This window comes from Macrotis lagotis, chromosome 1, assembly GCF_037893015.1.
Source record: "Macrotis lagotis isolate mMagLag1 chromosome 1, bilby.v1.9.chrom.fasta, whole genome shotgun sequence".
Classification (NCBI taxonomy): Eukaryota; Metazoa; Chordata; class Mammalia; order Peramelemorphia; family Peramelidae; genus Macrotis; species Macrotis lagotis.
The window spans coordinates 666651707-666722744 of NC_133658.1; the positions used below are offsets into that span (position 1 = coordinate 666651707).

General features: G+C 36.1%; 1 protein-coding gene across 2 annotated transcripts; it reads right to left on the reverse strand.

Moving 5' to 3' along the window:
- Positions 1-8584: 8584 nt before the first annotated feature.
- On the reverse strand, positions 8585-39253 carry WDR75 (WD repeat domain 75). 2 transcript variants are annotated; one of them, XM_074215518.1, is made up of 21 exons: positions 39129-39253; positions 32560-32689; positions 31934-31999; positions 31132-31222; positions 28042-28166; positions 25482-25552; positions 24514-24630; positions 23229-23317; positions 22403-22561; positions 21113-21172; positions 20909-21024; positions 19494-19606; positions 18858-19015; positions 16700-16880; positions 15776-15870; positions 14803-14898; positions 14180-14349; positions 12507-12566; positions 10162-10305; positions 9427-9518; positions 8585-9024 (listed from the first exon to the last, which is right to left on the reverse strand). In XM_074215518.1, exons 1-21 carry the CDS (start codon positions 39212-39214, stop codon positions 8817-8819), a joined length of 2427 nt encoding a protein of 808 aa, XP_074071619.1. In that variant the 5' UTR covers positions 39215-39253; the 3' UTR covers positions 8585-8816. The 2 variants fall into 2 exon arrangements, with proteins under 2 accessions (XP_074071619.1, XP_074071618.1); XM_074215517.1 differs by having other exon boundaries at positions 8586-9024; positions 19494-19669.
- Between the last annotated feature and the right edge of the window lie 31785 nt (positions 39254-71038).

Here is a 71038-nt window from a genome sequence, read left to right on the forward strand (position 1 = left end):
AGAGTAACATGACAGGGAGGCAAGGAAATCAAGGGTGGAAGACAGTGTTTAGTTAAAATGATTAGCCATAAAGTCAAAACTGAAGGGAGAACAGTAAGAGTTTACTAGGAAAGATAGGGATAGAGGGAAAGAGATATGTTCCAGTGAAGAAGATAGGTTTAGGAGAAGAGAGAGTCAAAGGATGAGAAGGAAGGATAGGGGGTCATGGTTAGACAAAATTTCAAATTTTTGGATCATAGAAATACCTAGTTATATGGGACCTCTGGTTAGACATATTGAACTTAAAATTCCTACAGGACAATTGTTCAAAATATCTAATAGGCAACTGGTGACTTGAGACTGGAACTCAGGAGAAACCAAGGCCAAGGTTTATTGATATGAACATCATTCCACAAAGATGATAACTGAATTTTTGAGAGTAGATAGTGAGCATTTATAAATTGCTTATTGTATATCTGCCACTATGTTGAGTTTTGGAGCTAGAAATACATTCAAACAAATCTAAAGAAGTTTACATTCTAATAGGGGAAGACAGACCATAAAGAGAAACTGGATGAGGGGAATGTGAGGATACCCCATGAAGGGATGAGGAGGCCAGTTTCCTGGCAAGGCAGGGTAAAGGCTTTCCTAACAGGGCTTCAGGGAGGCAGAAAGTGAGATCCAAGTTTCCAGTCAGGGAGAAGACAAGTTAGGGAAATAAAACTGTTGGACTGAACTTAAGAGAGTATTCTGAAGGGTCAGAAAGGAACAGGATATATGCCTATTCCTCTTTCTGCTCAATGAATCTGGGGGGGGGGCGGGGATGGGACAAATACTTATACCAGAGATGGAAGCAGCTGAAAGATAATGGGTTTCCAGGAGTATAAGACAATGGCAGAAGTGGAAAGTGGAAAGTGGAAAGTGAAAACATCTAGGAAAAAGGACAGCATCTTAATAATGCCCTTTTAAAGGGCATCCTAGAAATGGAGGGAAAAACAATACAGGAACTTAGGAAGTGTAGGACTGAAGTAGATGGCAATGCAGGAGATTATATTTTAAGTAACCAATAACTTGATCAGAGTGATTAGGAATGGTCAAAGTAGGAGCTTTAGTCTATAGGATTAAGGTTGCTGTTGTTCAGTCACATCTGACTCTTTGTGACCCTGTGCATCTCTGTCCATGGAGTTTTCTTGGCAAAGATACTAGAGTGGTTTGTCATTTCCTTCCCCACTGGCAACCAGAGGTTAAGTGACACAGCTAGGAAGTTTCTGAAATTGGATTTGGACTCAGATCTTCCTGCCTCCAGGATTAGAAGTTGATCCTTAAAGATCATGAGATGATGGAAAGTCACAGCATGATTTTCTTTCTCATCCTGAGGAAGAAGAGATAACTATTTTGATATCTGAGTGGATAACTACATGGGGATACCTCTTACAGGAAACAAACACTTGACTTCTGGTTTCTGATGTTTGTGAGTCACCAGTAGGACCTCCTACCTCAGACTCCAAAATCTTGGGATCTCTAGTGGTATTGGTGAGAGCCTCGTAGTGCCTCAGTCCCTAAGGCTGAATCAGCCTTTGCTGTTGTTAAACCTTTGCAATGAAAAACCCTTGCAATGGTTGGTCCACCTTCCAGCCCTTTCCCTCTCCAGAAAATAAACACTTTGAGGACAAGGACCGTTTCATCTTAGTATAGTATCTTGTAAAGGGTAAGCACGTAACAATTCTTTTGTTGAACTAAACTTAATTGAATTCGATTCTAAAGATAGTTTGTGGAGAACTCAGGGACCCAGATCTGGACAAGAGTGATGGGTGCTTAATGGACAGGGATATGGAGGTCACTTCTGTTCGGGCTGCCATCAAAGGATCAAGAAGGAATTGGTGATGTTGGTTGTGAGAATAATGGAATGAGAAAGGTTGTCAGGGTGTTGTTTGTTCTTGAAGAAGGTCATGGCACCAGGGAGGTGATGCCATGACAAGCACATGAAGTGGATTTGAGTGAGGAAGTGCTGTGCTAAGTCACCAGTCTCACTTTCTCCTCCGGAGCCACCTGTGTCCAGTAGTCAGATATGGATCAGGACAACTAGAGATGGCCCCGGATGGGAGGCAATCAGGGTGAAATGACTTGCCCAAGGTTATACAACTAGGAAGTGTCTGAGGCCAGATTCAAACCCTGACCTCCTGACTCCAGGTTTGAGGCTCTATTCATTGTACTACCTAGCTGCCTCAGCAGCAAAAGATGTGGCAGATTGTGATAATATGTGATAATGAAGCAGGAAAACTAGGATAGGGATGACTGGCAGCTGGTTTTAAGATCCACACTCAATATAAAGTACAGTCAAGACTGGCACTACAGAATTCCTAGGCCTTTTATTAGTTTTAAAATGGAATTCAATTCAAGAATACCCAGTTTAAATAGTCTCTTCTTCCTTTCAATATTACTCTGCTCCACCAAGATTTGATCCTAGGACTTAGAGCTGGAAAGAACTTTGGAGGTGATCTGATTCAACCCATTCACTTTAAAGAGGCCCAGAGAAATCAAATGGCTAATGGAAGACCTCCCAAGAAATAACTAACAGATGGTACCCAGGTCTCCAAATTCCAAATTCACTATACTATATGGACTTCACTTGTTCTTTGCCTTCCACCAGTTTCAGTCAATAGAGCAGTCAATAAACAAATATTTCTTTAGTTCCCACTGTTAATCAAGTATAGTGTGTAGACTGGTTATTAAAAAAAAAAACCAGAACAAAATAGGAATGAAACAATCCATACCATCATGGAGTTCATTCTATGGTAAGAAGACTACATGAACATATATAGGCATATAAAAATAGATTTTAAAATTCAAAGTAATTTAGGGGAGAAAAGAGACAGTTGGAGAGGTCAGTTTTCTTATAGGAAGAGGTGGTAACTGAGATGAACTTGAAGGAAAGAAGGGATTCTAAGAGGTAGAAGTGAGGAAAGAAAAGATTCTAGGGGACAACCTGTGAAAAGATTTGGAAATAAGAGATGAAATCTTATGTGTGGAAAAATCAAGAAAGTCAGTTTGACATTAGACCAAAAAGTGCATCAAAGAGAGTAATTTATAAGTCTGGAAAGGTCTTAGATGAGGTCTATGGTGGATATAGTTCCTTGGACATTCAGCTTATAATTAAGGTAAAGTGCAACCTTAGAAGGCATTAATTATGTAGCCTTATGAACTGAACAGCAAAACTTTTCAATATTCATATGATTAACTGAATTGAGGAAGAACATATTCTCCATCTAATTATAATTTTATTATAATTTATTTAAATTATTATATTTTTATTAAATTCATTAAAATTTAACTTTATATAGTTAAGTATAATAAAAAAATATACACAATATTTAAAGAATTAACATTTCTTTATAGTTACTTCACTCATTAGTCTTGGACAGTTCTTAGTCATTACTTAAAATAAGCTTTGTTTATGACATAAAATTAGAGCTCAGGAGAGAAACCAGAGCTAGATTTACAGGTTGTCCCAAAAGTCTTAGGGTAGTTTTAAGCACTGTTTAGTAGCTAGACCATAGATCTGGGGATCTTTGTATAGAGAAGATAACACGGAAAGAATAGGAAAAGAATAGAACAGGTCCAAGGAGTAAGGTTGAGGTGCAGTATGTAAATGATAGTCCTGTAAAGAGGTATACTGAGAAGTAGTCAGTCAGGTAGGGGGAGAATCAAAAATGAGGTGCAACAAAAAACTGGAAAGGGGAGAAGTAGTCAGTCAGGTAGGGGGAGAATCAAAAATGAGGTGCAACAAAAAACTGGAAAGGGGAGAGGAAACATTCATACCTTCCTCATAGATTATTGGGTCCTTTTACTTTGTTCAGAGTTCCCTATATTGCCTTTCCTATATGAAACCTTCCTTCTTTCCTCAAAGTTTTCTATATTTTCTATACCAAGAAAACCCCATGGACAGAGATGCACAGGGTCACAGAGTCAGATGTGACTGAACAGCAACAACCTTAATCCTATAGACTGCAACCTGTGTGTAGAATGGAAACCCTCCATTTAGTTATTGTTTACACATTTGTTTTTTTACTAATCTTTTATATCAATCTATTGACAACAAGGATGAAACTGAGGAGAGAGCAATGACTTATCAGAAAGGTCTGAGTTCAAATTCTGATTTAGATGCTTAATTGATTATTTAACCTTGGTAATTTGCTTAACCTTTCTAAGCATCAGTTTTTTCATTTGTAGAATGGGGCTAATAAGAGGATACATTACTTAGGGTGTTATGAGGATCAAGTGAAATAGCCCAATGTTTTGAAAACTTTAAATCATCATACAAATATTATTATTATTATTATTAATTATTTTCAAAGGCCATAATTCTTCCCCAAAACAAACAAACATGCTATTTTTCAATACATATCTTTATTCTCTTTTCCTTTAATTTTACATAAATTTTAGCTTTCACTGATAAATGAAGGTATTCAAGTCTATAAATGAAAACATAATAAAATTATGGCATCTAGTTGGAATGGTAAGTAGAGCACTAAGTCTGAAGTCAGGAAGAGTCATTTGAGTTCAAATCTGGCTTCAGACACTTACTAGCTATGTGACCCTGGATAAGTTCATTAACCCTGTTGGCCTGAGTTTCTTCATCTGTAATATGAGCTGGAGAAGGAAAGGGCAAACCTCTCTAGGGTCTTTACCAAGAAAACCCCAAATGGGTTCATGGAATGAAACAACTGAATAACAATTAAATTAAGAAAATTACACATAAGAGAGATTGCAAATGATTGTGATTATTCATCTGATGAGAAAGACTTGGAAGTTTGTTGTGAATGAGGGAAAGTACTGATTGAAAATCAATAATACTGGAGTTGTCATGGAGATCAATCCTATGGTAATACTATAGACATTTCCCCCTCTTTCTGATTTCTCACAGGATAAATAAAGATGCAGAGGAGAGGATGCAAATCCTAGATCTTCTGGATAATTATGAATGTTAAGAAAATCGTAGGGGGGCATTTTTCTCAGTAGCTCACAACCTGCCTATGCTGAGATACTATGGGTTGGGGTATACCAGAAAGGGCATTGAGCTTGAAAACAAAAGACCTGGATTTGAGTTCAGGTGGCATCAGTTTATTAGCAGTGTGTTCTTGTGATGTAGCAATGTCCTCATCTGGAAAATGGGAAAAGATTATGTGTACTATAATGTATGCTATCTGTACTATGTGTACTAATGAGTACATTTTATGAAGTATAGATATTCATAAAAATAAATTATTATGGGGGCAGCTAGGTGGTACATTAGATAGAGCACCCGCCCTGGAGTAAGGAGTACCCGAGTTCAAATCTGACCTCAGACACTTAATAATTACCTAGCTGTATGGCCTTGGGCAAGCCACTTAAGCCCATTTGCCTTGCAAAAACCTAAAAAAAATTTAATTATTATTATTACAGGGAACAGATATTCTGGGACTCAACTGTCAAGAGTAAAGCCAAGAGACCAGAAGAAAGCTGCTTCCAAGGGTTTTTGACACAAAGCTAGGACCAGAGCCTACAAAGTCAAGGCCAGAGGTAACAATACCAGGGAAAATTTTCATATAAAATCAGAAAGTTTAGGGCAATTTAGTTTAGGGAAACAAAGCTTATTTTAAGTAATGACTAAGAATTGTCCAAGACTAATGAGTGAAGTAACTGTATAAAGAAATGTTAATTCTTTAAATATTGTGTATAATTTTTTATTATACTTAACTATATAAAGTTAAATTTTAATGAATTTAATAAAAATAAAATAATTTAAATAAATTATAATAAAATTATAATTAGATGGAGAATATGTTCTTCCTCAATTCAGTTAATCATATGAATATTGAAAAGTTTTGCTGTTCAGTTCATAAGGCTACATAATTAATGCCTTCTAAGGTTGCACTTAACCTTAATTATAAGCCAAGTGACATGTAAAGAATAAAATAATCTCTTGATTGCTGGCCAGGAAAACTCAAACTATCAGGTGAGAACAAACATTACAAGGACAAATGAAATGATAGGAAAAAAAATCAACAGGCTTTCACAATGTTGTATTTTGTCAGAAATAAAAATAAGAAGTCCAAGGGGTAAGAGCTCATTTGGCTAAAGGACTGGTAGGATGTTTCAGGTCAGATCTCATTCGATGTATAGTCTAAGCTATATGGTTATAAATGGAATCTTTAAAATGCAGGCTATTTCTTTAACACCCCTTGGGCTTATTGGTGCTGAAAATGAATGCATATATTTTATATTTTAGATAGGTGGTTTCTCCTCCCTTAAGAAGTTAAGTATTTACTAGAATGATCCTGTATTAACCACGTAGGCCAAAGTGGGTGTGAGGGAACTTGAGTATGATCTTGGATAAGTCAAACATCACATTAATCAATAACATTTACTACTTTGATCAGAGAATGTTTCTTCATTCTCCACCCATGGGAATTCCTTCATCAATACTCAGAATCAGTGAACAGTGAATTTCCAGTAAACAGAATTTCCTGTTGCAAAGTTCTTCTGTGTTTTGACTTGAAATCTGCCTCCCTGGATTCCTATTCATTGATCTTTCTTCTGTCCTTAGAAGTCACATAGAAGACAGTATTTGTTCAGAGTGCAGAAGGAGAAGGTAGCCGGGTGGGATTGGGACTGGGGTAGAGTGGGGAGGAAGCAACAATACTGGAATGCTTTAGGAAGTCACACCTGTGCAAACAACACCAGCTTACCTAAGGAATGGTTTGGTTTTTTACATGAAACTGGTTACATTGTTCTACAGCTGCAAGATGAAAGACAGCCCAAATGTTAAAGAGTTCTGGAAGGCCAGAGAGAAAAATTGCACTGGTGACTTGGAATCAAGGAAGTTATTTCAACTCTGACTTTCTGTGACTCCTTTTGGGGTTTTCTTGGCAAAGATATCAGAGTGGTTTAGCATTTCCTTCTTCAGCCCATTGTACACAAGAGGAACTGAGGTTAAGTGACTTGTCCAAAGTCACACAGCTAATGTCCAAGACCAGATTTGGACTCAGGAAGATGAGTCGGGCTCAGCACTCAATCTAGTGGACAACCTAGCTAGCTGCCCATTAAGTAAGGAAGACCCAGGTTCACATCCAACCTAATACTTCCTAGCTTGTGACTACGAGCCAGTGACTTTGCTTCTCTGGTCTGAGTTTCATTATCTGTAAAATGGAATAACAATACCCTTTGTATCTATCGAACTGGGCTTGTGGAGAGGATCTAAGCAGAGAATGTATGTAAGTGTTTTTTATTACAATTGGCTATTTATCTTCAGTTCAGGGAACATCTGGAGTATCTAGGGGAGTATCTAGGCTTTCTGTTAATGACTCTAACCTTCACCAATGTGGGGAGGCTCTCTCTAGCTCAAGTTTCTGTTAGCCAATAACAGTTGGATTAGTTTTTATAAAGAGATATTTACGCCAATGATATAATTACCAATATACAAACTATAATTTCCTCCCTACCTTTTCTCCCCCTACTTTGCATCACCTCAGACCCCATAGTCCAAATTTAAAGTCCCAAATTCCCCTTGAGTTTAAGTCCCAGGTCCTCTTTCCTTCTCTCCCTGCCTGCAAGAATGACTGGCTGCACTATGCTACCTGTAATCCCAGCTCCAAGTTATCAGAACTCAAACTCCCCATTCCAAGTATGATCATTGCCCATCACCTGACACTAAGGACAAAGGACACAGAACAGAGAACTCAGGTCCATTTCTTGGAGTCAAGATAAGAAGAGAGAGATGAGGGGAAGTATCCTTCTACCCTCCTTCACTTCATCATACCCACCTGAGCACTCACCTTGTGGATACAAGAAAGTAGCAGGAAAAAGCAACTACTGTATTTCCTCATGTATAAGATGTACCTTTTTTGAAAAATCTGGAGTCTAAAAACTGGGAGTGTCTTATACAGTAGTTGTAGATTTTTTTGACTTGCATTTCCTGCTTTTTTGGGCTTGTTGTATTTGCACTCATTATTTCACATTTGTTGCCAGTATATTAGGTTATATTCTGTCACGTTCTACCCAGAAATGGCTCAGAAAAGATTTTCTTACAGTGCTGAATTCAAGTTCAAAGCGATCCAGTTTGCAAAAGTGAATGGAAATCATGCTGTTGACCAGCTCCTCCAACTGAGAAAATAGAATCTCCTCCAAAGTTACTGTCATTTTTTTAATGCAAAAGTAAAAATACTTTAACTTCATACTAATCACTGGGGTCATCATTTTGAGACTAAAGGTAGCAGGGTTTTTATTTATTTAAGATAAAGGATAGAAATAGAAATAGAAACAGGAGTCCTTTATATATAAGAATCTCCTTAATCTATATATAAGAATCTCTGTGGGCTGCATATTCTTAATTTTAAAATGCTTTATTGTATTTTTATTAATATTACCCAATTATATTTTAATCTAGTTTGGGCTGCACTCAGGAGTGTTTTGGATATGGCCCACATATGGTATTTGATACCTCTGATGTAAGGTACTACTTGTGAAATTTTTTTGGTTGATTTTTTAACCATCTCTTTTTTGGGGGAGATGGAGGGAAGAAATGAAACCATCTATGCTTTTTCCTAATCATTTAATCTCTTTCATTCTTGTTAATTTGAAAATATCTGCCCCGCCTATCTCAAAGGGTAGTAAGTATTAAATGGCCTGGTATACATGAGACTATTAAAAAGAGTAATGCATCATAAAAATACAAGAAAAGGTTCATCTCTTAAAAGTACAGTTTGTCAAAATTGAGTATTTATTTTATAAAAGGAAAACATTAAGACAGATATAATAATATGATAAAAAGTAAAGTGCAAAGTCTTTTTTTTTTGTTTTTAAAGAGAACACATCCAGCTATAGTCCACTTTTCTAAGTTTTCGTAATTCTTTTTCTTGAGTTTTAGAAAGCTGAGGTATTATTTCATCCCCTATAATTGTGTCATTTATTGCATTCTGAATCTTTTCAGAAAAATCATTTTCTTCATCTGAGTCATCAGCTGCTTTTTCACTTTCCATTTCTATATCATCAGGAATTTCCTCAGCACTACAACAAAACAAAATTATTCAGATACAAAATTTATTATTACAGTGACTTTCATAACACTCATTTTGATGTACTTATATACCATCATAATATAAAACTATTTCTTAGCAATTACATTTTACAAATTGCGTTTTGCTGCATGAATCTCTACAAAGTATTCTAATTCACAAAGAAAGCTACTTAAGATGCCCAGAAAATATCTTTTCCCCCTGTAATTTGTACTCACTACATTAATTTAAATTTAAGGTTAATTTTTAAACTGCTTTAATTTTTAGCATAAAAAAAAACATAATGGCCAAATATTCTTATGAAAAAAGAAAACAAAAAATTATAAGCCATTTGCATGTACTATTATACAAAAAACGATCTACTTAGTAATTAATTTCAAGGTTTCCTACTTACCTTTTAGTACCTCTGGATATCAACAATGAATTAACAAACATGGAACACAGAAAAGAGGCAGATGGTAGTACGTGGGCAGGAGTTTGAAGGAGCTAAATTAAAAAAAAAAAGACAAATTTTAATTTAAGTTTTGCCTTTGTTTTATTCAGGACTTTCTGATTCCTGATTTTACTAAGTACTTTTTTTTACCTTCATCTTCTATGTACCCTATCCTAGTTCTATTAAAGAGGTTATAGTAATAAATACTAGAATAAATGGTACGAAGAAAAGTAAAGCCAGATAAAGATACATTTTTTTTTTCTCTATGTCTCTGTATCGTCCTGTCCTTCTTGTACTGGATCTGTAATTACCAAAAAGGAATCAAGAACATTGCATGGAACAATAGATTTCTGAATCAGAAAGACTTTGGTCAAGCCATCTCTCTTCTCTAGGAGATATTTGCCCTATAAGTAAAATGGAAGCAGGGTTTGAAAGAGATATCTTTAATCTTGTCCCTCTCAACTTCTTTCAGCCCCAAGGTTTTTTGAATATTAAGAAACGACTTCTCCCCTTCAGTGTCTCTACCTTCACACCCTTCTCCCTCTGCTCCAACTTCCCTTGACCACAATATATAGAGAGATTTCTCTACAGATGCTTAAATACTGAGAAGAGTAATAAGTTATTTAGGAAAGTAAATTGGTAAAAAAACACACATCACCTTCACTGCATCCAATCTGACATTTTGATTAGTATTACCTCACTAACTGCAGGTATATCCTCTGCGGAAGGGTGATAGATGAGCTCATTCTCCATCACTTCATTTGAATTTGTTTCTTGTTTTCTATGTTTTGCCATCAGGAAATAGAAGGGAGTTGTTGGAAGGCTTTCTTCTGCTATTAGCTGTAAGAAATAAAAGAGGGTGGAGTGGAGAGAAGGCCATTGTAAAGGTCTCAATAGAATCTCCTCCAAAGTTACTGTGATTATTTTAATACAAAAGTAAAAATACTTTAACTTCATACTAATCACTGGGGTTATCACTTTGAGACTAAAGGTAGCAGGGTTATTCATTCATTCATTCATTCATTCATTCATTCATTTTAAGATAAAGGATGTGAAATTTATTTTATAGGTTGCCACTGGACTAAAATTTTTTAAAAATGACCTTGGGGTATCTAAGCAATAGCTGAATAACAGAAAAGTCATTCTTTCTCTAATTCCTGAGATTGATATGTATAAACTAGTTTTCAAATCAAAGTTTGATGGTTGCTGTCATTCTTCACTGTTGGTCATTTCTTGCTAATATTAGCAAGTGTGCTTTGAGAATGGAAGAATACAATGGCCAAAACCAATACCCGGAATATAAGTACAGTTTTATCCACCAGAGTCTAGGATGAGAAATGGACTTTTGCTTGACCCAAAACTAGTTGTTGTGGCATGGTATTATTTAGGCTTATTTTTCAAATCGCTATTGGCCTGGTTTTAGGTCCTTGTATAGTTTATATCAGATTTTATCACTCTTCAAATCTGACCAGCCTACTAATGTCAACATACAGTTGCAAGAGGACTTGGGCCCTGGGCCAAACCCACACCATTCTCTACTCTTTCAATCACTTCTTCCTGAGCCCAGCATCCTCTAGATAAATTTTAAACAATCCTATGTGAATATCTTCACATCACAGCACCTTAATCCAAGGAACCCAAGAGTGTGAATCCTACAATCAAAACTAAAGATCATCCCTCAAAGAAAATGGAAAAATAGAGGTTACAGCATATGTAAAAAATACACTTATGACTGTAGAAGTGGAGTAGGTCATACAGCAATGAAGGCTAGATAAGATCAAGTAGGGAATATATTAGAAAATTTGGTGTAGATCTCTACTGAGGATTTGTAGAAGCACATAGATAAAAATCACAGAAGAATCACAGTTTGAAGCAGCATGATGAGAGTAAAAAGAGTGCTAGAATATTGTCTTTAAATTTGCTACTTTTCTGATTTTCCTGATTTCCAGTTCATTCACTTATTATCAACAGATATTGATAAAGTACTAATATGTGCTAGGCACCGTGCTTAAGGCTTGGTAATATAAATACAAATAGAAAGAAAAGTCTCATTTATAAAATGGGGACAACAGCTGGAATATTTTCTTAACATGATGGTCATGAGGATAAATGGGAGATAGTCCATCTGCACTCCTTAAAGCATACTAATGATGTTATCTGTTATTATTATCACCCTCATTACCATTACCTCAGATTTGCACCAGTGGAGGAGTGCCCATATCATGTAATAAAGAATTTAGGCAAATCTGTTTTTTATTTTTCACAATATCAATAGCTATAGCATAAATCTAAAACAAGAATTACTTTCCTTGGTCATAAGGGAGGATTCAATCTAGAGGGGTCAAGAGGCATTTTCTCTTCCTAAAAATGTCATATTATGAAAAAAAAAGACAAAATAAAATAAAATAGAAGCACAAAGGTAATAGATAATTTTTAAAAAGTCTTTAAATTATTCCTTAATGGAATATGGAATACTAGATAGAGTGCTAGACTTTTATGAAATCCAAATCCAGATCCTTCTCTAACACTCTTTGACTGTGCAACCAGAGGTTGGTTAATTAGCCTCTCTGGCTATTAGCTTCCCTAGCTATTAAAACAAGTGCTTGGATGGATGGGCCCTTTCCAGTCCTTTTCAACTCTGAAACTATGAATAATTTTTACAATAGGATTCCAGGAACAGAGTAAGGTGCTGGATTGGAGTCAAGAAGGCCTGGGTTCCAAACCCTAGCTCAGTTACTCACTACTTCAGTGACTCTGGGTAAATCTTTTAATTTCTCTGAGCTTTGTAATCGATAATCTAGATTAAAATCTGGCACTTTATGATTCAATGCTCAGGGAAGAAGAAGGAAGGAAAAAATAAAAGCCTACATTCTTTTAATGTAGAAGAGGAATACAGCTTTAAAAACAGAGAAATTCTATTTCTATACTATATACCATATTTCATTATTTTTAGCTCTGCGTAAGGGTCAGCTTACTGTTGAAATCCAAGAGGTGCTTATTTTATTCTTCAGTGTCTCACTGCCAGGGTGACTCTAACATACCTGTTTGCTTGATGGTGTAAGTTTCTCTTCTGGGGATTTTGTACTGAATGTCATTAAGTCCTAAAAAGAGGAAAAAATAGCAACAAAAGGTTGTATTTAAGGAGAAATGTAAGACAAAACTAGTATCTTCGGAGATATAAATTTCTTCAAATAAAGTAATAGTAGCAATATGGCCTGGTGGATTGAGAGCTGGCCTCAGGCAGATTTGGATTCAAGGTCTGCCTGATATATTCTGGGGAGTGATCCTGGACAAGGACCCACAGTCAATGTCCCAGTCAAATCTCTAAGACTAGACGATAATTTGCCTTCTACCCTGAGAGTTGCCTACACTAAAATCACAAGTTTGAATTGAAAAGTTCAATATAATTCAAGACTTTAAACACATTTAACTATATTTTAAAGAATGTTAAGAAATGTCTCTTAGAAGACTCTATATGAAATTTAATAAAACCAAACTGAAGGACAAGTAAGTAATTATGTCTTAAACTAGGTTTATAACATTGTCTGTCCAAGCCCTGCTCTGATGCCTAATGGCAGCACATAGTTAAACCAGGGGTGGTGAAGGTTATATCTGTAATGCAGTTTGGACTCTGTCAAGGCCAACCAGGAAGGTGGCTAGTATGTGTCTGTGACTTAAGGACCAGTTGGGTCATGTCTGGAGAGATCCATCACTTGATTGGCCAAAAGGGTTCTGTTTTTGTTACCCCCCGCCCCGTGCCCATGGAAACATACAAATGCATATTTACAACAGCCCGAAGGTGCTGCTCTTTGTGCAGGAAGTACTCATCATACAGATGAAATCAAGGACCCCTGAAGTGATTTTTAAAAACAGATTTTATAACAATATCCTTTGCTTTCAATGTGTAAAATTACTATAACAGTTGATAAAATATTCCCACCACTGGATTGCCTAGTTTTTGATACTATACTTAAATTATGGCAGAACTCAGTTCAGGTAGATTGGGGGTATGGCACTGAGCCAATTGAGGTGTTCAGGAGGAAAAACATTATAAATAAAGTATGTTTTTTGGGGAGTCTTTTGTGGTATAGTAGAAAGAACATTGAATTTGGGAATAGGAAGAACAGGAAATTATGAGGCCTTGTTGCAAATTTTGCCTCCAATATTTACTACGCAGTGATTAGAAACATGGGCAACTTATTTCAATCTCCATATCTGTAAACTGGGATAACACTTATCTCAAAGGAATAGAGTAAGGAAAGGGATAGATATGGAGACTGGAATGACTTGGGAGGATTTCAGGATGAAGAAAGTTTACCAAGAGAGGTCAGTACTTCTCTTCCACATTTGGTATTAGAGAACTGTTTAGAACATTGAGTGAGTGATTTGTCTAGAGTTACACAGAATGTATCAGAAGTGGGATCTGAACTCAGGCCTCCTTGGCTTCAACATTGGTTCTCAACTTAATATGCCATGTTATATTTCTTAATAAGGAAAGCACTATACACATGAGCTATAATTAGAGTTGTTACTTTATGGCACTGAGGCCAATTCAGAAAATATAATTTCTTTTAAAAACTTTAATGTGAGAGAAGATAGTTAATGAGTATAGGAGATAAGTATATCTAAACAGTACAGTATTTCTACTATTTAGTCACTAATTAAAAATGAAGGTTGTTTTTTCCACCAAAAAAACAAACTAAGTGCTAGTTACCTGTGATTCATTTAAGAAGTAAAACTGGGATTTGTTTAGCCACTGGTAATCTTCTGAGATAAATGATTCAGGGACATCTCTTGGAACAAATACAGCACACTGGACTTTCTCTCTACAGATACTCTTTTGAATATACAATGGCCTTGGCTCACTTGGTTTAAATACAAATACTGAAGAGGGAAAAAAACACACATTAACAGTCTGAATGGTAAAGTTAATTTTAGATAAATAAATAAATAAACAAACAAATATATATATATATATATATATATATATATATATATATATATATATATATATATATATATATATATTTTCTCATTAAAGAATTGTAAAGTATTCCAAACTTATGGATTGCTCTAGGAAGTATATGTCCTAGCCCTTAATTATTTTCAGGAAAACAATTTTCTCAGAACCAAGTATAAATGCAGAGACTTTCTAATGTGCCTGGGGACTGGAAATCAGGAAAGGGAAGTGGTCTGTCTAAGGCAACAGAACTCCAAATGAAGATTTGTTTTGAAGTTAAATCTAAGTCAAGTATCTCACAGGTTAAGAAAATAATCAAGTATTATCTCTATCTACTTTGATCACCATTTGTTAGTGAAGGAAGGCCTTGTACTTACAAGCTGAACCTCCTGAGGACCAAGACACTGCAGCAATATTATCTGAATTGGGATCAGGCTCTAAAACTATAACACTGAGCTGTACACTCCATTCCACTGTAAGAACAACAAGACAAAACGAAATTACTTAAATTCTTAGTGGGCATAAAAGACAAGGACAATTTCTTTTCCAAGTTCAGATGAATCAGTACCCCAAACTTACAGTTATTTCAAAATGAGTGGCTACTCATACATGATTTTTCCCTTGGTATTCCCAAGGAGAGAAGCCACAAAATAATTAATTGTTCACACCTCCTTTTTTAGTATGTATAGACTTAAATATTCTTTGGAATATTATGTCAAAGGAAGTCAAAGAACAGGGCAGAGGTACAGTATACCCTGCATAACCTACTCCCAACTCATAACATTCCCCTTGGTGATAAGAACATTTCAACAAAACAAAGTATACTAGGGACAACTATCTGGGGTATTTTTCCACTGGGAAGAGCAAGGTGTGGTATAAAGGACACTATGGAGTTAGAGAACCTGGGTTTGTTTCTTGACTTCTATATATGAGGGTGTCTTGGCAGAGATACTGGAGTGGTTGTGTCATTTCCTTCTTCAACTCATTTTACAGATGAAGAAATGGAGGCACATAGGGCTAAGTTACTTGTCCAGGGTCATATAGTTAATAAGTATCTGAGGTCAGATTTAAACTCAAGTTGAGTCTTTCTGACTCTAGGTACAACATTCTATCCATTGAATCACCTAACTTCCCCCCTTAACAAATATTCTAATATATATATAGAGATAGGTACAGTATTTCAAAAGCTGGGGAAATCTAGCTAGTCAGGAAAACAACAAAAACTGAGTGGCATCTAGGTGGTTAAAACAGAAGCTGGATGGTTTTTATAATTTTCAAAGCTTAGGAGCAATTTCCTCTATGTTGTAGGCATTTCTTTGGAAGTTATAATGAATTAGAAAAAGATCTTACATGCACAAGTGAGTAAGTTCCAGCAGCACAAAATATTCTTTTCAGTTGTACCCAGAAGATATTTGGAACAAGTCTGTCTCCCAAAGCAAAGATTCCTGGAAAGAGACAAACAAGCAAAAATCTAAGGAAATAGGCAGTCTTGTTTCTCATATTTTATAGTACATGGACTAGCCTTATGTAAACTTTAATTCTGACACATGACAACTTCATTGTTTGCAATTATTCAAGTGGAAAATGGGTCATGGGATGTTATAGTAAGATTTATTCAGGAATTTATTTTATTTCTTGGTCGGGGCAGCAAGGTGGTGCAGTAAATAGAGCAGGGGCCCTGGAGTCAGGAGGAACTGAGTTCATATCTGAACTCAGAAACTTAATAATTACCTGGTTGTGTGAATCTGGGCAAGTCACTTAACCCTATTGTCTTGCAAACACCCCCCCCCCCAACATAGTTGACTTGAAAAAAAAGTATCAATTTTATATTTCATATTTTATCAAGCTCTGTAGAATTTGCCCAAATCATCTGACAAATATAAGAACAAAAAGAGCTAATTGTTGAATGTTTATTTAGCAAGAAAAAAGAAAATTTCTAACATTAAAATCTAACACAGAGCTACTGCAGGTAGAATCAGATCTTTCAGCTCCAAGTTCTGCTATATATATATTTTTTTCTTTGCACGGCAATAGGGTTAAGTAGGGACAAACATCCAAGGCCACACAGCTAGGTAAATATTAAGTGTCTGAGGTCAGATTTGAACTCAGGTACTCCTGACTCCAGGACTGGTGCTCTATCCACTGCGCCACCTAGTCACCCCCTCTGCTATATATTTTTGAAGTAAATACAGTAACAAATTTCTCTGGACAAGGATTTTCCAATTTTTAAAATACTGATAAATACAATTGCAGAAAACATTAAAAATTACTTACTTTATATTCCCAGGACGGTGACAAAATGTACATTTAAGCTCCCAAGTAGCTGAGTCCCATAATGTTATTATTTCTTCGAAACTAACTGCAAGCAAAGACTCATCTTCAGAGAAACAGCAATTTGTTGCTTGGTAATTGTGATAACTGCCGACAAAATCACAAGTCCAACCCATAGCTTGTTCTATGAAAAAAGTGAATGAAATTCTATTTGACAAAATAGTTCCATATATCATAATGAAAAACTTACAGATTCATAACATATTAGGTATTCACATAATGTAAAAGATTAGATTATATGATGTAGCTATAACTTACCATACTCAAATATGTGCAATAAACACAAATGAAGAGAAAATATTGAAAAAATAATTTTCTAATGGATTATATGATCTCAATACTCCCTCCAATGATGCAGACACATCCCATGGATATCCATAGATTATCCTGTATGACTACTGATAATGTCCATAAGTTTTCCACAGGAAGTTAAATTAATATGTTGGAGGCCTTCCTCCATTTCTCCTGGCAACAAAAGAATTCTACTGGAGTAATTCTACCTATGTCTAATCTCCTGCCTCATAAGAACAAACATCTCATCCTCTCTCTTCTTAACATCAAGTATCTTTGCAACAGATTAGCCTCTAGATTCTTAGTAAAGGAAGGATAGGTTAGAGACTAGAAGTGAGGACTTAAGGAGAGGAGGAGAAGGTTTAGAACAGATGCCTTCTACTTCATTCTCATTCATGCTAACACCTGTTACTATCTTTCAAAGTAGAAATTTGTTAATAGTTTCCACATATGCATTGGTGAGGGGAAGGAGAAGGAAGAGTATGCCTCTTCCTGACAATGCTTTATACTTCTTCATTAACGACTTAATCTGCTAAGCAAAATGGACTGAGCTGAATTGTTAAATTGGATTTAATTTTTTATTTTGTCTTTGTGCTCCCTCTGGTGGAAATTAAGTTGAAATGTAAAATGGATAAAAACTCCAGACAAAAGTCAAAAAGATACTCCGTTTCTAAAAACGTTAAAGCAACCTCAAGCAAAAGCATGAAGACTTAAAAGACTACGTTTATCTAAAACAATATGAACTCTATTTCTATGGAGAGTCAACAGAAGAAAATAATGTTCAAAAAATCACTATCAGTAAGCATATATTAGGTACCTACTATATATACTTCTTACTACAAGTGCTGGACAAACAAATAATTGAAATAGTTCCTGCTATAAAAAATTTATAGTAGGCAATGGGGGGAGGAGGTTTCATATAGAAAGTAGAGTGTAATTCTAAGGGCATGCATTTCAGATACAGACACAGTCAGGGCAAAGGCACAGGAACATGAAGGACTGTGTAAGGAACAGAAAGAAGGAACAGCTTGTGTGACGGGGTAGTTGGAAAGCTAAGTTAGAATAATGTGATGAGCTCTGAAGTGCCAAAGAGAGGATCTTATCTGATCCAAGGGGTAACAGGGGACCACTGGACACTGACACCATCAGACTTGTTTTTAGGATGATGATTTTGGTGGTTGAATGGAAAAATGGATTCAAAAGGAGAGAGTCACGGCAGAGAAATGAATTAGATGGCCATTATCATATTCTAGATGAGAGGTGATGAGGGTCTGAATTAGGGTGGCAGCTGAAAGAACAGAGATGAGGGTAACTGAGATATGTGGAAAGTAGAAAAGTTTGGTAACTGAATGTTTGATGAAGAATAAGCTAAGAAGACTCTGTGGTTGCAAAACTAGGTAACTTGGAAGGATGGTACCTTAAACATAAACAGGGAAATTTGGAAAATGAGTAGAGCTTTTGGGGAAAAATACTAAGTTTTTTCTGGATATGCTAAATATCAGGAATGAATATAATTCTAGAAACTAATAAAAATAGAAAGTGCAATCAACACTGACATACACAAAGTTCTATTTAGCAAAATAAGAGTCCAAGCAAAACTGTCAACATTTCAAACTAGAAGGACACATCTCAAGAATACACAATTTAAAAGTACTGCTTAAATTAAATTGAAAAAAAATATTTCTAAACTGCTCACAACTTTGTTCTCATGTAAAATTTTGCTGAAATTAATAAAATAAAACTGAACAAAAACATGATACTCAATTTAAATACTCCAGTGGGACAAATAAATTTTAAAAAATAAACTTACTATATATATCTGAGTCATCAGCTAATATCCAGACTTTAAAGTGGCCATCTTTACTGGTGGTTACTAAGGTAGGAGTTTCTGAATTTTCTGTATCAGAGAAACATAGAGCTGTCACATGGTCCTCATGTGGCATGTTGATTCTTGTGTTAAGAATAAATCTAAATGAAAGAAAAGAAAATCTTTTTTATAACTCTTAAACTGTATGTGAGATATAAATGCACTTTTATATAAAATATTTTAAACAGAACTTACTTCTTTGCATATATTTCTATTTTATCTGGGAAAAGATCAAGTGACATACCACTATCTTCATTTATGGAATGCCTAATACAGGCAAGAAATTGTGGCTATCGTCCCTGTTCTCAAGGGACTTATTATGGCTGTACATTGTGTGGTTCATTTAAAGGTAGGCTGGAATGATTTTCACCAAATTAGAGTTTTCATATGAAAATTACAGAATTTTATTGAATGCAGTGTTTCAATTCTTAGAAAGCTTCTGTCACATTCAATTTGTTTTAAAAAAGGTTTTTCAGTCTAGTTTAAAGCCTGATATTTTAAAAACAAAGTGATGAGTTTAAAAACAAGTTAATTCATTAATTCTTAGAGAATGTGGCCTGGTTAGACAGGAAGCATTACCCTTGTTGTTGCTCGTTAAATTCCCACAGTTTCATCTGTAATTCAAGCTCTGCTTCCTTCTCTTGTCGTTGTTCCACTGTGGCAAGCCAGTTGCCTTTAGAACTAAATGCAACCTTCATTAATTCAATGTGAACAAGACCAGGATCATTAATATATTCCTGCTGCACGATATCTAACTAAAGTTTTTTTTGGGAAAAAAAAAGACATGAAAAGTATTTACTATTACAAAATATTTTCATATTGAAGCAAAGATAGAGTGCACTGTTACCTTCCTTCAATGTTATTAATTTGCAACTGACACAGGGATTTTTCTAGTTCAGAGCTGTAGGTGGTGAGCTGCTCTATTACTTCCTACTCCATCACCCTGGAGGTCTTTCAGCAGATGCTGGACAACTACTTGTGGGGTACGTTACAATGGAAAATTCTTTTTCAAGTATGGGGTGGATTACAGACAACTAAGGCCATTTCCAACTCCCAAATGCTATAATTCTGTTTAATACTTAGAATCCAAGAATTTCAAGAGCAAAGAGACTCATTTTATAGATGAGGAAACTAAGATCCAAAGACGTTAATTATCTTGTCCAAGATCACCTGGCTAGTGACAGTACTGGATCTAGAATCAGGACTTCTTGAGTCTTAACTTTTTAATATTTTAGGAAGATTATATGAAAACAAATTTTATTGCTTTTCGCAGAGATGAGAATTTTTAGTTCAGAAGAAATGAAATTACTCTTGATGGAACTTCCAAAAACAAAAAGGAAAACAAACTATCTTAATATAGTAATGACTTTCTACAAAATCTGTGGTGACTAATTATCTGTAGGAACACAAAATGTTTGTTTATTATAAATGGTCTTGATGTCCAAAATTGAAATAATAATTAAATTTGCAACTCAGTTTCCAAAATGAATTAATTTTCTTACACCAGAGATGTCAAATATTTATTTGATACCACTGTTTTATACAATAATTTCATTAGACAATATCACTGTTTTCCAGAGGAAGCAGGAGACCCCCCTAAAGAAAAAAAAGTCTATCTTTTAAGTAGAAGAAACTAGATTCTAGGTTTTGTATTTCTTTTTTTCCTCAGAAGTGCTGATGGATTTGTGCTGACCCATCAATAGTCTCTCTGATCTTATTACCAAAGAGTGATAGGAGCAAGTTGGACAGAATTTGAAGTTCCGATGTGAGATAATGTGATAAAACTAAATAACCAGAGAAGATCTAATCTGAAAACGTAACCTGTTTAGCATGAGTTGAACTAACCAGCTACTGCTGGTATTGACTGTATTCAAGTAAACACAAACATAACTTTTTACTGATTGGTATTAAATAAACAATTTCTTTGACCTCCAGGATCTTCTGTAAATTATTTGAGCAAAACTTTGTTGGCAGTGAACTGAATATTAACTTACATTGTACAGCTGTTTGTCATTTTGGAGAGAATAAAACTGTAAATGACCAGGCTTCCCATTCATAACCAGGGCTTTAGTTCTTGGATCAATCATCAAACCAGTATTGACAACACTGTCTGCAACGAAAAGTGACAAGGAGCTTCCTAGTTAGAAAATGATGGTCTAGTAACACAGGCAATTACCAATGATCTTCATTACATGTACCTTTAACAAGTCCTTGGATCATTGAAGAGACCTCAAGGTTTCGGTGAATGATCATAATTTCTGTGGAAAATAAATGCAGTTGATTTTATGTGATTCCTAAACACCAGAATTCAATGACTACTTTTTCTTCCTTTTTTAAAAAATGCATTTTTTTAATATAATTTCTTCACCACCTAGCTTTCCTCATATCCCTCTCCTCTTCAACTTTTTGAGAAACAGAAAAAAGAGAACACCGACCAATTCATGGAAAAAAAAATCTGACATTCTTTACAACATTCAATATCCATGGAACCCTGAATCTCTAAAAGAGAGTAGGGGGGAGGGGATGAAACACTTTTTAAAGTTGGACTAAATCAGAACTATCTAATATATAAATGGGGGGTGGGGGGGGATGGACAACTCATTTTTATGAACTCAAAGTACTATAAATGACCTATCTAAAAAATAAATTCTAGGATTTGGAAGGGATTCTTGCTTCAACAACTAATTGAAACATGAACCCTTTTAACAGAATCTCCAAGTGGTTACGCAACCAATATTTGATCTCAAATCAATCTCAAAAGAAATTTACCCTTGCCCAGGCAATTGATCCATTTTGGAGAATAGTTACAATGAGCAGCATGTTCCATCCCCTGGCACCAAGCAGACTTAATTCTAATCCAATTCCCATAGAATAAGCTTTTGATTATATGTACAGACTGAAATAAGCATTCCTAGTTCTTTCAACTAAATCATATGTTTAGCATATACACATTTTTTTGATCGAATATTAGAACATTCCAGAATTTTATCAAGGACTCCCATCAGTTAATTTAGAAAACATCATATTATAAAAGGAGCAGCTCATTTTAGTATAGTGAAGAATACTAAATTTGGAGTTAGAGGACCTGGGTTCAAATCTCTGGACTTGCTTCCTGGGGAATTAAAACTTCCAAGAACTCAGTTCCCTCAATTATAAAACAAAGGAATTAACCTTGATGACTCTGACATCATTTTCTCTAAATTTTTGATTTTGTAAAGTATGTCACTTGACTTTTTTTTTTTGATGTTTGGAGGAAGATCATAAAAGATGGAGAAAGCAAAGTCTGATGTAACACTTGCCACTTTGTTATTACCCATATCTATTTCATAAAAGACTACAAGGAGGAGGAGTAGAAGTAAAACTGCACATTAAAAAGCTATCTAAGATGCTAAATGACTTTAAGTCCTGTTTCCTATCTAATTTCTAATGAGGTGTTAACTATATTTGGTCACATTATCAGATCATTTAAAAATAATTTATGTACTTACTATTATCAGAGTGAGAAGTGCAGAACAAATCCCCTCCTGGTGAGGCTGAAATATGTTCAATGGTGCCTCCTAAACGGGGCAGGAACTCTTTATTTTTCTCTATGCCTCCTCGCCATTCTACAAGGACAGATTCACGCCCACCACTCAAAAGACTGGTGCCTTTCCATCCATTACACAAAAAGAATGAAGAATATATATTTATTAGAGAAACTTTAAATATAACAGCATGACATATATGAATACTTCAAATATACAAATTTCTAAGATCACTTAAAGACTAAGCCTTCTAATTTGTTAGTGAATAGTGCAAAACAAAATGGTAAAGATCATGATGACCTCTCTTTACATTTCCTCTAAGCTGTGAGTAGATATTTGCGTGGTCTTTTCTGCCACTGCTATTATGAAGTAGAAGGGGAATTGCCTAGGGGTTAGGGTCACTTTGAAATTTTTTTGTGTGGGGGAAAGGTTGACAAAGCAGTAGAATTTATTATCTACTGTCCAGCCTCCTTTTGATGATCTTCTCTAGGCTCAGTCAGAATGTTCCATGGAAAACAGGCAGTCTATTAGTATTACTACACTCAGTGTCTTTCTAAGTTTGCCAAATATACTAGAGCTGTGTTTTCCTTCAATGATCCAGGGGTTCTTTCCAAGTCATAAATGAAAGATGGGAACAGGACTTAAGTTAAACTATATTACAATGTAAAAATATATACAAAGGGAAGAGATAAAATTACATATTTCTGCTAACAAATCGAGCAAGTCAAATGATTGCTAAGAGTACACTCAAGATTCATTTCCACATTCAAAATATTAAATATACATTTACCTTCTATTGAAAAAGCTAGATCCATAACTGTATCATGATGCCAATGTAGAGATGTGTAAGTATAGTTTTTATTGTCATTGAAATTTCTCCTATTTAGGAAAAAGACATTTAATTTCAGTTATTTAATCAAGAATGTGATAATGACTTGGATTCTGTAATGTCAACTGTCCACTAGATATTCTTGGATGGAACACCCATAGCATACTTAACATGTCTAAAACAGAACTCACATTTTCACTCTTAACTAACCCTGCTCTAAACTTTCCACTTTTTGTTGAAGGCACTACAATGATTCTAGTTCATCAGTTTCACAACCTTGGAGTTCTCTTTGATCTGTTAGCCTAGCAGCTGCCAAGCTATATGGCTCCCATCTCCAAAACAGTTTTTGCTTAGTCCTTTCTTTCCATTCTCATGGCTTTTACTCAAGTTCAAGTTCTAAGCCCTACCAGACTAACACAATAGCCCCCAATTACTCCCTTATTTCACTTTTATCCCTTTCAAATCTATTCTTTACACAGCTGCCAAAGCAAGATTCCTAAAATACGTATCAGACTATTTCATTCCCCCTTCTCAAAAATCTTCAGAGGTTTCTTTCCTTCAACACACTCTCTTTTACTGCCAAACTGGCCTTTTATCTATATTCTTGCCTTTACATGACAAAACATCACCTATCTCTATGACTGTGTAGAGGTGATCTGCCTTTTCTGGAATGAAATAGTTTCTTACCTCTGTTTCTCATTATCTTTAGGGTTTTTTTTTTTTTTTTTTTTTTTTTTTACAAAACAGTTCAATGTAACCTCTTTTATTAGGCGTTTCCTTTTCATCTCAAATACTACTGCCTCTCTCCTAATGAAATTTAAAACATTGATAGCTTAAAATTTCTACTTATTATTTGTGAATATCATATCTTCATAGCACATCATAAGCACCAGGGGTATGAACTGTTTCGTTTTTGTTACAACCCCAGAACCCACCACAATATTTTGTAAACACTAGCACTTAATGTGCTGACTGGATCACCACATAAGTTAGATTATTTTTAAAATGCAAGTTAAAATCTTTTTCATCACCTATCACCTGAAGCATTATGTTAGTTGTGCTGAAATATACCTTGTAATTTCACTAAAATTGGTGCTATATTCTCTTCAAAAGGTTTTTTAATGAAGGCAAAAATAAAAGACAGTACCAAATTTCAATTAATTCAGTGGGTCCTCAGTGGTTTTTTTTTTTGGGGGGGGGCATGTACAATTACAAGTTCTTCAGATATATCAGATATAAAACCTACCAGAGACGAATTCTGCCATCCTGATGTCCAGTTGCTATGCAATCTTCTTTAGGATGACACGCTACACAAGTAAAGATATTATTGCAATTCTTCTTATTTCCTGAAGGTAAAGAAAACCTTAAAGGAAAAGTTTTTCATGATTATAAAAATAACTTCTGCCTATATCAGTAGTTGTAGTTGTTTATTCAAAAGGTAGTTTTAAAAGTATTGGAAGGGAAACCTAATTTTTTTCAAAATCTATTAAATGGAAGATTAGGAGGCAAACAAAACACAGACCACGGATTTTCTTTGTTAAGTAAACACTAATATGGCAAGTTTCATATGTATTTGAATCTAAAATGCTCCTAATTTACTTCTTAATCCTCTTAGAGACCTTGTTATGTGTTTCTGGATGTCATTTTAGTTTCCTAATCTGTAAATGAGAGAGTTTGCTACTGCCTTGTTTTGTGGTTTCTACTTTGGCTCTCAGATTCTTCAATTGTAAAATGACCAAATTGGTCTACATAGTTTCTTGGGTCTCCTCCACTTCTGATATTCTAAATTTAGTTAGGTTTGAGTTAGAAACAGAGACTTCTATGACTGGGGGGATAAGCATCCTTTTATTAGGATTAAATTTCCAGTTGAACCAAATTTCAAGATAATTTAATTTTGAGGTATAAACAAAACACCAAACCATCCATGGCACTGAATGACTGAAGAGCATTTGGTACCTACTAACTAGTCCAGATTCACTACATGGGCTTTTAACTGTCAACTTTCTAGGCTGCTGTAATTAACTCAGAAAAATAAAGCAATTTTTATATGAAAAGATTTCAAAATCTGAATCCAATACAGTATTAAACATGAAAAAATTTTGAAATTTAGAGTATAACAGGTACAACCATCACTAAAAGTTTTATTTTTATGGAGGAAAAAACTTAATACATTAAACCAAAATAGTGACAAACAATAAAAAAGTGAATTCTTACCCAAATGTCTTTTTCTTTTTGAAGAAATATACTGACAAGTACAGGTCTCGAGCTGCAACAACATACTGGCCCTATGTTTTGAAAGAGAAACAACTTGATCTTAGTCATAAGCTCCAAAAACTGAAGCATCAAAACTGTTTAATTGCTAATATTCTTCTTAAAAAGTGCCATATTTCTTAAAAAACAGCATTTTTGAAATTTATTAGGGTAATGACGTATGCAGCATCCAAAAAAGAAATTAAGGATGCTCACCTATAAAAGAAAAGAACCTTGAAAAGACTTTAGAACACTTAGCAATGCAATGCTAAATCTGAGGACCAAAGATGAAGTATGCTACCTGTTTTCTGATAGAGAAGTGATGGGCCTAAAATACAAATGAGACATTCAATTTTTTCAACGTGGTCAATGAAGGGATTTGCTTGCTTGATTATGCATATTTTTTACAAAGGTCTTCCTGTTGAGGTTTTGAATGGCCAGGGACGGATAGTGAAAGCAAGGGGATTGGGGGGAATGGGAAAGGGTAAAAGAGAGAATATTTGTTAATTAGTAAGAAAATAAAATTTTACAATATCCTGGGGCATCTTTAGATACTCTATTTCATCACCAAAAAGCTTCTTAAATTCAATCTTGAACTCACCATGTCTAAAATTCAACTCAATGCTTCCTCTCAGTCATCACCTCATACCTGGACTAGTCTGCCGATTTGGTCTCCTTTCCTCAAGCCTCTGCTCCAACCCATTTTCCATTCAGCTGTCAAACTGATCTTCCTAAAGCACAGGTCTGACAACACCCTTTCCCCCTTCAATTAACTCAAGTGGCTCCAGGATCAAGTATAAAAGCCTTTGTATTTTAGTTCTTTTCTACCTTTCCACTTTTCTTTTATCTTAGTCCCTTCTATGTAATCTCGAATCCAGCAACACTGGCCTCTGTGACATATCTTGATCAAGACACTCTTATCTCCAGACCATGAATGTTTTCACTGGCCATCTACCTGGTCTGTAGCACTCTTTCTCCTCCTTTCACTCTCTTAGTTAAAGTTCACATTCTTCAAGAAGTCTTTTCCAGTCCTTCTTAATTTTAGTACCTTCCCTCTGAGACCATCCACAATTTATTCTCTCTATATTTATATTGTGCCTGTACCAGCTGTTTGTATGTTATGCTTCCCTATTAGGGAACTACTAGATAGCAGCAGGGGTGGGGTGGGGGAGTTTCTTTGTATCCCCAATGATTTAATTTAATAAATACACACAGCAGGAATAAATGCTAGTTGACAGACTATACCCAGCACAAGCTGATCAGTCATATCTTTACACTTATGGAATATCTAAAAGTTGAAAGTTATTACTCAGAAACTTTCAGTATGACTATATCTAGGGGTAGCTAGAGTATAAGCTCCTGAAGTAGATTAGTAACTCATTGTCTCAGAGAGGTGTTTAAAGCAATGAAATTCTAAATTAACTGCCCATGGTATGAGTGGAAGGATGCAATTTTAGGTCTCTCTTATTATTCCAAGAGCAACACTCTACCCACTTTGGCTAAATACATTCCATCACTTAAGACAAATAAACAAAAGTCATATCTGCTAAAATATATTTATTCCTCTTTTGAAATAGGAAGTAACCATAGGTGTCAAAAAAGAAAAAAAAGAAAAATGCTATGCTGGCAACTGGCCAAATAAGAAAGGTGCATCAAGGTGCAGGGGTGATTCTACCCCATCTTGTACTTAAAGCTTATCAGGCACCTGTCAGGTACAGTATTTGTTGACCAAGATAAAATGAACTGAAAAATGTATTTCCAAGGTCCCACTTCATACTAATTTTTTAGTTTTCTACATGGACCAGACATCCCAAAATCAGACATTTCCTTGATTTCATGAAGTATTTAGAGAACTGGGACAGTTTTGGAGGACAGGACAGAAGAATGGTAAGTTAACTTGTAGTTTTAAGCAAGAACGCTAAGTAACTAGTACAGTAGGCTCCATAAAGTTTAAGCAATTTTGTAGGTCACAGATAGTTAATTCCATCACGGATTGTAAAATGATGATTGTCTCTAATTTTAGTGAGTGTACATTTCTGGAATTAAATAATCAAAGTTTTCTATCTTTTGTCAGTAGGACTGATAGAAAACTTAAAAGGCAGAAGAGAAGTTCTGCTGTTAGGTAGCTTTGTAACTATGACCAAGTTAATTCCCTTCTCTGGGATCCATTTTCTATAAAAGATGATGTCTAAGATTCCAAATTGAATTCTATGGATAAGAAGACTTTATTTTGTGATGTTAAACTATATTCAGAAACTCTAAGATGCTTTAAAACAAAATGACAACTATCTAAAAATTAAAAACTAAAGTGCCATTTATATGGATGTGCAGTGACATTTCTTGATACTTAGCTTTAAAGTTGTCACAGACATTTAAAACAAGGAGTTTTCTAGTTTGGGGGACACTAAAATTTTATAGATTTAAAAAATTATGCACAAAAAAGTTATCTGAACAAAAATGTAAGATGTATTGACTTTATGATCTATGGCTTATATAAAAATCAAAGTCTAGAAACAAAACTTACTTCTCTTCCAAAGGCAGTGCACTTAGGTGATTGGTTTATATAATCCAAGACAAATGATAACTCTTTTGCTTCTATTTCTTGGCTTGGTGATTTTGGAAGTTTCAATGAAGCCAACTGGAACTCATCTAATTAAAGAAAATTTTATTAATGTTTCTATAGTGGAACTGATATGCATTTTTTACCAAAGAAATTTACATCAGTAAAGTAAAATCCATTTGATGCTTGGTAATTAGTGATTCTTAAGTAATTCTGGGAAATATTAAAGATGATGTTCCTTTCAAAGTAGAAATTCAGGCAACAGGAATGTATAGCACAAAAAATTAACAAATAAAAGTACCCCCCCCACCCTGCAAAAGCAAAGGAAAACTGGAAAATCTTCTATAACTATGACTCTTTAAAAAGTTTTGCTGTTCATAACCTGTATGACCTTAGAAAAGGACATGTTTCCTTCACAAACCTTAGCTTCCTCACTTATAAAATGAAGGGGTTGAACTATGTCATCTGAGATGTCTTACAATTCTAGATCTATTATCTACAAAATCCAGCTTTTGTAATCCTGATATAGATATAGATATATAAAGAACCTAATTTTTTTTTTAGGTTCCCTTTACTGGATAACATCTTTTATTCTATTAACTTTTCCAAACCCTAAAATCATACTTTGGTATGATAGAAAATAATTAAATTAGAGCCAGAAGATACCAGAAAACCAACATTAATACTATTTATTAAGATACTAAGTTTCTTCAACTGTACATTAGTGAGTTGGATCACATGCCCTGTAAAATCTCTCAACCCTAAAATTGTACATTTGGAAATGGAATAATGTGATTCCATTTTAGCTGAGGGGCTAAGGGAAATAGGCAGACTTTCTATTATAAATTCCTGAAATTTTCTTTACCTTTCACTAATATGAAATATTAAGCAAATATGAAATAAACATTAAGAGGAAATCCTAGGAAATATGGAAAAATGGCAGTCTGTCAGGTTGTACAGGTGCTCAGATTCCCTACAACCACTGCTGAAAAGATCTAAAAATGAATCAAAGAATCATGATGAAGAAAACCAATGAGAATCATCTATACATTTTTAATCTGGGATTGCATAAAAAGACTGACAAAATTGGGGTAGCTAGGTGGTGCACAGGATAGAGCACCAGCTCTGGAGTCAGGAGTATCTGAGTTCAAATCCAGCCTCAGACACTTAATAATTGCCTAGCTGTGTGACCTTGGGCAAGTCACTTAACGCCACCGAGACTGACAAAATCCTGAGGAATTATGGAGACAAACTAGGGTAGATGAAAAGTTAGTCTCACAGCAGAAGACAGAGTTAAACTAGTGCCAAGCAAGAGGAGATCCAGGTACCCTAAATACAGCAGGAGATAGGGCTGAACCAATATTCAGCATTCAAGACACCTGGGAATAAATTACTACAAGAGAAATAACCAGATAATTCTTCTAAAAGGTGGCTTAGTTATCATATCTGAATCAAGCAGGGCCTACCCAAATCATACTGGAGAATGGGAGCAGTATCTGACTAACTCAAGCACAAGTGCCCAGTCTGGAAACTGAGAAAATCAAGGTTAAAAAAGTCAGAAAAAGAGAACAATTCCAAAACAAGTAAAAGGACAAGTTTCAGTTAAAAGGATATATCCTGGTCCTAAGGACAAGAATTCCCAGAAGAAATCAAACAAGAGATAAATAATGGAATACCTAAAGTGTAAATTAAAATTCTTAAAAAGTAGAATAAACCAAACAGAAAAATGAAGATTTCAAAAGATAAAAAAAAGTTAAAACAAAAAATCTTAAAAAAAAATAAAGAAAAAAAGACAATGTGACATAGGTTATACAATAGGTTATGGAGAGATAATTTAATAACCAGACTACTTTTTTGAAACCAAGAAAATCAGATTTCAAAAAAATCTTAAATGAAAATTTCCTAGATCTCTCAGACCCAAAGACAAAATGAAAATGAAAAGATCTATTAGTAAACTCCCAAAGGAAAACTTCTCAAGAACAAAGACAAAAACCAGAGCTTCCAGGTTTAAAAAAAAATACTGCAAACAGTCAAAAACAGAGTTAAACAGTTCAATTATAAAGAAGTCAAAGTTAGGATAACATAAGACTTGGCAATTTCCTCTGAAAATGAGAGGAAAGATTGGAATAAGATATTTCAAGAGATTGTGACTTAAATCTAAGAATAACCTATTGAGCAAAACTGAGAATAACCTAATGGGAAAAAAATGGCCTTCTAATTCTAAGCATTCTACATGGAAAGGGTGGAATTAAGTAGATACTTTGAAACAGGGATGCAGGAGATAACCTTTTTCATTTTATTTATTTAAGGCAATGGGGTTAAGTGACTTGCCTGTAGTCACACAGCTAGGCAATTATTAAGTGTCTGACCCTAGATTTGAACTGAGATCTTCTTGACTCCAGGGCCAATGCTCTATCCACTATGCCACCTAGCTGACTCCTCCCTTCTCATTTTCATCAAGGATATCTTCATGCATAAGCTAGACATCCATAAAGATTTCAAAAAGATAAGGAAGTAACCATAGAGGTTGTAGTTATTAATGCTGGTATAAAACTGCTAACAAATACAGCAGCATTCTTTAAACAAATTCTGATATACTAAGCAGCAATACCTCAACTCTCCTCATTTCCTACACTTTCAGCAAATATTGTCCAGCATTTTTGGCATAACAGTGATGGTGAAGAATATAGAATGAAGGACAGACATTCAAAAAGAACATACAAGAACACAAGTCAGCATTAAAAAATGATCTATGTTTGTTAGTTTTATTTTTTGCTGCAACCTCTCCTTTTCTGCACTGCAGATTTGAGTTTGTTGGGATGTTATGTTACATCCTACAGTGTATATGTAAAATGAAATAAGCCCTAAAATATGTAACATATAAAATAAAATCCAATTACAAAAAGCTGCTGAATTCATATAAAAATTAAGACAGTAATTACAACCAAAAACTTGAGTCCTGAATTATACATCAGAGAGACTCAAAAATCTGAAATATGATGTTGTAATCAGTACAGGATAGTATTTGAAGTATGTATGTATAGTAACTGATACCTGGCATTTCTTTATTTATTATAATAAATACTGAGTCCTCAAGATGGACAGGTGCAAAGAAGGCATACAGTTTACACCCAACCACGAAAGTCTGAAAGATAAAAATCACACAAGGATATTTTAAAAATAATTAAAATAATCAAATAAAGAAAATAACTTTGCTTATGATTAAACACAACTCATAAAGGATGGTACATTTTCCATAATTCAGTTAGAGAGCAACTTCTGAAAACCTTTTAATTTCCCCAACTACCTAGTAGAAAAAAATGAATTTAGAAAATTTTTGACTCTACTTTTTCCAAGATTCAACTATACGATTTCTTCTGCAAAGTATGCTTGTATAATTTTAGGGGCAGAATAAAAGATTCTAAATGGCAATGGAAATTTAAAAAAAATGATTCTTATTCCCTTACAACAAAAGGAAAAAACCACTTTGATAACTAGTTTATCAAATTTCTGCAGATATATGGCAAATGAGAGTCTGGGAGCCAGGAAGACCTGAGTTCAAATATGGCCTTTGATACTTACTACCTTTGTGACCCTGGGCAAGTCAGTTGACCTGTCTGCCTTATGAGATACCTAATGCCCAGCACATAGTAGGCACTTAATGCTTGTTTTCAACAGAAATAATTGTAAAGAAAAAAACTTTACTATAAGAGTGTCCTTAGTCTTTCTTGTCCTATTTTTCCAGCCTTGAAGAATATGCTCTATGGACAACTTCAAAAGAGAACCAGATCACAAAGGATATCATTTTATTAGCTCATGCTATCTCCTTTTGAGAAACAGAGGTTAATCCACATACCTTTATCAGAATGCCATCTATGAAGTCCCAGAGCTTAATTGTACCATCAAGAGAACAAGAATATAGCTGAAAGGGTGAAAGCAACATATAACCGATTAGAACATAGAATCCAATAAAAACATCAAATTATAAAAAAAATTGAACTCTTAATAAATAATAAAACTTTTCCTTATTTATCTCTATAGAATTAAGACAAGTTTCTTTGAAAAAATGGAAAATCTTACTACTTTTGTCTACCCTGGGTAGATTTTACTGGTTAGCCATCTTAATTTGGGAATCTTGGCTAAACTGCACATCTATCTTCTGTCCTATTTACTAAAGTCTCATTTAACTTGTTATTGGACTATTTATATGATCAGCAAATTTTTCATTTCTGAAGGGACATAAGGAAGTAATTTAATTCTATGTCTGAGTGGCTCTATTATCATCAGCAATTTTGTATAAAATTAACTCCAACCAACTTGCCTTAAACTAAATCAGACTTGCTTCACAGGTAGACTGAATGAACTCATGTGTATTTCTAACACAAGTTGCTAAGTTCCCAAACTAATTTCAACTCCAATTTTCTGGTCAAATCAATCAGAGAGGCAAATGCTAAAATATTCAATTATAAATAATAAGACAACCTGTAGATGGTTTTGAGGATTGAGCTGGATTCCAGTCACCAAATTGCTGTGTCCCTGAAGTACATACACACATCCTTCTGTAGCAGTGCTATATACTTTCACAAAGTCACCGGAGACACAGAAAAGGTACCTAGAAATAAAAGACACATTAAATAGAAGAAAAGAGTTATATAAGCAAACCTATGAACTATATAGATGACCAACAAGAATTCTAATAAAGTGTATAAAAATGAGGATATGCAACTTTCCCCTCTGTCAATACTATGGCTTTTATATAGTGAAAATAAATTAATGGGATAGCTCTCAATGAAAGTTTTACAGATAGTAGGCATTAAATAAATGTCTGGTCAACTAAATTTGTTGAATTAAAAATGATATCTGTGTCTCAAAATATCTTTAACTATAACAACACACCAATAAAGATGGTCAAAGAATTTCATAAGGAGAAAATTTGAGCCCTACTAAGATTTATACTTGTCTCATGACACAGAGGGAAAGGAATGATAGAAAGGAAACTTGAACTCAAACCCCAGTTTTCTTTCAATTGCCTCTTATTCCATTGAGCAGAAGCGAGCCAAGGTCACAAAGTGAATTAAGTCACTGTGTGAATAAATACATTGATGCAAATCCATTGCCCGCACTAGAAAAATAGAGCAAAGTAGTATTCCATTGATGATAGGTGGAATGTCATTTTCTATACAGAGGACAGCACTGAAAAACATATGTCCTAATGAAACTCCCAAAGTAGCATTTTAGTGCTTATTGCTTCTCATACTAATGTTCAAATATTTTGTACTATAAGTGGTAACTAACATTTATTATCTTTTTACCCTAGAAACAAGTCACATTTTAGTCTAATGGATGTCCTTGGTATTAAAAAATGATCTAGTTAAGAGAAATCACTATCCATATAAATTCCCTTTTGGTTTGCAGTTCAACTATTATGATCTTTTAGGTCAGAAACCACCAGCACTTTTGAAAAATAAGAACAGTAGGAATAACATCACCTTATTTTCCAGTAGGGTTGAGAAATAAAGTATCCTGAATGAGTACATTTTAATGATAAAACTTTTTAAGTTAACTATTACATGCTTCCTGACTCTTCCAAAATGTATTGTGAATAAAATTTAACATTTTATTGATGACTCATTTATCAATAGGAATATTAATATTGCCAACGGTCACAACAACCTGAATGGCAGCTTTAAGGTGATAAAGAGAAAAGAATAAAATTCCTACTATAGTAGGTAGGATCCTTCATAAGATCTATGAAAAATCAGAGGCAATAATTACACAAATTAAGACATGGAAGCATCATAGAATTTAGAACTGAAAAGGATCTTGCAGATAATCTACTCCAACTTCATTTCACAGGAAATTAAGGCCCCAAGATTTTAAGTCAATGAGTACATAAAAACAAAACAAAACAAAACAAAACATTAAGCATCTGTGCCAGGTACAGTGCTAAACTCTAGGAATACAAAGAAGGATTAAAAACTGGTCCCTACTCCCAGGGAGCTCACAGTGTAATGGGAATGTAATTTCTAATGGAAATTAATGACTTGCCTGAAGTCACATAAGCAAAAAACAGCAGAGCTAAAAGAGGCACTTGGATTCCAAGTCAGATACCATATGCCATATTGATATGCAGTGTTACACTAGCCAAGTCATCAAAAATGGTCACTGTATTGACTTATAACATAGTTCTTTAGAAATAATGGCATGGTAGAAAGAATATTAGCTCTTCAGTCAGAAGACCAGAAAATGAAGTGATTAGAGTAGATGGTCTCTGAAGTCACTTTAAATTTTGGATAAATGATCCTCCTATACATGTCAATGATACCATTGCTGTATCTGAAAAGGTACCAGGATAAGATTCAAAGAACAAAAAAGTAGTCATTCTCATCTCAGGTACAAGAGAATTTAATAACTGTTTATTAATGTTTGCGACACACTATTATCCTAAAAACTTATAGTCTCATTGCCAGTTTTTGGTATGCCATCACTTTCACTTTCCACAATGTATACTCAATATTAGAATTTTATTATAAATACTGACACATATTAATGGTAAGGACTGCAAAAAAATTCAAGGACATTTACATCTTCACAATACTCTTGGAAAGTCAGTAACAGCCCCCATATTTCAGAGGTGAAAACTGAAGACTTGTGCAGGACCACAGAATGATGGAAGGAAGTGAAGTACAATATTAACATTTGTGTAATCCCTGTATAAAAGGGGTCCTTGACACCCTTCTGAGCCCTGAGAAATTCCTCAGAAATATAAACTTGGTAAGTCAGAGAAGAATCTGACAGGACCCAAATGCTTGACTCTAGGATCATGAGATATACCATAAATTTGTCTGAGATACACAAAATGCTCTTGTTAGCTGAATCATTTTGCTGTATCTGTAAAATTCCTGCTTTCTCCCAAGATTGTCTTCCCTTCCCCAGATGCAGCTGGAACCATAAGATAGTAAATTCAAATCCCTTAAACCTGTGGAAGTCCGTGAATATGTGACTCCCTCTGTCTCTGGAAGCATATTCAGACATAACACAAAGACCCTAACCCTCTTCCGCCCTTGTCCATCCCCCTTTCTTTACTAAACCATGTTTGCATATGTTTGTAAAAGTCTGACAAAGAAATATATTTTAACTGCTATCTCTGCTTCTGTATCCTGCTTGCTCACAATAACCCCCCCCCCCCATACTATAAAAACCTTGTTCTCTGGACACTCACTCAGTGCTATGTGATTTGAGGGAAAATGTAACTCTGCATAGTCAGGTAATAAATCTCCAAAACATATCAAATTTTGGTCTCTGTCTTGCACTTTGGGTTCAACAGAATAAGTGAACCAAGATGCTTCTGACATCAAAGATATTAGTGTCATGGCTTCTGTGCCATTAGTGGAAAGAATTGAGTGGAAGTTATAGGATAGAAAGCACATTGTGGGGCGGCTAGGTGGCGCAGTGGAGAAAGCACCGGCCCTGGAGTCAGGAGTACCTGGGTTCAAATCAGGTCTCAGACACTTAATGATTACCTAGCCGTGTGGCCTTGGGCAAGCCACTTAACCCCATTTGCCTTGCAAAAAAAAAAACCTACAAAAAAAGAAAGCACATTGTACAAAAAAAAAATCAAGAGTGCTGAAATACAACCCTAACCCCTTGGGCAATCAATTTGTCCTCCAGAAACTTGTTTCATCTGTAAAATGAGTGAGTTAGTTCAATCAAAACATTCCATTATTCTAAATAACCAGAAAGACTATATTATAAAGTGGTTTTATCTACAACAGAGTCCTATGGCTTGAAAACACATTAATATTTAATTAATTTAACAACTATTTCAATACCTTCTACATGAGATGAAGAATTAAGGTTATATCTCATTAAAAAAGGGGAGGGCAAGTCAGTCATATTAAATTGAAGAATAAAATATCAGACTAAAACCTATTTCTCCATGGATAAAAAAGTGATGAATATGAACAAATAGTTCTCAAAGAAATGCAAACTACTGAAAATATACTATAAATCATTTAGAGAGTAGTGCAAATCAAAACAACTTTGGGGTTTTACCTCAGTTCATCAGCACAGATGATATAGTTAATTTCAAAGGAATTGTGAAAAAACTAGCACATTGCTTATACTATTGGTGAAGCTGTCAACCGTTTTTGAAAGTATTTAGAATGATGTTAAGAGGTGGTGTAAAGATTCTTATGCTAGGTATATATCCATGGAAGTCAAAGTAGAAAGGTTTCAAATATATAGTCACATTTTTTTATTGTGGTAAAAAAACTAGAAACAAAGTAGATTTTCACTAATTGGGGAATGACTAGACAGATTATAGTACTAGAAAGTAATGGAATATTTCCTGTGCTATGAGAAATGAATAAGAATTCAGAGAAATGTAGAATGACCTCTATGAACTGATGGCAAAATAAGTTAAGCAGAACAAGAAATACTGTACATATATATATATATATATATATATATATATATGAGTGTGTATGCATTATAACAATGTAAATGGAAGAACAACATGAAACTAAGTAGTATGCAGTTAAAACAACCAATGCATTTCCCTCATTTTTTGCAAGGTGGGGAATTATGGGTGCAGAACACTGAATGAATATACTGTTAGAGACAGTTGATATGCTAATTTTCCTTGAAAATTTTTTTGTTATTACTATCAGGAATGGTTTGGTGGTTGGAAAAGGAGGAAGAATATATTTGGCAATGATGGGAGTGTTAAAAAAAAAGTAATTTCTTTTTGATAGTACTGAAGAGTCTTTAATATGCTGAAGCCAGTCAATAAAGCTTTTATTAAGCACCTACTATGAACCAAGAAGTGCTTTGGGTTAAAAAAGGGTCAAATGATAGTCCCCAACCTCATGAAGTTCACAAGTCAAAAATATGTGCAAACATTCTATAACTAGAATAAATAGGAAATAATCAAAAAAGGGAAGGCACTAGAATTAAGAAGTATTGGGAAGGACTTCCTGTAGAAAATTCTATTTGAGTTAGGATTTAGGGAAGCCAAGGAAGCAGGGAAGCTGAGACAAGGAGGGAGCACACAGCCAGAGATGATGACTGGAGCCAAAGGATGAAATGTCCTACTTCATGGAACAGCAGTAGGACCAGGGTTAAGGGACTGGACAGTATGGGTGGGGAACACAGAACATTATAAAAGTTGAACAGAAATAGGTAGTAGTGTTAGTTATGAAGGTTTTTGTAGGTCCAACAGAGGATTTTGTAACTGATCCTGCAGGATATGGGGAATTTTTGGAAGGGGTGATGATGGACAGGATCTGTGCTTTAGGAAAATGACTTTGATAGCTGAAGAGGATGGACTAGGGAGAGACTTGAGGCAGGCAGACCCACCTTTGGGCTATTGCAAGAGTTTAACTGTGAAGTGACAATTAGCAAAAGGCATTTCACAGGAGAAAAGAGGGTATACATGAGAGATGTGGTAAATGTGAAACAGAAGTTTTGGCAACACACTGGATATGGGGGGGATGAGAAGCAGAGCAGAGGTCAGGATGAGTCCTAGGTTGTGAGCCTAGGGGATTATAAATTTGATGGTGCCAATAACTGAGAAGTTTGGAGGGGAAAGATAATGAGATTGATGTCTTTTGGATATCTTGTGATGGATATCTTTGTGATGACTGAAAGACAACTGGAGATGGCAGACTGCAGGTCAAGCTGAGAGATTATGGCTGGATAGGTAGTTCTAAGGATCATCATCATGGTAATAATTTAATCCATGGGAACTGATGAGATCACCAAGTGAAAAAGTATAGAAGAAGAGAATGATAGAGTCATATGGCACACCTATTGTTAGAGGGCATAACCTGGATGAATCTGTGGCAAAAGAGATGAAGAAGTGGAAAGACTGGTGTCTTGAAAATCTAGGGAAGAGTATCAAGGACAAAAGGATGACCAACAGAGTCAAAGGCTACAGAGAAGTCAAGAATGTGATGGAGAAGGACAGTTGGATTTGAAAAAGAGATTACAGGTAATTTTGGAGATAACATTTCATAGAAGGAGGAGGTCTAAAATTGTATTGCACGAGGATAGAAGGGGAATTAGAGAAAGAATAGGTACCTATTGTAGATAAGTTTTCTTTAAGGCATTTAGTCACAAAAGGTAGAAGACAAAGGACTGGAATGAGAAAGGATGGAGTGATCCAGCAAGGGTGGGCAGTAGGGAAGGAACTAGTAGCAGGGAGAGATTTGCAAAGAGCTGCTGTGGAAAATGGGTTAGTAAGCTGAAGGGTGAATGTGTTAGTAGAGGAAAAGAAAGCAAATAGAAAACCAAGGTCCGCGGTTCTTTACTAATAGAAGGCCTATAGAAAAAGCGTAATAAATTCTGCCTTTTCTTTCTTGCTTATTCTATTGGGGTGAAAGTGAGATCTTTTCTGATACGGGAAATGATGTTTTCCTTTGTATCCCCAGTGCTCAGCATGGACCCGCGCCCCCAAACGGCCCACTCCTTGGCCTCAGGACCTGGCTCTCGCCAGCCGGGTGCTTTGGGTACAAAGCACCGTGTAGCGGCGGGGCACTGCCCTCGGGGCTGGGGCGCAGGAGTTCTGCCCGCCCCGCATCCAGGGCCATCGCCCGGCACCCCGGATCGCGCCTGGCGCCTGGACCCGCCGGCCCTCCAGTAGAAATGAGGCTGGAGCCTTGGCACATGCGCTTGGCACGGCCTGGCCTCCTGGCGTCCCGGTCCTCTTCAGGAAGGAAGGGCGAGCCCGGGGCATCACGGGGAATGCCACCCCACCCACCTTTCTCTTGGCACTCAACTCTGGGTGGCATCCGGGCCAAGCCGGGCAACAGCTGAGCCCGACCCGCTTTTCAGAGGATCACGAGCTCGGCTTGTCGGGGAGGCCGGCTCCAGGCGCCCGTCCCGTGCCCAGGCCCACGTGGGTTTCCCGCGTCGGGCACAGCGGGCTCGGCGGCGGCCGCCCGGAGCGCCGGCGCGGGAAGTGCCAGGGGGGCTCCGGGGCTGCCCCTGCGGCGAGAGCTCGGCTCCGGACCGCTCTCCGCCGCTCCCGCCCTTCGCCCGGCCCTTACTTGGAATCGGCCGAAAACACCGCTCTGCGCAAGTTGAGCTTGCTGCCGCCGCTGCGAACCACGCGAAGGGTCTCCTCCGCCACCATCTTGGCTCCGGAGCCTCCGACCTCCGACCTCTGACCTTCTACCTTGGGGGAGGGGCTTCGCGTGCACGCCTGGGCGGAAGAGTCCGCGTGAAGGAGTCAGTGGACCGATAGTCAGTCTCGGAGACCTCGATTGGGTGAAAAAAACGTATTAAATAAACACCTCCCGATTTTATATAAAACGATCGCTTCATTTTGGGCAAAGAAATGTCTCGAAAATCACTTCCGCCCATAGTAAACATGGCGATGCCATGGGCACACGTCGGCTCCTCCCCCCAGAAGGCTCAGGCGAATTCTCATTGGTAAAGCTTGTCTCGACGCCTCCTGATGACATCATAACTAGGAGTCGAACTCGCTTCCGTCGTGCACGGGCCTTTGGCGCGCAAGGGCAGGGATTTCCCCCAAAGTTTCATTCTTCCCGCTTTATTTTCCTGATCTGCAGAGTGTGCCTGTGGTCGGCCTTGCAGCCTGCGGGGCTCCATGGATGCCTTCCTCCCAGGCTACTCCTGGGTTCTTCCCAAGAATTTTCCGCTTCATCAGAATTTGTACAAAAATCAGAAAGAGAAGGAAGAATGCAATGAGTATTCAGAAAACATTCCGTTTGATTGATAGCATAGCCCTGGCAAATTTTGTGGTTCCGCCTACTAGCGCTAGGGTGAAGGATGAATTAAGAAAACACTCTTCCTATAATCCATCATTGCAAATGCATTTATAATTTTAGTTGGAATACACGGGAACACGTGAATTAAGAAGACCCTTCCTATAATCCATCATTGCAATTGCATTTATAATTTCAGTTGGAATACACGGAAAACCGTGAATTATGTTAAGTGCATTGCAAAATTGGCAGCAAATAAGAATGGTGCACTGAGTATCTTTGGTGCTAAAGGCAGGTTTAGTACGGGTGAGTGTTTTGCAGCATGAGCGTTCAGTGCTATACTATGTCATGCCCACTACATGGGGATACATGGCTACAAAGGAGACAACATTCTAATCATGTGAAAGCTTGTTGTAACTCTTGAGTTAGGCTAATTCAAGAAATTAGTGAACCCGTTATTTTTATGAAGCCCAAGGACATCGAAGATTGACGCTTTAAAATAGTGTAGTCTTTAAGTATTTGTTGAATTCAATATTGGACAGCTTTTAAGCTAATTGTAAAAAAAAAACATATAGCGTTAAAAGAAAAAATATAAACTAGGTGAACACAGTGGAGAAATGATGGCTATTGTTTCTCTGGAAGAAGAGAGCCTCCGCAAAGATGAAGTAGGCAATGGGAAAGATGGAAACTGAAAAGGAAAAGAGCAATTTTTGTTTCAGTAGTGGTACATGGGAGGAAAGAGATAAAAGAAAATCTGGACCTTACAATGAGAAGAATGTTCAGTGATTTGGTGCTTAGAGAACACTCATCCTGACCCTGGGGAAGGAATAGAGCTTCTAAGGACAACTGAAGGGGCCCCCAGGGGGAAGGGATGGAAGGAAAGGAGATTTCAAGGCAAATAGGAAAAATTTGACTGCAGGCATTGATTTTTCTAAGAGTAAGGCAAAACAGGAGAAAAGGGGAAACTTTAGAAAAAGGAATCCAAAATAGGAAGCTTTAATTTCTAGAGGAATAGAGATACTAAAGAAGGATTAAGGAAGGGGTGTAAATCTAAGAATAATAACTAATATAGACAAAAATTCTTTTTTAGAAAAAGGTATGAAGTTTTGAAAGCTATCAAAAATTGAACGAAGTGGAATTTTATTTGGCTAACAGGAAAAAAAGGGAAAATTAAAAGGGAGAATATTCTTAGACAAAAGAAAGAAAAAGAAATAAGTTATATAAAACTCCAAAACTAGATAATGCATTAAAAATAGGAGTAAAAGGAGTCCTGAGGGTGAGGGAAAGAAAGCTGGTGGGAATAAGGTTGCCATACAATAGATTAAAATAACTGGAGATATGGTACTAATTGTACAGAAAAAAAAAAGAAGGAATCCTAATATGGAAAAAAATATTGATGGCAAACGGGGTGAGGAGGTAGGTAAACAACTCATAACTAAATATAAATGGATTAAATAATCCATTTTTTAAAAAAGTGAGATTGGATAAAAAACCACCATATATTGCACACAGAAACATTTAAAAAAAAAACAGATGTAAACAGATGAGGGGCTAGAGTTTATTTTTTTTTTAAATTATAGATTAGGTAAAAAAAACCTGGAGAAGTTTCAATCATGCTATCAGACAATGCAAACAAAAGCAAAAACAAATGAAAATCAAGGAAACAACATTAGGTTGAAAGGAACCATAGACAACAAACTACTATCAGTATTAAATTTATATATCCCAAATGCTTAAACATCTGAATTAATAAAGTAATGTTTCCTTTATTAATTCAGATACTTAAGAAGACAGACAATAATACAGTATTGGCAGGAGATTTCAGTGTCCTTTTAATTTTGGCTAAGTTCAACAGATATACTATATATATATATATATATGTTTTATATATATATATATATATTACTGGAGAAACTAGAACTAAAAGATTTATGGCATCTTCTAAAAGATACTGCTAAAGAATATAAGTGTTTTTCAATATCACAAAAAATATCTAGAAAAACTAACTGTTTTAGGGCACAGAGATATCACAAATCAGGACATATTGCAACTAACTGATTCAGAGAGTACAACAAAAGAAACTGGTCCAAATGGAGTCTTAGCAAAACCTTAATAATGAATAAGTCAACGAACAAATATAGAAACAATAATTATGTAAATTATTGATGAAAGTACATATCAAAATTTCTATAATTCAGCTGAAAATTATAATTGTACAGATATCTATTAACAAAACAAAAGAGAGGATTAATAACCCTGAATATACATTTAAAAAACTAGAAAGCAAATAAATACAAAAGGAGATACTGAGAGTAAGACAAACTAAAAACATCAAAAACCTATTGAAACGGAAAAAACCCCCTAAGATCTGCTTATTTAAAAAAAAGGTAAAAATTGATATACCTTTAGCTATTCTGATGAAAAAGACAAGGGCAGAATATCAAATTAACAAAATGGCAAATGAGCAAAGTGAAATCTCAAGCCAGGAGAAATTTTTTAAAAAATTTAGAAACGGGTGGCTAGGTGGCGCAGTGGATAGAGCACTGGCTGAGTTCAAATTTGACCTCAAACACTTAATAATTACCTAGCTGTGTGGCCTTGGGCAAGCCACTTAACCCATTGCCTTGCAAAAAAACCCCAACTAAATAAACAATTTAGAAACTACTAAAGAAGTTAAAGTCTAACTAAACTGAGACCATAAAAGAAATAGAGGAATAATTTTAAAATCTAAAATATACAAACTAACAAGACTAAATTGATGATTGATGATTGATGTTTGTCCTTCGAAGAAGACTATGACAGGTGATGCCATGACAAGCACATGAATTGGATTTGAGTGATTGGATTTGACTGTGCTAAGTCACCAGCCTCACTTTCTCCTCCAGAGCCATCTGGGTCTAGTGACTAGGTTGGACCAGGACGATTGGAGATGACCTTGGATGTGAGGCAGTCAGAGTTCAGTGATTTGCCCAAGGTCACACAGCTAGTAAATGTCAAGTGTCTGAGGTTGGATTCTAGGAACTCCCATCCTCCTAACTCTAAGGTCAGTGCACTATCCACTGCTCCACCAAGACCAAATAGAGGTCTTAAATAAAAACAAACCAATTTCGGAAAAGGAAATGAAAGTACTGTAAAAGTACTTCCAAAGGGAGAAGGGGAGACAAGTTCTGATCCTGATGAATCCCTAGAAAAATTCTATTAAAGTTAAAAATATAGTACTGATAAGCATTCTCAAAAATTGGGAAAGAAAGCATCCTACTTTATTCCTTTTATAAGAAAAATATAATTCCTAAGGATGAAGACAGGAGAACTAAAGGTCCTTCAACAATGAATATCAAGTTAAAATTTTTAAATAATATCCTGTCAGTCAAACATTATATTTTAATCAATGACCAAATCATTCATTATGATGAAGTTGGCTTTATATAAAGGATTCAAGGATTAGTCAATGTCAGGAATACAACCTAATCATATTAGAAACAAAAATGCCCCCAAACACAATTATTTCAATAGATAGATACAGGGAAAAAACCCAAAATAACAACAACCCAACAAAAACCTTTGACAGAGAACAACACATATGAAAAATACCAAATATATATAAAAACAGGGATACATTAATACTTTCACTCAAAGATGTCCACTCTTCTAATCATTGCTTGTAACAGTTCTGGAAATGCTAGATAACAGCATTATGACAAAAGAAATTAAGGGCATAAAAATAGGTAAAGAGATGAAACTATCAGTATTTGCTGATCTGATGATTTGCTTAAAAAATTAAAGAATTAACAAAGATCCTGATTGTTACACTTTTAGCAAAGTAAATTGACAAAAATCAACATTTTAAATTAATTATTCCAAAATCTCAATCAATAATAGAAAGGGAAATCTACAAAATACATAAAGTATATGGAAATCAATCTACTACAGCACACAAAAATTACTCTGTAATAGTACACACATATATCACCCACAATAGCTCTGGTGTGGGTCTGGGCATGAATTTCCGAGAGTCAGGTCGGGTAGACAAACATATCCAAACACAAAAGGTTGGGAAGTGAAAATCTACCAACTTTATTTTTGGAAACTCAGACTTTTTATAGCAAAAACTTATCTCAGGAATGACTGGCTAAAGGAGACTCAGGTTTACAATTTCCCGGGTTAATTTACAATATTTGTTCTTAGAAATCTGTGCATTTCTCTATCAAAAAAACCTTTTACAACCACCTCTGGAGCCACAGATTATCCTAGGTCAGGGTTCACTGGTGAGCCAATGGATTCATACAATGAGCAATAATCCACACATATCTTTGATGGAAAAAATCACCAAGTATATCACTTTCTGGGACTGGCCCTCTACACACACACATATATATGTATGTGTACTATTACAGAGTAATTTCCTTCAAAAAAATAAAAGCTAAAGCACTGACTCTGGAGTCAGGAGGACCTGAGTTCAAATTTGACTTCAGACACATAATGCTTACCTAGCTGTGTAACCTTAGGCAAATCACTTTACCCCATTGCTTTGCAAAAACCAAAAATAAAAAAAAAATCAACCTAAATAGATTGAGGAATATTGACTGAGCTTTATCAATATAATAAAAATGACAATGCTATTGAAGTTAATTTTCTCATGTTATAGCAATGATATTCCCAAGAGAATACTTTATAGACCTCAACAAAAAATTGGAAATATAAAATATCTAGAATATCAAAGGAAACGCTGAAAAGAGGTAGAGATGAAGGGAAAATAGCACTTCAAGACTAGATGTTAAACTATATGCTGCTATTAAAGTTATTTACTATTGGCTAAAAAATAAATAGAGAGGTAGATCAGTAACAAGGGAGAATCAGAAAAAAATGAAACAATAATTTGGTGTTCAATAAACCAGAAAACTGAAATTATTTAGGAAAGCCTTATTTGATGAAAACTGCTGGAAAAAAACTAGAAAGAAGTCTGAAAATAATTAGACTTAGACCAAATATCTTATGTCATATTTCATAATACAGTTTAAGTGGACCTTTATATTTAAGATCATGCAATGAGAATGTAGAGGACAAAATCATATACCATATATTAGGTCACATAGCTATGGGTAGAAGAGGTAGAATTAAGTGAAACAAGTGATAGGGCAATTAGAGAAGAAAATAGATAAAACTTTAAAACAAAACACATATAAGAAGGAAAGTTTTAGAATAGGAAAAAAAGGAACCTTTTGTGTCCAATTTCTTCCTAGAGTTGGAGGGTTCACAGTGTTCTACATGCCTGTTATCTCCAGAATTTTTCAAATGCTCATGTTTTTCCTTTTACTTTTTTTTTTGTCCTTTGAAAAATTCTGTTTGTTATATGGGATTTCACTCTGGGAAGAGTAAAGGAAGATAATACCAGAGGGAACTATGGTGATGTAAAAAATATAATTTACATCAATAAAGATTATTTAAAACATAAATGTGACCAGTAGCCTAGATATTTAGTTGTCTTCCATTGGTATTTTATTATTTTGTCTTTTTCTTTCTCTTCTAAAGTCCTGCTCCAGGTTACTTTCATGGTATGAAGGAAACCCTGGGTTGTAGAAGTCTATGACTGCAGAGTATTAAGTTCTGCCAGTTTTTACCAAGGTAGTAAGCTTTGCAATATGAATCACAGAATTATAGAATTAATCAGGACCTCAAAATCCATCTAATTCTTAAAGGTATTCCTATTATACAGCAAGTGGTTATTTAATCTGTTACCTTCAACTGAGTATATTATAAATTATGCTTTTCAATTGGACCCTCTTGAAACAAGATTATCATTTTATTTTTCTTTACTTTCTTCCCTATATTACCCCTCCCCAAAGCTATTCCAAACATCCTCACCTAACCTCAAACCTTCCATTGCTCTCTCACCATTTTTTTCCCTGAAACCCTTAATGCTTAGAATTTGAGACTATTAGAAGTGATCTTTCTCTACTCTGATTCTCAATACTTCTTTGATACTTCCTTCTCCCCTCATCCCCATTCTCTCTTCCTTTTTCCCAGTCTCTGCTAATGCAGTGGCCCTACTCTTTGCATCTTCAGATGCTTGATCCCCTACCTTCTTGTCTTTTTCATTAGGTTGCAACTGTATTTTATTTTTCAAACAAAAGTCAACCTTTTCTCCTTTTCATTCCTCCCTATGAAGAAGCAAGAAAAGCATATTCCTTGTTATAAACACTTATGATCAAGCAAAACAAATTTTCTTGGTTGGTTATGACCAAACAAAATGTGTCTATTGTTTGTCAGGTGGTTGGCAGCACATTTCATTGTGAGTTCTTGGGAATTTTTGGTCATTGTGTTGATGAGAATTTCCAATTGTAAAATGTCCCAGAAAAGTATTTTCTATGTTCATGGAATGTTAGCAGTATGAGGAAGAAAAAAAGAAAATTTATAGCAGTCATAGTCCAAGTTATACAAAGTCCAAGTTCACTATTGAATGACGTATATTTCTGTACCCATTCTATCTATGTTACACCATTTCTTTGTACCATTTCAGATGAGAATAAAGTTGCAAGTGTCAACAATTTCTCCCAATGCCCCCCCCCCCACTTCTTGTTTTGTGAAGATACCTGCTTGTGCATCCTTGATAGAGTTTTCCTCTAACTTTCCTTTCACAACCCCCCCCCCCCCCACTCCCAACCCCACTCCAGTAGATCAAGATATAACAAAACCACTCATTGGTCTAATTAGATTTTGTCTATGAACCCTGATGATAGTGATCAGAGAAGATACATTTGTTTTCTCCCCATATTTGAATATAAGCTATTTATTCCTTTTTAGTCCTTATCATTTTCCAATCCTGTTTACCTTTTTTATGGTTTTGCTTCATTCCTGTATTTATGCTTCAAAGATTCTATGTAATTTTAGCCCTTCATCAGAATTGCTTAGAAATATTACATTTCATTAAGGGTTTTCTTTTTTTTTTCCTGCAGTATTATAGTCAGTTTTGTGGATGGGTTTTTCTTGAGTGTAAGTCAATCAAGATAAATAGAAAATAATAATGTTTGTCCTTCATTTTCAAAGGTTACCACATCAGGAAGTGATACCATGACAAGCACATGAATTGAACTTGAATGAAGAAGTGCTGTACTGTCACCAGCCTCACTTTCTCTTCCAGAACCATCTAGTTCAGTGGCCAGATATGAATCTGGAAGACTGGAGATGGTTCTGGATGCAAGGCAATCAGGGTTAAATGACTAACCCAAGGTCACATAGCTAGTAAAAGTCAAATGTCTTAGGCTCCCATCCTTCTGAATCCAAGGCCAGTGCTCCATCCACTCTACTACCTAGCTGCCCATAAGTAGAAAATAATCAATAGAGGTACTAGAACTAGGAGGGATTGGGAAAGACTTCCTGGAAAAGGTTGGGTTTCATTTGGGACTTGGAGTAATACAGGAAGCAGAGGTGAGGAGAAAGAACATTCCATGCATAAAGGATATCAGTGAAATGCTTGAAGATAGTATGTTGTTTGAGGAGATGTAGTAGTTTAAGGAAAAGCAAGTCACTGGATCTAAGGGTGTACTAGAGAGTGATAGGACTAAGAAAACTCAAAAAGTAGTGTGTGGGGAGGGATTTGTTTATAAAGGACTTCTTTGTTCTCTTTGTATTTGTATGGATTGTATTAGAATGAAAGAGTCTCGTGAACAGAGACTGCCTAATCCATTGTAATTGTATCCTTGGTACCTGGCTCATTATTTTGTTGCTGTTAAGCTATTTCAGTCATGTTTGACTCTTGCTACCTGACTTGGAGGTTTTCTTTTTCTTTTTTCCTTTTTCTTTTTCTCTTTTTTGATCATGACTTTTTTTTTTGGAATTTGGACTTTTTTTATTTTGTATTTTTAAAAAATATTTTATTTGTTTTTTCCAACTATATGCAATGATAGTATTTACCAATCATTTTTTTTTGCAAGGTTTTGAATTTTACATTTTCCTCCACTTCCCCTGACAAAAAGTAATCTGATATAGGTTCTACATTTATAATCATGCTAAACATAGATCCATATTGATCATGTTGTGAGAGAAGAATCAGATCCAAAGAGAAGAAAATATTAGAGAGAAAAATGACATAATAATATATAAGACAACTTTTAAAAATTGAAGGAATAAACTTTGTACTTCATTTAAACTCTAAAATTCCTTCTCTGGATATGGATGGTATTTTCCATCACAAGTCTTGTAAAATTGTCTTTGATTAATGTACTGTTGAAATGAACAAGTCCATCATGGTTACTCATCATCTCATGTTGTTGTTAATGTGTATAGTCTGGTTCTGCTCATTTCATTCGGCATCAATTAATACAAGTCTTTCCAGGCTTTTCTGAAATCCCATTTTTCATGATTTCTTATAGAACAGTGGTGTTCCATTGCATACACATATAACAGTTTGTTCAGCCATTATCCAATTGGTTTGATGCTTGCTTGAATATTTCCAATGATGTTATTATTATTATTATTATTATTAAGTAATCAGTAATAAGTGGCAGACATTGCATTAAATGGTGGAGATACAGAGTCCCTGCTCTCAAAAAGCACACATATTCTAATGAGATAAGATATATAAAGGTAACCTGGAAAGGGGTGGGATGTTGATAAACACAGTTGCATGATGTAAAACAGGGCCAGAAGGTGGTTTCTAGACCAGGCCTGACTTAGGCCAATCCCCGGGGAATTTGTTTGGGTTCAGTACTTGAACAAAGTAAAGATAGTAGTTGGTTGGTCATTCAACAGTTAACAAAAACATTTACTTAGCTACAGTAGGAGGATAATCAACAAGAATTAGCCAATGAGCACATCTTGAGTTGATTTAGCTGAGCCCATTTGTCATCTTCTTATCCACCCTCAGATCCCTTAAAGTTCCTGTAGCTACTTTTTTTATTCAATTGATGATGAAATGAAATCTACAGTTGGAGACTTTGATCCCTTGAACTAAATAAATCTAGAGAAAAGTCTTAATACCTATTAAGGAGAAATTAGCCTAACTTGTATGAATAAAGAAGGAGTAGGATATTGTTTGTACCCTCAGTGTAGAGGTTTGCTTCTGGGCAACACAGGTGAAAAATCACTTATCTGAACTGGGGGACTCCAGGATGGAGTCCAAAGCTACAATAGGGAAGAGATGAAACTGATGATTGGAGTGTAGGCAGTATAATGAGGAGATTGCTGGGAAATGCCATGGATTCCAGTCCTCGGTGCAGTGCATAGCTGGGTGCTTAATAAATGTTTCTTCATTGACTGTTCAATCTTTATATCATGAACTCATATCCTTTTGGATTATACACACACACACACACACACACACACACACACACACACATATATATATACATATATATATGTATATATATATATATATATATATATATATATATATATATATATGATCTCAAAGACCCAGCCTGGCTAAATCCAAAGAGGCTTATCAATAAATTAGCCAAAAAATGATGGTTTTGAAGAAGAGAATATCTCAGTAACTCATGAATGTAGTCTATTAAGGTGTAGTGGCATTGTGAAGAGCATCAATAAAGAGAATGCTCACCCTGGCAAATTCACAAAAAATTCAAAATATTTAAGTGAGATTCTTATCTCCATAACTTTATTTAACACCTGGGCCTCTAAGACCTCTGACTCTGAGAGCCCCTTTTTACTTTTCCCAGGATCATAATGGCTTATTTGAGTAATCAATTATGCAAATCTTTTCCCTAGTCCCCACATTCTATCTAGTATACAACACTCACTTACTAGATCATGAAGCTATAAATCAAATTACAAAGGCATTTAATTAACGCACAAAGCAATCAATCAAACTGAGACTTGTTGAAAAACCTTAGATCTCCCACTTGATCCATGGTCATCTCAGGTTATCTTGATCCATATCTATCTGGCCACTGGTCCCTGACTGCTCTGGAGGAGAAAGTGAGGCTGGTGACTTTGCAAAGCACTTAAATCTAATTCTCTTGCATGTCATGCATCTTATCTTTGATTTCAAAGTCTTCAAGAACAAAAGCAAACAACAAAACGATATAGAACAATAAGACAGAGAGAGTCAATAGTAAAATTTTTTTTTTAGGTTTTTTCAAGGCAATGGGGTTAAGTGGCTTGTCCAAGGCCACACAGCTCGGTAATTATTAAGTGTCTGAGGCTGGATTTGAACTCAGATACTCCTGACTCCAGGGCCTGTACTCTATCCACTGTACCACCTAGACACCCCCTAGAATGTTTTTTGAAAGTATCTCCTTCCTCTAAATATGTATAAATTCTTACTGGTGCTAGGGGGATTATACTTTATCATTTACTCTCCACCAATCTTTTTAGAATAACCCCAAACAGATTAAGCACTAAGAGTTTACCAGTCAGTTCCATTTCCAGAAATCTTTAAGATTAATGTGGATGGGTTTAGAGACCTCTTATCCACTCTTTTGTTGCCTCCTCAGTCCTTCTATAACATGTATGTTGTCTTCATGTCTGTACTGTCTTGCCTAAATTACTCTGGTACTTCTGTTCCATTTCAGGTTTTCTGGTCATGGTTGCTCAGGAAATTCCACAATTCTTCAGATGCTGAGCCCACTTGTGTCTTCATTTTTCTACATCAATTACTTCCTTTTCAAATTTAATATTGCATGGATAGACCATGTGAGTTTGATGTCTTAAATTTTTATCCAAATGAATAGCAGTTCTATTTCCTTTTCACTCTAGAATGAATCCTAGTAAAGGATTTTATGCACAGAGGAATCGCATGTATTTATTAATTGATTAGTATATGAGTGGTCAAAGAAGCAAAGAAATGTTTTCTATAAGTCAGGGTACCATGTGGAACTCTGGATACTTAGATGATAATTATTGCTGAAGAATATATGGTCTATATTTTATATTATAATGAAAATAGCAAAATTTTGTATCTGCCACATGATGGCAGCAAAGTTACACTAACTTTTGAAGTTTGTTCATTATACTCTAACCTAATAAGGAGCAGGGAAGGTTATAATTTGTTCCTGGAGTAGAATCAAAAGCTTTTTTTTCCTAATGTTTTACTTCTTCGTATGTGGACATAATGGAAGTTGACTATTTTTTTTCTTAATCTCTTTCTCTGAGAGTAAAGAATTGCCAAAAGATAAATATGTTTCTTTATTCTGAAAAACATCCATCTTGGCAGTTATTCAAATTTCTTTAAACTTCATCTTATGACTTCTGCAAACTTTCTCCTTCTTTTCTGTCCTCACTTCATATTGTTAAAGTTTCATGAATGTGGAAAATACTTTTATGTGACATTTTGCATTTGTAGCTTAGGGCCTGTAAGGGTCATTGGTGGTGTGCAGGATGTAGTACTGTAGAATGTGGATCCATACAAATTCCAGCTGTTGATGGTACATGCAGTACTTTTGTGGACAAGCTTCTTCTCGGGCAGGGTGCCTAAATTTAATTTCCTTGCTTAAAGTCATACTCAAAGTATGTAAACGAAACCAGATGTTAGGACTCTGTGAGTACATTTAGTGCATGAAGACACTATTCCCTATCCTCTTCCCCTACCCCCTATTTTACTGTGAATGTCATTCTGGAGCTGAAAAGAGTCTAGAGAATCCTTCAATAAAGTTCATAAAGGAAACTCAGTAGCCTACAAGCAATTCTTTCCCAGAGGAACTTCAAGTTCAGTCTTGAATGTTCTCATTAATGACAATTGCCTTAATCACCTTACTTCCACTTTAAGCTTTAGGCATTTACTGAACTATTCTTTTGTTAAGAAATAATGTTTTCTAATGACAAACTTCCTCCTTTAATTGAACTTTAGCTTACTAAAATGATTATTTGCCATATTTTATTTATCATTTTTACTATAGATTGGAGGTAACAAAACAAGACATTTATGCCAAAGTTTATAACTCTTTTTACTATGGAGTTTCCAGATGGTGAAATCCTGTGTTGGCATATAAAAAGTGTTTTAAATATATGCCAAAATCTTGATTATATTAGTGAATGTTCACAAATGTAGTTTTGAGCAAGATTTACATTCATGTTGCAATTTAAACTCCCATTACTCTTCATTCAATAAAAAAAGAATGTGGAGCATTTGGAAATATGTTTATATATATATATATATATATATATATATATATATATATATATATATATTCATTCCTTTTTTCAAGTTTTAAAAAAATCCCCATTGGTTTAAATCCACTGAGTATATTTACATGACTTTCAGGTGATGAATAAATGCAGTTTTGGATATAAGAACAATTTTTTTTAAGTACAGCAATTTAAACATCTTGTTAGCATCAGTGCTCATCAAATCAGTTTATAAATGTTTAAATAAAGCAAAAAACATTTATAAATGTTTAAGTAAAGTAAAAACAAATCACCCTTTTCTTTCCTCAGACAATTCTTTATTGTCAGAATATTTGCCATGGTAACAAGAAAGAGAATTACATGAGATGGGCAGGAAATATATCATAAAGAGATCATAGATCCATTGGAGTAAAAACCAAAAAAATCCCCTTTATTCACAGAATTAAATTTGTCATTGTTCTTTTTTTTAAAATTTATTTTTTATTCTCATTTTGTACAAATGTTTTTTTACATTAATAAAATATTCTTGTTCACAAGTAAACAAAATACCCCTCCCCCATGAATATAGATAGACTTGCTTGGGCAAAAAAAGTAAAGGGGAGAGAAAAAAAATTAAAATTAAAAAAAATAATAGTAATAATTGTAGGTATGGCCAGGTGGTGCAATGGACAAAGCATCAGCCCTGGAGCCACGAGCACCCGAATCCATATCCAGCCTCATAAATCCAATAATCAACCAGCCATGTGACATGCAAGCCACCTGATCCCCACTGCCCTGCAAAAACCAAAAAGAAGGAAAAAAAAGACCCAAAATAAAATAAAATAGTAATAATAGTAGGGGTGGCTGGGTGGCAGACAGAGCATCGGCCCTTGAGCCAGGAGCACCTGGGTTCAAATCCGGCCCCAGACACCCAAAGATCACCCTGCTATGTGGCCCCAGGCAGGCCACACAGCCCCACTTGCCCTGCACCCTCCCCCAAATAATAATAACAAAAAAATGTGCTTCAGTCTTTGTTCCAACACCAACAACTCTGTCATGGGTGGATCACATTCTTTATGATAAGTCTATCACAAAGGTTACTTCCATATTTTTCCAACGTTGCCATTGCTGATCGCAACTCCCTCCTTTCTTATTTCTCCACTACCATCTATTATATTTTCTCTCTCCTTTCACTCTGACTCTGCTGTAGGGTCGCTGAGTGGCACAGCAGACAGATCCCTGGTCCTGGGGCCAAGAAGCCCTGAGCCCCCATACCACCCCTTAGGCCCAGAATCTACCTGGCCCTATGGTCCTGGGCAGGCCTTCCAATCTCAGCCCCTTTCAAGAAGTTAAAAAGAAAATGTGTTATATCTGACCACTGTCCCCCCATGGTCCATCCTCTCCTCCTTTATTCACATCCCCACCCCTTCCCCCCGCTCCCCCCTCCTTCTTACTCCAGTTGTCTATACCCCATTGAGTATATTTGCTGTTTCCTCTCCTAGCCATCTCTAATGAGAGCAAAGGTTCCCTCATTCCCCCTTGCCTCCCACCTTCCATATCATTGCAATAGCTCATTGTAATAAAAAAATCTTATTATGTGAAATATCTGGGACTATTCCCCCTCTCCTTTTTCTTTCTCCCATTCCATTTCCTTTTTTTTCCTATTGACTCCATTTTTACACCATATTTTATCTTCAAATTCCGCTTTCTCCTGTGCTTCAACTATAAAAGCTCCCTCTACCTGCTCTGTTAACTGAGAAGGTTCATATGAATATTATCAGTATCATTTTTCTATACATGCAGTTCCTCCTCATTAAGTCCCTCATATTTCCCCCCTCTCCTCCAATCTCCATGCTTCACCTGAATCCTGTATCTGAAGATCAAACCTTCTGTTCAGCTCTGGCCATTCCAAAAGGAACCTTTGAAATTCCCCTGGTTCATTGAAAGTCCATCTTTTTCCCTGGGAGAGGACATTCAGCCTTGCTGGGTAGTTCATTCTTGGCTGCATTCTAAGCTCTTTTGCCTTCTGGTATATTGTATTCCAAGCCCTATGAACTTCCAATGTAGTTGCTGCTAAGTCCTGTGTGATCCTGACTGCAGCTCCACGATATTTGAACTGTGTCCTTCTGGCTGCTTGTAATATTTTCTCTTTGACTTGGGAGTTCTGGAACTTGGCTATAATATTCCTAGGGGTTGGTTTTTTGGGATCTCTTTCTCGGGGGGGATCTGTGGATTCTCTCCATTTCTATTTTGCCCTCTGCTTCTAGAATATCAGGGCAATTTTCCTGTAGTAATTCTTTGAAAATGATGTCAAGGCTCTTTTCCTGATTATGACTTTCAGGTATTCCAATAATTTTTAAATTATCTTTCCTAAGTCTGTTTTCCATATCAGTTGTTTTTTTTCAATGAGATATTTCACATTTTCTTCTAATTTTTCATTTTTTTTGTTTTGAAGTATTGATTCCTGATTTCTGTTAAATTCATCAATCTCCCTGAATTCTATTCTTTGTCTGAAGGATTTGTTCTCCTCAGAGAGTTTTCTTATCTCTTTTTCCATCTGGCCAGTTTTGCTTTTTAAAGCATTCTTCTCCTCAAGGACTTTTTGAACTGTTTTATCCATTTCACCTAAGCTGGTTTTTAGCATGCTATTTTCTTCAGCATTTTTTTGGATTTCCTTGACTAAGCTGCTGACTTCATTTTCATGTTTTTCTTGCATCTCTCTCCTTTCTTTTCCCAGTTTTTCTTCCAACTCCCTCATTTGATATTCAAAGTCTTTTCTGAGCTCTGTCATAGCCTGAGCCCAATTTCTGTTTTTCTTGGAGTCTTTAGATGCAGGAGCTTGTGCTTCCTCATCTTCAGACTATTTTGATCCTTCTTGGGCTCATTTGCAAAATATTTCTCAATGGTCTTCCTCTTGTTTCTTTGCTTGCTCATTTTCCCATCCTAAGCCTGTTTTTTGGGGGTGCTTCCTGAGCTTTTGGGACACTCCCACAAGGGTCTCAGTGTGTGAGGCTCTGTCCTCCCTCCTGGTCTGTGAATGACCATTAGCGCCCCCCTCTGCCACAGGGCCGAGGTGGGGGGGCCCTGTTGTTCTATTGGGGGGGGCCTAAACTGGGATCAGGATCTGAATGTCATCAGAGCCCCAGAGTCCTGTTCCAGGGGCAGAGGACAGAGCTCAGCAGTCTCTCTCTCTCCGCTCCCCTCCCTCAGCTCAATGGGCTCATGCCCTGGGGGCCCCTGCTTATGGGCTCTGCCTGCTTCTGTTTTTGGGTCTGGGCTTCCTAAAGACCAAGCTGCTAGCTGTGTACCCTGAGGGCTGGGCTCCATGTGCTCGCTCTGGCAGAGGTCCCCCGCTGTTCCCCCACTTTGTGCTCGGTGCTCCCCGGGGTGCAGCTCAGGAGACTCCCCTGCTGCTGTGAGCTGTGGCTCCCAGCGTCCTTGGGCTGAAGTTCTTTGGCTCTGGCGGGCCACCCCTGGGGAGCAGAGCCTTTCTGCTCTTTTCCAGGTTACCTTGAGTAGGAGAACTGCCTCACTGGGTCCCTTTGTGGGTTCTGTCTCTTGAAAGGTGAACCTCTGTCAGCCTCCAAATGGCCCCCGCGCTTCATCTCAAAGCGCTTCTAGATCTCCAAGCTCGCTTGGGCTGGGCCTCGCTGAAGCACAGAAGCTGGGTCCGCCCAGGTTCGCGTCAGTGCCTCGTAGAAGGCACAGAGCTGGGGAGGGCCAGGGAGGAGGCCCTACCAGGCTGGACCGCCCCGCGAGCCGCCGCTTCACTGGGTAGTGGGGTGTCTGCGCCCCTGTGGCCCGCCTCCGCGCCTTATGGGTGGTTTCTTCAATACAGGATGGCTGGTCGGGTTCTGTCATAGGAGATTGGGTTCTGTGTAATTCTCCTTAAGTACAGGGCTATGCATGGCAGGTGATCGGCAGAGACCTGTGACATGTGTGGGCACACAGGCTCTCTAGTGGCACTGAGTAATTTCACAGACTTGTGTTTGAGATGCAACATCACATACAATATTCAGCAGCATATGCCGAACCTGGAGTCAGGCAGTGGGCTCAGATCCGAATCCGGACTTGTTTGATGTGGAACCCATGTCAATTTAGTATCAGTTTCCTATTCTGTAAAAGGGGACTATCAACAGACCTTGCCACAGTGGGTTAGTGTGGCAGACAAAGAAGAGAATGCTTGTAAATACTTACACACTTTTGAGACATAAATATGAGAAAGCTATTATTAATAAGTTCAAAATTAATTGGTTTTGTTTTGGCTGCAGGTGTTTTTTGGCAAATCCAGATCGCTGCTTCTTTGATCTATTAGTGACAAAGTTGAATCTACAAAAATATCCGTTATTTTCAAAACCATAATTATCAAGATCATGAGAGATCTGCTACCATTGTAGCTTTAGTAGTTTTTATTGTTTAGCTCCTAGTATTTCTAGTATTTTTAAGAAATGGAATAGTTTCCCACTTCCTGTTCCATCCTGAAATGATATATTTTTCTGTCTACAAGTATTGGCTATCCAGTATGAAAAATGACAAATACCTCTTTTAACAAGTGTGGAGCCATCATTCAAAATGTTATTTAAGGAAGTGTAGCCCAAGGGTAGTTCTTACTGTATGACCTGTTTCCAAGATCAGAGAATATCCTATTTTTTTAGGATAAACTATCTTTTAGAAATCTGAGTCTCTTGTCAAGTGTTTGAGATCAAGCTGCCTTTTTTTATTTTTTATTTCTGTCATCATGAATTACAATTATAAAATAAGCAGACTTATAAGGGCCAGACTTTCCATTTCAAAGTTTCCATTAGACTGTGGTTTGGTGGAAGATTGGAAACCTTTGTAACATTCTTTAAGTTTTGTAGCCTGGAGTGATTCCATAAATACAGAGTAGAGATTGGGTAATTTTGTTGCCGAGACCCAATGGAGAAAATAAATGGTTAATGATCTTGCCACAAGTAAATTCATGATTACAAAGAGGTAACATAAAAGGCAAAGACTTACATTTTTATTTTCTACATTAAAATATTTTCCTTTCCATGAGAAATTGGAATAGAATTTTATTCTGAGTTTCTTAGTGGTTAAAATTTTTTGCCTCCCAAATAAGTGGAAATCTATTTAATGTCATTATCTCTATAGTAGAAACTGGGGTATTTTTTTCATCTAACCTTTTTAATATATATGAAAACTCAGTCTTTTGCTAAATTGGATTGTTTGGCATAAGCATTCTCTACATTTTTCAGGGATTCAGTAGACATACAGAACCTTATTACCAGACTAGCCTTGCTTTTAAATGCTAATGTGCCTTTTTTTGACTGCTTTGTGCTACTTAGCAATAGCAACATTAAAGCACATGGTTTAGTCCTCTGTGAAGAAAATTAAAGGAAGGAGAAAAATTATGGGAGATTGCCTGACCTTCTTTAATGCTCCATTAAAGGAAAAAATGCCACTGGGTCTATCCAAGGATTAAGAGTGCATCTAGATAAATAGATCAAACATATTGGACTTATCCTATTCTATTTTCTGGTTTATGTTATTTTGTCAGTTATTTTTCTGTAACTATAAAGAAATCTCTGCAATTTTTGAACTAGAGAAGAGTAATTATGACTAGAAACAATAAGGCTGGGCTACAAAGCTGCAATATAACATAGTGCCAAGGGCTCTTTGATCTTAGTGTACATAAATCTAAATTTAATCTTGGTGAATTGTTAGTACTCTTCTTTCCTATCTCTTTGACTCATTTTGCCCCCATCCAAGACTTTTTTTTTTAAGTCTCAGAACTCCATTAGATCTTCGCAGTTAAGAGTAAGAAGGTTCCTGGTTTCCATGCAAATATGAAAAGTAATAATGTATGTACTGAGTTTGGAAGATAAGGAAATAAGTGTTTCTTAAGTCTATACTATGGGCTGACATTGTGGTAAACACTAAAAATATAATCTCATTTGATCCTTATAATAATAAATGCTATAATGACCCTCATTTTACAGTTAAGGAACCTGAGGAAGAAAGAGGTTAAGTGACTTGCTTAGAGTCACACAGCTAATAAATATCTGAGGTTAAATTTCAGTTCTGGTCTTATTGAGTCTATCATTGGTGTCAACTTAGCTTCCTTTATTTCACTAGACAGAGAATGCAGAAAGTACAAAGGATTCATAGTAACCTTAAGTAATACAATTTGCTTTCCTTTCCAGTGAGTCCTACTTTCACAGGTAAGAGATCAAAATAAGCCCATAGATTTAAATCACTGCTCTGTGATTTAGAATTCTGGAAGGGTTGCTCCCCAACCTGAAATTACTTGTATCCAATATACTGAGTCCTATCCTATTCTAGCGATTTCCAGGACTCTGGTATCTGAACTATTCTTAATTGTCTCTGGATCTTTTACAGTAGGGTTGCCACAGCTCCGCTGACTTCCTTTTACGGGGTTATCACCCTAGCATCTCCAATGTGAGGACTTGCTAAGCCCTTTTCAAGGCTGCACATCTACCTTTGATGTCCACCTATCACCCATCTCTTACCCATGGCTCCAGGTAGCATGGTATAATAGCCACTTCTTGGTAAAACCATTTTGACAAATTGGCTAATCCAGTTGAGAGTGACTAACAGATCTCAAACCCATCAGTGACTTAGGGGGCTGTCTACCCCAAGCATGTGAAGACTTGCTTTGACAGAAGGTAGAAGAGAACAATTTGTTCCAATGGCCATGAAGGTGACTAAAATAGGTGCTGTGGAATGCTTAGAGATAGTCAGATATCAAAGATGCCAAGATTTTCTATTGCATCCTGGACCATTAATAGTTGACTTGACTTTTGCCTTGCCACTGGACTTCGTTAACTCTGGAAGAGTAAGCCAGATGATTTTGTGCAACTCTGCCTCACTTAAATCCAATTCATGTGCAAGTCAAGGTATTACACTGTAATAACATTAGTCCTCTTCAAAAATGAAAAATAACAACAAGGTCCTTACAAATGAGCAACTCCATCTATATGCACAATTTCCTAAACAAATTAGGGAATTGTGAATGGGTCAACAGATGGGCATACTCAGTATCTCCTATTGTGAAATACAGCTCTTGGTAATTGCATCTGAAAACTCCTCTGAATAATTATGTAAAGAAGGAAGGAAGGAGAAATCTTTGGTATTATATTTTGGGTGCAAATATGTATATGAAGATGAATTTGTTGTTACAGAGCAAAAATATAGTGTCTAGCTTCAGATATTTCACAATGCCAAGGGGACACTTGAGACAATCACCCAGACTATTTAATTTAAGCATTTGCTTTTTTTTGGGGGGGGGGGCTAGTGGAGACTCAGACCCAGAATTAAATGGAACCATTACAGAATGAACTTGAATACACTGCACATATTTTCCAGTTTCTTGCTTGATAAGAAGGTAAGTAGGAAAGGTAATAGGAAATATTTTGCTTGTGTGATTTCCCATACTAATAAGTATGATTATAGGGGAAAGTGCATTGGGTTGGAATCAGAGACCATACACATGTCTGAATTAGATAGAAAGAATAATGAAAAAGAGTCTTATTCTATCATTAATATCAGGGGAGTCTTGAAATTTTTAAGGTATATGTTTGCCAAGGATGTCCACCACTCCTCATGGAGGAGTTCAAACCTAGAGTTCAAATTGACTCAGTCAATAAATATTTAGTAGCCTACTATGTTAGTCAAAAAACATTTATTAAGTACCTACTACATTTTAGGTACTTTGCTAAGTGCTGAGGATACAAATGCAAAAAAAAAAAGATACATAGTTCTTGTCCCTTAAAGGAGCTTACAATCTAATATGAAAATACAATACTCCAAAGTAAGTTGAGAATCTGTTGGGGAAGGGGAGAAAAGAAAAAGTACCCAGTTTGGAGATATGATGGAGAAATCCAAAATTGTGGAGCTGATTGTGAAATAGGGATTCTGGGAGGAACTCTGCACTTCACCCTCCAATCAGAGGGATTCCAGCGGCAGAGTTTGGGTTTGAATAATAGAACTGAAGTGATCTCGCAGTATGATAATGGGGCAGCTAGGTGGTCCAGTGGATAGAGCACCGGCCCTGGAGTCAGGAGGACCTGAGTTCAAATCTGGCCTCAGACACTTAATAATTGCTCAGCTGTGTGGCCTTGGGCAAGTCTCTTAATCTCATTGCCTTAAATAAATGAGAATTTTTAAAGAAGTATAAGCTGTGCTCTTTCCTAACCCTTATTTCTATTCCTTTCATCCTCCTTCACTTCATTCTTAGCTCTCTCATATCCCACTCTAGCCCTTCCCTCTCCTTACACTGTGCCCTCTGAAAGTCTTGATCCATAGCTAATAAATACCCTTTCATTTTAGGTCTCTTTCTCCCTTATTTCTTCAGTCTACTCACAATCACAGAGTCCTGGCTTCTTTCATATGACACTACTTCCCTATTTTTTTTTTTTTTTGCAATTAGAGCAATGGAATACCTTGACACATGCATTGCCTGAGCTAGGTCAATATTTGGGAGACTGAAAGTATGGAAGAGAAGAGGTATTAGACTGCCTACCAAACTGAAGGTCTACAGATCTGTTGTGCTTACCTTATTGCTATTTGCTCGTGAAACTTGGATAGTCGACCAGCACCATGTCAGGAAACTGAATTCCTTCCATTTAAATTGTCTTGGGAAGGTTCCAAAGATCACCTGGATTGAGAAGATACCAGACACTAAGGTCCTTTCTCAAGGTAAACTGCCTAGCATTCCAACATTACTACAGAGAGTGCAACAATGACGGGCTGGACACATTGTTTGAATAGCAGATGTACACTTGTCTAAAAAACTATTTTATGGAGAACTCACATAGGGCAAACACTCACAAGGGGGTCAGAAGGAGTGATAGATAGCAAGACACCTTGAGGGTCTCATTAAAAAACTTTAGAATTGATTATACAGCATGGGAGACACTGTCACAGGAGTGCCCAGCATGGTGTACCTTCATCAGTGAGGGTGCTGTGCTCTATGAGGAAGGCAGAATTGAAGCAGCTCAAAGGGAACATGACATATGTAAATTTAGATTACCTATCCCACATGTTCACATGAACTAGCTAAGCCCTACTGAGCTTGTATTGATGTGATCAGTCATAGTCGGACATACTGCAAATATTTTTTTAGTTTTTTTTTTCTTTTGTTTTTTAGTTTTTGCAAGGCAATGGCTTGCCCAAGGCCACACATCTAGGTAATTATTAAGTGTCTGAGGCCATATTTGAACTCAGGTACTCCTGACTCCAGGGCCGGTGCTGTATCCACTGCACTACCTAGCTGCCCTGGACATAATGTAATTTGTCTCAAACATAGTAATGTTGTTTTGGTCTTTTTTGAAAACTTTCCTATCCTTTCTTTACAACACTGGCTTTTCTTTTTGCTTTCTAATAAAATACTGGTCTTGGAATAGAATTTTTTCTTGTAGAATTTTTTTATATGACTATAAATAGCTTTAATTTCTTCATCTGAAAATTACCTATTTGTATCCTTTGACCATTTATCAACTGGAGAATGACTTGTAATTTTATAAATTTGATTTGGTTCTCTATATATTTTAGAAATGAGTCCTTTATCAGAAACACTAGTTGTGAAAATTATTTTCCAGCTTTCTGTATTCCTTCATTTTTTTTTGTCTTTTCATGGCAATTGGGTTGTGACTAACCCAAGTTCACACAATTATTAAGTGTCTGAGGCCAACTTTGAACTTGGGTCCTCCTGACTCCAGGGCTAGTACTCTATCCACCGCACCACCTGTCTGCCCTCTTTATGTATTCCTTCTAATCTTGGCTGCATTGGTTTTATTTGTGCAAAAACTTTTAAATTTAATATTGTTGAAATTATATATTTTTCAATTTATAATGTTCTCTATTTCTTGCTTGGTAATAAACTTCTTCCCCCTCTATTGATCCAGCAGATAAATTATTTCTTATTCTCTTAATTGGTCTATGATATCACCCTTTATGTCTAAATCTTGTACTATTTCATCCTTATTTCGGTAGACCACCTGTTAATATTCTTATTGATTTATTTGTTTATTTGTTTGTTTGTTTTTGCAAGGCAGTGGGATTAAGTGGCTTGCCCAAGGTCACACAGCTAAGTAATTATTAAGTGTCTGAGGCCGGATTTGAACTCAGGTACTCCTGACTCCAGGGTTGGTGCTCTATCCACTGCACCAAGCTGTCCCAAGAACCTGTTAAATCTTGTATTATTCTGGTTGTGATGCTTGAATTCTTTCTTTCTATCTACTTAAAATATTACCTTTTTGATTTGGGTGTTCTGGATTTTGGCTATAATATTCCTGAAAGTTTTCATTTTGGGATCCCTTTCAGGAGATGATTGGTGGATTTTTTCAATTTCTATTTTACCCACTGATTCTAGAATATCAGGGCAGTTTTCCTTAATAATTTTTTTGAACAACGTTGTCTAGACTCTTTTTTGATCATGATTTTCAGGAAGTCTAATAATTCTTAAATGATTTCTCATCAATCTATTTTCTAGGTTCATTGTTTTTACAATGAAATAGTTCAAATTTTTTTCCATTTGTTCATTTTTTTTGAGTTTTGTTTTATTCTTTCTTGATGTCTAATGTAATCATTAGGTTCTACTTGACCAATTCTGATTTTTAAGGAATTATTTTCTTGTGTGTTTGTATCTCCTTTTCCATTTGACCAATTTTACTTTTAAAGGAATTCTTTTCTTCAGTGAGTTTTTGTATATCTCTTTTCCATGTAGCCAATTCTACTTTTAAGAGTTGTTTTCTTCAATGAATTTTTGTGCCTCTTTTCACCACTTGACCTAATCTGGTTTTTTCCTTAATTACTATTAATTAACATTGATGAACTTGTGGTTAATTGTTAGTTGGATTGCTTCAAAACTTAACTGGTCAACTTTAAATATCTGCCCACAAACTATTGCCTGTGACACTAACTGACTCAATTCTTGACTTGTACTGGAGTCTTTGTTCAATTAGCCTGGTGTTGTGGATGAATGACAGGTTGCAGGTCAGCACAATTTTGAGGACTTTTTTGATACAAGACTGAAAGTGAATCCTCTGAATTTAACTTCCATTGCTTTTAAGCTTCTATCAAGCAACTTAATCATTGAATAAGTCAAGTCCATGGTCTATTTGGTTTGGATTAATGTTTGATGTATTTCCACATCCCTGATGGGTCAAGGCTTGCTGCCAGACCTTTAAGTATTTCACTCAAGGATGGCCCTCCTGGTTTTGGTTCTTTGTGTTGTTCAGTTAGTTACCTGACCCAGCTTTGAAGTATTTTGATATTGTTGGTGCATCCTTGCTTCTCCTCTCAAATCAGCTGTGTGGACCCTGCAGAGCCCCTCTTTTCCTTTCAGTGGTTCTTTGTGAACTGTTTCTCTGATGGCCACTGTTGGGTGGATTCATTCTCACCTTCATCTCTGAGTTGGAGTATTCTGTCTGTACTTTTGCAACAGGGTAGTATGGGTCCTGCAGCATTTTCTCTTGTGTTCTGATTGTTGTGATGCCTAGACACCATTGTTATGTTTTTTTCTGAACTACTTGCTGATTGCTGAATGTCCTTTCTAGTCTTGACTAGTACAAATAACTTACTTAATGTCAACTCTGCAGCTGTTCAGGATCATTCTGCCCCTCGAACTGAATTCTTCTTGGCTGCACTGAACACTCACTTAAGTGTTTCTTTATCATCTTGTGTAATTAGCTTTCTCTTCATTGGTGGCTTTGCCACTGGCTTCTCTACATTTGTGTCTGTAATTAGTGGTAACAATTTTCATCTACTAGCAGAAAATAGATGGTGATTAATGGCATATTTGTAATTTTCCTTCAATTTATGACTGGGCACCTCTTTAGGCAATGTAAATAAAGGGTAGTCATGCATGGAATGAGTTAGGGTAGAAAGTCAACAAATTAAAAAAACTCTGGTTTTGTAAATTTTTTTGGACTAGTTTGCAAAGTAGGTACAATAGAAGGAATGCAATATGTAATTGATATCACCATTCTGTAAAATCAGGTGTTTTGCTATAAGTTAGAAGTGGATTCAAACTTCCAGTTTGGAGTATTTATTTGTAGTTTGATACTCTCAGGAAGTATGGTCGGTTTGCCCTTGTGTGCATTTGCAACCTTATAGAGGTTTGGGTATTTCACAGGTGCTAAGTCTTCATTTCCCTGAAGGCATATTGACTTTAGGTATGGGAACTTGTTGCTGTGTTGAGTCTTGAGGGCTTGTTATGCTTAAAGAAATAAACCAATTTCCTGTCCTACATGGGTCACCAAGACTGCCTCAGAGAGATATTCATCAACTAATAACCTTACAATGTAATAGGGCATCATCATAGAATACACTGAGGTCTATTAAAATTGAGTTATGAATGTGGTTCCTGTGGGAACTACAGAAATCCTTCCCTTCTAATTCAAACAATTAGCAAATAAAAATGCAAATTCAAGCCTTGGCATGCTAACCAATTTGTGACTTCTTGGAAGTCCAATGTAGTGTCATGATCAGTACTTGAACTCCTGGATTGATGGCTGCCAATAAAGCATTGAGTCTCTTGGCTATTCGAACCATGGGATTCTTGGCATTCTGATCAATGTAATAGACAAGTGCCAATGCAGACTTGATTATCCTCTTTGAATCTTCTGTGCACCAACATTTGACTGTCAGGTGCTCTGACAATGGACTCTCTGCTTGAAGATGTTGTACCATGGTCATGTAGAACAAAACCATAAAACTGTGGAAAACATCAAGGAGAAATGAGATAATATTCACAGATTGGCTTAGAGTTCTAGCATTCACTGTAACTATTTCTGCACATGGGAATAGGCAAGCATCCTCAGCCTCCTCTACAGGAAGAAGTGCAATAGGCACTTAGCAACTCCTTATAGCTTCAGTGACCTCACCATGGTGTCCCTATTCTGTTTTTTTAAGGCATTATTTTCTTCTGTATATTTTTGTGCCTCCTTTATCAAGTTATTGACTTTTTCCATGATTTTCTTGTATTGCTGTCACCCCCCCCTCAATTTTCCCTCTATTTCTTTGATTTTTAAAATCCTTCTTGAATTTTTACAGGAATTCTTTTTTGTGAGGCTTTTCTTATAGGAGTCTTGACTTTACTGTCTTCTGCATGCATTTTGATCTTGCCTATCATCATAGTAGCTTTCTGTGGTCAGGTTCTTTTTTCTTGTTATTTGTATCATTTTTGTTGGTCATTTGTGCCACTTTTCTAATCTATTTAATGACTTTAAATCAGATTAAAGTTGGATTCTTTTCCTAGGGTAGAGAGGGGGCACAATCCCTTTTTTTTAATATACTTTTTTCAGAGTTAGTTTTGGGTGGTATTTAGGTTTATATTTCTTCCAGGGTAGTGTGATCAAAGTAATGATTATACCTTTCTTGTCTGTGCTCTGGTCATTGAGTGACCATTTTCCATCTTGTAACTGTGACCAAGATCCTGTTCCCTTGTAACTGCCAGCTCTGTTGTGCTAGTACTCCACTTTGCCCAAGAACTACAACCCAGGACTATGATCTGGATCAGTGTATGGGCAATGCAGCAGAATCCTACACTCAGTGCTATCAAAGAGATTCCTATAATATCCTTCTAACCAGTGTCTGACACCCTTTACCATCTATGGCTGAGAGTTCTGGAAGCTGTAGCTGTTGATTTAGTGGCTCCCAAGGCCTGTACTGCCTTGTCTGGGCATTGCTTTCACTGGATTGTGTCCCACTCTTTTACCTAGTTTAAGACTGAAAACTTTTCACCCTTATCTTTTTGTTAGTTCTCCACACCAGAATTTGTTTTGAAGAGTTATTCAAAGTTTTTTGAAAGGGGAATTTTGGAGAGAACTCAGGTGAGTCCTTACCCTTTTTAGCTATCTTGACTGGGTAGCTACAACTTCCAGAGCTCTCAGTCCATAGATAGTAAAGAGTGGCAGACTCTGGTTAGAAGAATATTATAAGGGTCCCTTTAATGGCACTGAGTGCAGGACTTTGCTGTATTAACCACATCCTGATCCAGATCATGGTCCTGAGTTGCTGTTCTAGGGCAAAGAGTAGTACTAGTACACTAGTGCTTGCAGCTACAAGGCTATCTTGCTAATTTATATATTTTTAAGGAAAAAAAAATTGTCAGCTTTGGGGTGGTGGTGATGATGATTCTTGGGATATTGCTACTACTGCACATGAATGAAATTTGAGGAAATCATGCAACTGAGCCAACAGGGTCCATTAACATTTATGATTTGTTTTTGTGGTTTACTTGCTCAATCCTGTGTCTTTGTGATCTTGTGGAATATATTATTCATGGAGTTTCTTGACAAAGATATTGTAGTGGTTTGCCATTTCCTTCTCCAGTGGATTAAGGCAAACAGATTAAATGACTTTCCTAGGATTATGCAGTTAGTAAATATCTGACACTGGATTCGAATTCATTTGATTCCAGGTCCAGCTCTTTTTCCACTGAGCCATTTAACTGCCTCATTATTTATGATACTTAATCTCAACTGGGCCTTTTTCATAGTAAGATACCTTTTATTCTGCCCATATTTGATTCTCTTACTTCCCAGAGTGACTGTGAAAGCCTTTATTTCTTTCCTCAAATTATTCCTTCATTCCTCCCTCTCAAGGGGGCATTTCTACTTTACTGTAAATTCATACTCTACTGTGAAAATAAGAGACAGTTCACTGTGAACTTCTTCTCATTCCCTTCTTTTTCTCTCAAATTCCTTTGATAGCATCTCTCATTGTTTCCTCCTATATTCTAGTTTTGGAGGAAGAAGTGGCTTTTTTATTTACTTAAGGCCACTCTTCCATTAATTCCATTCCCTCCTATGAAGCAGATTCCACCTGCTTCTCCCCCTCACCTCCCCATCATGACTCTAATCTTCAATGTTTATATACACTAGTTCCTTCCTTGTTACTGGAAGGCCCAACTCTCTCATTCTGTAAACATCCTCACCAGACCCTACCATCCCCTTAAGTGATCATCCTATATTTTTCCTCCTGGGTAAACCTGGCTCTACCTACTGCCTCTACTTCTCTTCTCAGTCTTCTCAGTCTTTTGCAATAGGGCTTTGAACTTTAGAATTCAAGTGAAACTTCATTCTTTAAAGTTCTTACTAATTTTTTTAAACATAAAGAATAAAGTATGAAGTATTTGCTATGTGCTAAATAAACTTTGTGCTAAATGCTGGGAATGAATGGTTCCTACTCAAGGAGCTTATATTCTGATAGGGAAAAACAAAACATAAAGGCAAACTGGAAATTTGTGGAAAATTGAGGACACCCATGAGTGAGGGGCATGGTAGTTGGTGTGGAAGTGGAGTAGGCCCAACAGTGAGCAAGAAGTGGAAACTATATTGATAGTTGTTTTTATGTTGTCTTTATTTCTCCTTTTATTACTTCCCTTTCTCTCTCTCAAAGATCCAGGCTTTATAACAAATAATTCATTTTTTTTTGCAAGGCAAATGGGGTTAAGTGGCTTGCCCAAAGCCACACAGCTAGGTAATTATTAAGTGTCTGAGACCGGATTTGAACCCAGGTACTCCTGACTCCAAGGCCAGTGCTTTATCCACTACGCCACCTAGCCGCCCCATACAACAAATAAGTCTTAAAAAAGAAAAGAGAATATGCAATGGGGAGAGGTTAGAGGCATTCCCAATAAGATCAGGGATGAAACAAGGGTGCCCATTATCACCACTACTATTCAATATCGTATTAGAAATGTTATCTTCAGCAATTAGAGAAGAAAAAGAAATAGAAGGAATTAGAATTGGGAAGGAAGAGACAAAACTCACTCTTTGCAGATGACATGATGGTCTACCTGGAGAATTCCAAGAAATCATCCAAAAAACTACTGGAAACAATTAGCAATTGTAGCAAAGTTGCAGATTATAAAATAAACCCTCATAAATCCTCAACTTTTCTATATATGTCTAGCAAGATACAGCAGGAAGAGCTACAAAGAGAAATCCCATTTAAAGTAATCTCAGACAATATAAAATACCTGGGTGTCTATTTGCTAAGACAGACTCAGAATCTTTTTGAAAACAATTATAAAACACTTCTCACACAAATTAAATCAGATTTAAATAACTGGGCAAATATTAACTGTTCATGGATAGGTCGAGCTAATATAATAAAAATGACAATTCTGCCAAAACTAAACTACCTGTTTAGTGCCCTACCAATCAAAATTCCAAAAAAGTACTTTAATGAGTTAGAAAAAGTTGTAAGTAAAGTCATATGGAGAAATAAAAAGTCAAGAATTTCCAGGAATTTAATGAAAAAAAGTTCAAAAGAAGGGGGCTTAGCACTACCTGATCTAAAATGATATTATAAAGCATCAGTCATCAAAACTGTTCGGTATTGGCTAAGAAATAGAGTGGTGGACCAGTGGAATACACTAGATGCAATAGCAGGAAATGATTATAGTAATCTGCTGTTTGATAAACCTAAAAAGTCCAGCTATTGGGATAAAAACTCTCTCTTTCATAAAAACTGCTTGGAAAATTGGAAGTTAGTATGTTAAGAAACTTAGATTAGACCAACACCTCACACTCTATAATAAGATAAGATCCAAATGGTTACAGGATTTAGAAAGAAAAACAACACTATAAGCAAATTGGAAGATCAAGGACTAGTTTACCTGTCAGATTTATGGAAAGGGGAGCAGTTTATGACTAAGGAAGAGATGGAGAACATCACCAAAAACAAACTAGATGATTTTGATTACATTAAATTAAAAAGATTTTGTGCAGATAAAACCACTGCAACCAAGATCTAAAGAAATGTAGTAAATTGGGAAACAATCTTTACAACTAATGATTCTGACAAAGGACTCATTTCTAAAATATACAGAGAACTAAGTCATATTTTTTTAAAAAAGTCATTTTCCAATTTTCAAATGATCAAAGGATATGCAAAGGCAATTTACAGATGAGGAGTTCAAAGCAATCCATAGCCATATGAAAAATTGCTCTAAATCATTAATTATTAGAGAAATACAAATTAAAGCTTCTCTGAGGTACCACCTCACACCTCTCAGACTGGCCAATATGACCAGAAAGGATAATGATCATTGTTGGAAGGGTTGTGGGAAATCTGGGACACTATTACACTGTTGGTGGAGTTGTAAACTTATCCAACCTTTCTGGAGAGAAATTTGGAACTGTGCCCAAAGAGCAACAACAATGAGCATACCCTTTGATCCAGCAATACCACTACTGGGTTTATAGGGTATAAACATCACTTGTACAAAAACATTCATAGCAGCCCTGTTTGTGGTGGCAAAGAATTGGAAATCAAGTAAATGTCCTTCATTTGGGGAATGGCTTAGCAAACTGTGGTATATGTATGTCATGGAACACTGTTGTTCTATTAGAATCCAGGAGGGATGGGAATTCAGGGAAGCCTGGAGGGATTTGCATGAACTGATGCTGAGTGAGATGAGCAGAACCAGAAAAACACTGTACACCCTAACAGCAAAATGGGGTGATGTTCAACCTTGATGGACTTGCTCATTCTATCAATGCGACAATCAGGGACAAATTTGGGCTGTTTACAATGGAGAATACCCATCTGTATCCAGATAAAGAACCATGGAGTTTGAATAAAGTTCACTATTCCTTTTAATTTGGGAAAAACAAAACAGATATCTTATTGTCTGATCTTGTTATCTTGTTTACTTTTTGTTTTAAGGATATAATTTCTCTCTCATCACACTCAATTTGGCTCAATGTACAACATGGAAACAAAGTAAAGACTGGCAGATTTTTTTGTGTGGGGTGGGATGGAGGTAGGGAAGTAAGATTGGAAAAAAATTGTAAAACTTAAATAAAATCCATAATTAAAAAAAAAAAGAAAAGAGAAAATTCAGTAGAAGCAAATAACATGCTAAAAAAATTGATGTTATATGAAATTTTATACACCTGTACACTTCAGCTTCTGCAGAGGAGTAGGGGAAGATGTCTTCTTATATTTCTCCTTTGGAACAAGACTTGTTCTTTATAATTTTGCAACATTTAATGTGGTTGTTATTCTTCTATTTATATTGATATGTATCTTGTTTTTCTGTCATTGTTTACTTCATTTCGTACCAGTTCATGTAAGTCGTTCTGTGCTTCTCTGTAGCAATTCATGCTCCTCATTACTTAGAGCCACTTAGCTACTTAGAACGAACATTTGCTGTGTTTCTAATTTTTTACAGTCATGGAAAGGGCTTCTTTAAATATTTTGGTATATATGGAGCATATTATTTTTGTCATTGATCATCTTGAGCATAAAACCTCTGGGACAAAGGATCTGGACTATTTTTTGGCATGTTATTTCTCTAACTTCAAGTTGTTTTTCTGAATAGCTATATAATTGCACAGTTCCTCTTATGGTTCATTGGTGTGGTTGTCTCTCTACAATTCCTCTATCATTCACTAGAAATCTTATGTCCATTGTTTCCAGTTATTGTTTTTGACTTGCTTGATTTGACACTGATGGACATGCTTTTCTCTCAGACACTTTTTTCTATCTGGATTTTTATAACAACCCCCCCCACCACCACCATGTCCCTCTTACTTATCCAATAACTCTCTCTGTCTCTCTGTCTTTCTCCAATGGGATTAAGTAACTTGTGCAAAGTCACACATATAGTATTAAGTGAGTATGGTGCTCTATCCACTGTACCACCTAACTACTCCCATCTGCTAACTTCTCAATCTCTTTTGCTATCATCTTATCCTTGTGTTTCCTAAAGTTTTATACTATGCCCTCTTTTCTTTTCTCTCTATATTCTGTCACAATATGACTTGATGAATTCCCATAAGTTTAGTAATCATCACTATTTAGATGATTCCTAAATCTATATTTATCCAGCCCTAGTTTTTCTCCTGAGCTTTAGACATGCAACTCCAATTGTCTATTTGAAACTGGTTAGTTCTAAATTCAAAATTTCCAAAAAGAAATGAACTTTTCTCCCCAAAATAAGCCCCCTTTCTGAACTTCCCTATTTATGTTGAAGACACTACTGCCTTTTTAGTTATTCAGTCACTCAATTACAATCTCATATTTTTTTCTTGGCTCTTCATACTCTCTTATCTCACATACTCAGTGGGTTGCCAAATCTTATTTTCTCTTGTGCAACAACTCTCATATTCTCTTAGTTCATCTCATATGAAATACTCATTACTTAT

Coding starts and splice junctions, on each gene's coding strand:
- WDR75 (XM_074215517.1), bottom strand. CDS start 39,214: ATGGTGGCGGAGGAGACCCTTCGCGTGGTTCGCAGCGGCGGCAGCAAG. Junction 31,223..31,933: donor TAGATGGCATTCTGATAAAG/GTATGTGGATTA, acceptor TTTATCTTTCAG/ACTTTCGTGGTTGGGTGTAA. Junction 10,306..12,506: donor TTACACCATCAAGCAAACAG/GTATGTTAGAGT, acceptor TATTTCTTACAG/CTAATAGCAGAAGAAAGCCT.